At 44.1% G+C, this 70,319-nt stretch overlaps 5 protein-coding genes across 14 annotated transcripts; 4 read left to right on the plus strand and 1 right to left on the minus strand.

The window, feature by feature from the left end:
* The first annotated feature begins 6,777 nt into the window (after positions 1-6,777).
* On the plus strand, positions 6,778-18,709 carry pkn2b (protein kinase N2b). Its single transcript, XM_084692410.1, has 22 exons — positions 6,778-7,214; positions 9,405-9,705; positions 11,061-11,215; positions 11,637-11,760; positions 11,920-12,074; positions 12,370-12,583; positions 12,918-13,100; positions 13,229-13,338; positions 13,840-13,983; positions 14,119-14,194; positions 14,289-14,463; positions 14,876-15,014; positions 15,242-15,366; positions 15,454-15,523; positions 15,837-15,928; positions 16,100-16,276; positions 16,366-16,428; positions 16,535-16,611; positions 16,703-16,845; positions 17,054-17,161; positions 17,306-17,386; positions 17,492-18,709. Exons 1-22 carry the CDS (start codon positions 7,191-7,193, stop codon positions 17,693-17,695), a joined length of 2,940 nt encoding a protein of 979 aa, XP_084548536.1. The 5' UTR covers positions 6,778-7,190; the 3' UTR covers positions 17,696-18,709.
* LOC146221304 (kynurenine--oxoglutarate transaminase 3) lies at positions 18,710-48,668 on the minus strand. Of its 7 annotated transcripts, XR_014750738.1 has the most exons (15): positions 23,683-23,893; positions 23,346-23,450; positions 23,167-23,231; positions 22,931-23,075; positions 22,541-22,690; positions 22,371-22,457; positions 22,123-22,248; positions 21,892-22,012; positions 21,711-21,787; positions 21,497-21,586; positions 21,174-21,360; positions 20,351-20,424; positions 20,093-20,179; positions 19,864-19,992; positions 18,710-19,468 (listed from the first exon to the last, which is right to left on the minus strand). XR_014750738.1 is itself a non-coding variant. In XM_084692415.1 (14 exons), exons 2-14 carry the CDS (start codon positions 23,424-23,426, stop codon positions 19,933-19,935), a joined length of 1,350 nt encoding a protein of 449 aa, XP_084548541.1. In that variant the 5' UTR covers positions 23,427-23,428; positions 23,683-23,893; the 3' UTR covers positions 19,480-19,932. The 7 variants fall into 7 exon arrangements, 5 of the variants coding, with proteins under 5 accessions (XP_084548541.1, XP_084548540.1, XP_084548542.1 ...); XM_084692415.1 differs by lacking the exon at positions 18,710-19,468 and having other exon boundaries at positions 19,480-19,992; positions 23,346-23,428; XM_084692414.1 differs by lacking the exon at positions 18,710-19,468 and having other exon boundaries at positions 19,480-19,992.
* On the plus strand, positions 24,182-29,073 carry LOC146221305 (volume-regulated anion channel subunit LRRC8B-like). Of its 3 annotated transcripts, XM_084692413.1 has the most exons (4): positions 24,182-24,448; positions 24,703-26,594; positions 26,694-26,796; positions 28,291-29,073. In XM_084692413.1, the coding sequence occupies exons 2-4, from the start codon at positions 24,715-24,717 to the stop codon at positions 28,660-28,662; spliced, it is 2,355 nt and encodes a 784-aa protein (XP_084548539.1). In that variant the 5' UTR covers positions 24,182-24,448; positions 24,703-24,714; the 3' UTR covers positions 28,663-29,073. The 3 variants fall into 3 exon arrangements, with proteins under 3 accessions (XP_084548539.1, XP_084548538.1, XP_084548537.1); XM_084692412.1 differs by having other exon boundaries at positions 24,187-24,448; positions 24,706-26,796; XM_084692411.1 differs by having other exon boundaries at positions 24,189-24,448; positions 24,703-26,796.
* Positions 29,172-36,577, plus strand: LOC146221306 (volume-regulated anion channel subunit LRRC8C-like). Its single transcript, XM_084692637.1, has 3 exons — positions 29,172-29,306; positions 31,216-31,358; positions 32,722-36,577. The coding sequence occupies exons 2-3, from the start codon at positions 31,221-31,223 to the stop codon at positions 34,990-34,992; spliced, it is 2,409 nt and encodes an 802-aa protein (XP_084548763.1). The 5' UTR covers positions 29,172-29,306; positions 31,216-31,220; the 3' UTR covers positions 34,993-36,577.
* Positions 39,567-43,665, plus strand: LOC146221307 (volume-regulated anion channel subunit LRRC8D-like). Of its 2 annotated transcripts, XM_084692635.1 has the most exons (3): positions 39,567-40,064; positions 40,495-40,578; positions 40,757-43,665. In XM_084692635.1, the coding sequence occupies exon 3, from the start codon at positions 40,759-40,761 to the stop codon at positions 43,291-43,293; it is 2,535 nt and encodes an 844-aa protein (XP_084548761.1). In that variant the 5' UTR covers positions 39,567-40,064; positions 40,495-40,578; positions 40,757-40,758; the 3' UTR covers positions 43,294-43,665. The 2 variants fall into 2 exon arrangements, with proteins under 2 accessions (XP_084548761.1, XP_084548762.1); XM_084692636.1 differs by having other exon boundaries at positions 40,495-43,665.
* Positions 48,669-70,319: the final 21,651 nt, after the last annotated feature.

Genomic DNA, 70,319 nt, shown 5'->3' on the forward strand with positions numbered 1-70,319 from the left:
GGGAGGACTTAGTCTATCGATCAAGCCTCCCCTATCACGTCCTAACAGAATTACGGGGGCATGTCGTCAACCCTGATGGTAATGTACACGAGTGACCAGTATAAACGCGAGCAAGTTCAGCATTCACAAGAGTCCCGAATACATTTTTAACAGCGTGAATCGAGCCATACAGATGATAACCGGATCAACTTTTCCGTTTCTTTTCCTGGAGACGACTATAGTATCGTTCCGTGATGGTGTTTGGTATGATGCTGGGGGAGGAGAATCCTTGTGGGCATGTGGTCAAGCAGAGCCACAGAATGTTTTGCCCGTGCCTCATGCGGTGCAGAGAAAGGGCAAGGGTAGATGGGAAGTTTAGGTACACAAAAGCACCACTATATTGCAAGAGGACTTTAAATGTCACGAATTGTGCCAAAGGTTTGTATACCTCTCAATATTAACCGGATACTGGGAGAGAAAACTTGTGTTTGTAAAATCATGGTGGATACATGGCATTAGATTAAGGAACATTTCTAGGCACACTAAATGCTTTGAAACAAATCAGCCCAAGTCACACATCCTTGCCCGTGGATTTTAATTGCCCCCAAACGCTAAAATGTGTGTAAAATTAGGAGAGAGTTAAAAGGATTAACGGTATCTTAAATGGGTGACAATATTTAAATCAGCAGTTTATCTATGTCTGGAGAAATGTGGCAACGATGGTAACAATAAATATGAATTAGCTATTCTATTAAAGTATACTCTACGTCCCTGGAATGTGTTAACTATAAAAGCTTTAATTTCACTATCGTCTGAGGGATCTAACACCAATTTGTATTCTTTATGAGATTCCTCTCTGTGGCTGCCAGGGAAAGTCTTTGAAAAACAAATTCTTGGGAATTAAAGAAAAAGGATTAAAATATCATTAGGCACTGCCTAATTGAAGTCAATTCTAAGCAAACTTGAATTCAATTTCTGTTCATTAAATTGAGCGTTCTCTGCCTTTCTCCAATCATAGCTTTGAGCTTACAGAACAGAACAAGGCGCTAACTTAAAAATTATTAAATTGAAGGGAGTTTATTTGGCCTATTTGGTGTGCCAGATTGCTTTGATTCTGGCTCAGGGCAGAGGGATGAACAGCTGGAGGGGATATCAAATTGAAACCAAGCCTCAGAAAATTGAAGGAAACGTGAGCGTAATAATATTTAATAATTAAATTCCCACAAACAATGGCAACTGAATGAAGTAATCTGCAAGAGTGCGCATCGTCATTTGCATAATTGACACAGTCCCCCTCTTCCCCCTCCTGTAAATGAATGATGAAGACAATAAAAGATGTTGCTAAAATTGGGAACAATAACAGCAAAATTTCATCAAGGCCCCCGCTTTCTGATTAATCTACTCTTGCAAATCAGTGCGGAGGAGAGAGAGAGAGACAGAGAGAGAAAGATGCAGGGAGAGAGAGGGTAGGGAGAGAGAGGGTAGGGAGAGAGAGGGTAGGAAGAGAGAGGGTAGGAAGAGAGAGGGTGGGGTGGAGGCAGGTGATTAACAACAGCAGGGACTGCTGCAGCGGACAACCTGCCCTGCTTCGCTCGGCTCCGGGGGTGTGGGGTGTGTGTGTGTGGAGGGGTGTGTGTGTGTGTGTGTGTGTGAAGGGGAGTGTGTGTGTGTGTGTGGGGGGTGGGGGGGGCGCCTCCACAGGAACAGACCCCTCCCTGCAGCTGCAGCAGGAGCCAGCTCACAGAATCACCCCCTGGATGAGCGCAGCCCCAAATTTCTGCCATCATTTGTATCGTCGTTAACCCCTGTCTCACCAGTTCTGAGCATGCAAACTCATTAGCCTGTGCCCATGTCTTGGACGGGAAAAGGCGAGTTGTATAGTTTCTTGTTTGAGGAGTGCCAAAGATATGAGGCGAGGGACCTTTATCTCTCATTAGCGATAGTCATAGCTGGGCTTGATGGCCTGCCATCAGTATTGCATAGCAACGGTAAACACATCGTCCTGAAGGGTGATGAGCATTCTCATGATGTCTGTTGTGGACCAAACACTGCTCCTCTGCAGGCTCTTTCATGGATCCCTTCGATCGTCTGTGGACATCCCTGATAGGTTGCCATCTACTCACTCAGCTCTCCGACCAATCAGAAGAATTGTCCGTCGCCCGGTGGGAGGTGCATGCATGGAATTTCTGAAAGATTTAGCGGTTGAAAAAGGAATACGTTCAAAAGTTCAAATGAAAAAAACACAGGCCACATCATGGTTTGTTGCACTGTAGGCAAATATCCGAATGCTTGTGTGACATTCTACTATAACTAATCAAGATTTTTGAATAAAGGCCTTTCTCTCAATCAGCATTTTCCATCTCTATAATCATTTAGATAATAATGACCTTCATTATTTAATGTTTACCCAGTCTGAAAACCAAGCATCATCTAGATTTATACTCAGACTATAATGCTCCTAATTGCATTTGTATTTAATAGTCAATTAACTTGATTAAATTCATATTTGAAATCTGATCCGACATTGGTTGAGGAGAGCGGGGGGGAGGGTGGGTGGGTAGGGGGTTGGGGAGAGATTGCTCAGTGGCCTTTTAAGTGAATCAAAGAGCAAAGCCGGCAAAATGACGCACCAGCAATCAGAGAGAGCACTGTGCACTTCGGTATCCACACAACACTGCTTGTGTCACAACCCATAACGTGGTAAAACAACACAGGCCGGAACAAACTCAACCATAAGAGATGCCACCCAGAGCCACACATCCAAACACTCTCCGGTTCCTATGTAGGAATAACACTATGATTATACAGTATTAAAAGTAGGCCTGATACTGATATTGTGGGTAGACGTGTGGTGGTATTGAGGTATTGAAGTTAAATTTGGTACCACATTAACAGGTGCATGCATACTAAGTAGCCCTGAAAAGGGCAATAAAACCGTTTTTTTTTTTACCACAAAACGTAATCTTCTTCGGAGGATGTGATATGGGCAAATTAGGATTTATCCTTCACTGTAAGGGTATATCTGTGACACACAGTGATACTACCACTCTTCACTGCAATGTTGACAGCTCATATGCCATTAATACCATCAAACAATTACAGTTGTGATCGTCTGTGAGTGCTCAAGGTCCTCAGAGGCTTATTGTATTACAGAGTTTTTACTGTTACCCTTCCCTGGGATATTTCTTCCCAGCAACCTCCAATATCACCCCTGACTCCTTATTCCCGCAAGCAACGCCAGCCCATGGCAGCTCTGTTGCAGATTCCACGCAATTAGTGGCCTTAACATACACTGAGACATTCATTTGATTTTAACCTCCTCTGTCCAATTAACAGAATGTAGGTTGGAAAATAAATGGCAGACGCCTGAGCAAATTAATTATGTGTCGGCCAAGCTGTTAGCCTGTGTGCTCAGTACAGGGCTGGCACTGGGGGCTGGCCACACATGCCATATGGCCTGTATGAGGGAGGACATCGTCTGAGGGGGCAGAGCTGCACACCCATTATTCTCACGGATATTTAGCCCTCAGACCTATTTACAGTTTCGATGCTGTACGTCTGTTCGACGTGCCGCATGAGACAGCACGGTGTTAGCATGGTGTACTGTTAAGTCTGCATCCATTTTTTAAATTTGTTTTTATTAGTCGAAACAGATGAACCTACCTAAAAATACTGTCCCTTTTAATTGGTCTTTTGTAAGACAACACAGTTCGGTTTGGTGGGGGGGGGGGGTTGGGGGTCTGAACACAACAGCCAATCCAAAAACTAAGAATGCAAGCTGGGTTTGGATTTGACTGTGCCACGTAACTTTTGGAAGTTTGTGCGGGTTGAGACCATAGCACAGAATCACGATATTGCCAACTTCTACCACAACACAACAACAACAACATTCACCAACCACAACTCATCTAACATCCCGTCCACTCAAAGGCAATTGTGTTGCAAAGGCAACTGTGTTGTTTGGTAATCCTTTCCAAGTTCTGCTCCTGAACATAATCCAGTGATGAGGCTGACACGACAGACGAAAAGGACGTTCTCATAAAGCGTGAGAACACGCACAGCGTGTCATGGCTCGGGTGGCACCCCTGTCACGGAGAACCCACACGTGTCACCGGGGCCCTGACCCGAGCACCTCCATCTTCATGCCTCCCGATAAGGTGTTTGACAAACATGAATCCTGCCATCTGTTCACGCTCTGAGATTGGATCTGCTAGGAAGACAATCCCCTGGAAAAACACAGAGGCTTTGGGTCTTAATCCTTCACTGAATAGGACATTTGAACTTTGAACACTTGTCTTTTTGAACGTTTTCACAGATAGGAAACAACTTCCCTATTCAACATGTGCCGCGAAAACAGGCATCATTTACACAGGCTGGGAGAATCAATTAATATTCGCCAAGATGGACGATTTCCAATGCATGAGTCCAAAGTAATGAGTGGCAGGTGAACAGAGGTTTCAGTTGCAAAAATGACTATTGATTGTAAAATAAATCTCTTGCGCACACAAACAGGTGTAACGGTTTTATCACACGTTTTATCTGTGGTTATAGGCCTACATAAACCTGGATTCAAATTATTATTATGAATGTATGTAAGTTATTAACTGTAATGTTTAACATCAAGTCCTTCTTCAAAACACCTACCATTCTGGCCAGAATAATCCTGCTATACAGACACAGCCAACCATCTAGCAAATTTGTGTGACACTCCAACATGCTGTGCACTCTCAGGAACCAGAATCTTCTTACAGATATGCATGAGATGCTCTTATATTAAAAGTATAAAGTATATAAATATTAAAATCTTTTGAAGGACCTTTCATCGGTAGTCACTGACCTTGGATGAGCCTTGATTCTCAATACAAAGACTGCTGGAAAACAAACCAATTACATTAATGGATTTGTCAAGACTATTATTTAGATATCTATTAGATATACTTTGTCTCCCTCAAGTGGTTATTCATGGAAATGCAACACACCTTTAGTGACTATGAAACAGCCTCGAAAAAAGCCCTATTTTAAAAGAAAATTGTAAATGGTAATTGATAGAATTGACCACTTATAATAGAAAAAACCCTTGATAAAATAAAGCTTATCACATTTATTTTAACAGGAATTTTCTCCTGTACTTTCCTTCTTTTAAATCCTGCTGTTATCCAAACAAGCCATCAGGGGGCGCCAGTGTAGCATGAAAGTATGATTGTGGATTTAACCAACATGATTTTACCTAATCTGCTGATATGCACTTCAAACTCTCCTTGACTGGCTGGTGTGGACTGCTCATTGGGGAGAGGAAGTTATAAAGGGAAGAGGGGGTGGGGCACTGTGACCTAGTCCTCAAGGACCCCCTGTCCTGCATGTTCCAGATGTTTCCCTGCTCCAACACCCCTGATTCATGGTTGTTATCAAGCTGCTGCAGAGCTTGATGGCGACCCATTCATTTGATTCATGTGTGTTGGAGCAGGGAAACATCTGAAAAATGCCGGACAGTGGGCCCAGAGAACCGGGGTTGAAGAGAGAGAAACAGGTGCTTATTGAGTGTGACGGTCCGTTTCTGTGTCACTGTAGTAGAGTTTCAATATGTAGCTTGTAAGTTTGCCTCTGACAGATTATTTCAGTTTGTGACAGCACAAACAGGAAGCTAGAGTATGTTATAGGTATCCCCTGCTTGTAACCCAGTGTGCTAGTGATGACAATAATACTGGCTTTTACTTTATCAGAGAAGCAAATACCGTAGACATTTTTAAAAGACAGCTCAAAACCTACCTTTTTACCAAAGCATTTAACTAATTTTTTGTCTCAGAAGGGCCTTACAACTGGTAGTAGTTAAATTATTGTTTTAACAGATTTGCTTTGCATTCCCGCAAAGATTGCGGCTTGTGTTTGACTTGCACTATTGCTTATGTGTTACATTTTATCAATTTTTGTTGAGTTATTGTATTTTGTCATTCTGTAGTTTCTATTATTATTATAATTTTACTCCGCAGATAGAGTGCGGCTTGTCTGGGTTGTTATATGTTTTAGATCTATTACTTTTATCACTTATATTATTGTTTTTGTTGATTTTATGTAAAGCACCTTGAGCTGCAATTCCTGTATGAAATGTGCTATATAAATAAAGTCTTACTTACTTACTTACTTTACTAGCGCGGTGTGGATTTGATGTACTGTATTAAAATGACTTTGGATTCGTTATTAATACTAGATTTCAGACATCTTTAGTATCCCATTGTATATTTAAAGATGGTGAAAAAATGATGAAAGCAAAGGGAGATTCAACAATTGGAATACAATTGGAATAGGTTCCACTTCACGGTGGTCAAGTCTGCCATAATACCATTGTTCTGAAGGTTGCTGAGGAAGTTAGTTACATGCATAGTACAACTGACCTTGCACTTTTGACTTCCTTTGAATGCAGCAAACATGCTGAACTATATGTTTTCTAAATCTGTTGACAAATATGAAAGAAGAATTATAATATATTAAAGGCTAATCATAATTGTAAGTACTGTGCTAATGACTAAATATGTATGTTCAAGGCTTGGCAAACACAAACAGATTATATTCACAAAGTAGAGTAAAGCTTTTGACCGGCCCAATATAAACTACCTATCCTATGATTGCCTATATGAACCCCAAGATATCCTAGTTGATGAAAAATAAGGTAACAAGTGACAAGGCATATACCAACGATCTACTCTTGTCATTGGCACCTTTTTGATTTGGTAAGTGGTAACCCCCCCCCCCAACCACACACACACACACACACGCGCAAAAACGCACACAGGCACACACGCAATAGCATTAGGAGACTTCCTGGGAATATGCCTGGTGGGGGTGGTGTGTACAGTAGTACAATTGATCACATGACTCGAAGTGTATTCTGTGCAACTGCTGAACCTAATGTTGAACTAAAGTCTCTCAATCGTTAGAGAAGCCTGCGGTAGTGACATTTCGTGCGTCCGAGATTTTAAGATGGTTGTGATTGTTTAATTAGCTCTAGCACTTCGAAAAGGAAATATTCTACAGCACGTTGCTTTTTTAAACTACCGATCATGTCACAGCATAGATATTCTATATCGGTAAATCCAAGGTAAATGCAGGATAGGCGAAGTTTGTTTCCTTATGTAGCCTAATCAAGGCTAGGCTACCTTCAGTAGGACTGTTGCTGCCCCAACATCCTCTGTCCCGAGTTTGAAAGTTGCGAGAAGATGGCGGCGGCCGATTCCCTACAGGTAAGCAACTCCATTCAACTAGATAAATAGATTTAATGGGTTATTACACTTGCTGAATATTTGTCTGCGATACAGTTAGACTATAGACGCACCTACTATACATTCTGGACCCATCATTGTCTTAAATTAAACCACTCCACTTTAAACTCCGTCTGTCCCGGAGATAACAACCAATGTGTCCAATCGGTACCTCGGTCGGTGGTAGTGTTAAACCAGAATGGAGGTAGCCTATAACCTGGTCAGGTGCAGGAACGCCAACTGAAACATTGATCATCTTAAATAAATAATCAATGACTCGACATTTCTCAATTCTGATATTCAGTGGAATCGGTAAATGTGGTGATTGTCAACACGAAGTTCCCTACACCGAAACGTTGGCTGTCCGTTGCATGACAAGAATCGTGTTGTAAACACTGTGGTCAAGCCTAGGATTTATAAGCTTTCTTTTATTTAAGCTGGGATCGATAGTCAAAGCAATTGGCATGCTAAGTGGATTTAACATGGACATACCTACAGTAGGCTAAATGATTTCCTCTGGGGTAACACCACGTGTGTCCACTGTTAGAGTGTTAACATTAGTCAAGCGATAATAAAGTATGGCTTTGTACTAAAGTTCTCTTCGCCCATCCAAGAACAGCTTGTTTTTAGGCAGAGGGGTTTAAGAGAGAGAGACAGGTAACTGAAACCAAAGTCCAAACTAGCCTATCCCTCATATGTTACGCTGAATGGATTGTCTTCTGCTGTTGTTGCCCCCATCTTTGATACAGTATCACTAGAAAACACACTCGTCTTTGAGACGATGAATGGGTGTCTGATTTAAACGTGACGGTGGCAGAAGTCAGGGACTGTTTATCAAGACTAAGGCCTTGCTGCTGATACAACATCAGGATCATGCTGCATAACATGTCTTTCAAGACTCCTAGATCAGGTCTTTTACACTCAATACTGTTGAACAACACCGGCCCGGTGTCTGGATCCCCTGTTGGTTTTTATTTTAAGACCCTAACCGGTAACCCATCCTTAACCTGCCCGTTTACATCAATGGGATCTTATCCAGTCTGAGGGCTTAACAGGATTTGCCCTCTCCAAACTGCTTAACAGCTATTCTGATGTCAGTAGAGAGAAAATACAGAGCATAACAGTCAGACAGACTCTGCTTCTCTTTCTACAGTTCTAGTGGATCCTCAACATTGAGTGAGTTGTGCTGAAAAAGCAGAACTGGTGTGGTCTGTCCAAAAAACATTCTGATCAGGTCTGGGATACTCAACTCAAGTTTTTTTGTTGTCATAGGCTAGGCAAAATTTGTCCTCATGGTGGAGCATGCTTGCATTTATCAGGATAGATAAAAAGCCTGTTTACCCATAACTCAGGTTGAACTAAATGACTCAGTCACCTTGCTTTGTAAATAGAAGTCGTCGATGTTTAAAAGCTACAAATTCATCTTTGATGATGTTTTTTTAAACATAATAAAAATGTAACTAAGCGATAGCCTAGTTGTTATCATAGCGATGTCTCGTCACCCTGTTCCATGGAAAGCAGAGGCTGTGAACACCCAGCTCTGTGGCTGTACGCCTCTAAATCATATTAAGCACACAAACTTAATGTAATCCCTGTTGTGAGTAAGCTTCGGTCTGGCTGTGCTGTAGCCTAAACCGGAGAATAAAAAAATAAAAAAAACACCACTGAAGTCTTGGTTTCACATGAGAGAATGTGGCCTTGCAAGGTGCCACGAACATTCTGAAACCGAACACAGTTCTTAAATGGATGTGGGTCGACGCGAGGAGCGTTCATAAAAACCTGTCACGGTGTGTGTGTGTGTGTGTCTGTGCGTAAGTGCTTCGGGCCTGTGGGGGCCCCTGTTCTTGTAGTTGTCGGGCTAGCGATGTGTTCCCAGGCATTCCTTGTCATTGGCTGGCCTGTGCTCTTTTGTTGAAGTCAGCTGGTGTGTTTGAGGTCATTGAAAAGGAGTTCCACTGGCGAGGCTTTCCAGCCGCAGATTAGCGTCCACTTTAGATCGTTACGTAAGCACAGCATGACGCCGCAGACAGATTACCAATCTATGGGTGAGTCACTGGGGAGAAATGGTGGCTCATTAGGTGACAGACCTCATATTGGGGTTGATCTATGACAATTTCATTGGTAGCGAGACCGGATCAAAATAACCCCCCCCCCCCCCCGGTTTGTTTCCAGGGCGACAGCAGGAGTCACATGGTTTGCGAGCGTCTGGGTCTGGGCCAGAACCTGGACCTGTCGGACACCATGGTGCAGCAGAGACTGGAGGAGATCAAAGACCAGATCAAGAGGGAGATCCGCAAGGAGCTGAAGATCAAGGAGGGGGCGGAGAACCTGCGCAGGGTCACCACCGATAAGAAGAGCCTAGCCTACGTGGACAACCTGCTGAAGAAGTCCAACAAGAAGCTGGAGGAACTCCACCACGAACTGCAGGAGCTCAACGCCCACATTGTGGTGAAGGACCCAGAAGACCTGCCAGGTGTGTGTGTGTGTGTGTGTGAGTGTGTGTGTGTGAGTGTGTGTGTGTGAGTGTGTGTGTGTGAGTGTGTGAGTGTGTGAGTGTGTGAGTGTGTGAGAGTGTGAGAGAGAGAGAGAGAGAGAGAGAGAGAGAGAGAGAGAGAGAGAGAGAGAGAGAGAGAGAGAGAGAGAGAGAGAGAGAGAGAGAGTGAGAGTGAGAGTGAGAGTGAGAGTGAGAGTGAGAGTGAGAGTGAGAGTGAGAGAGATGGCCAGACTTTTCTCTTATTTTTTTCTTTCTTCATACTTTTTCTATCGTTGAACCATTCAGACACGTTGGTTTTATCTGTGTCCTGCTGTTCTCTCTCTATGTACTTCCTCACACTTAGCATGTGGACTCCTGCCCTGCTCCACATCAATCACCATTGCGTAAGACTCAGTCTTTTCCCACTGCTGGTTAGCCTATAAAGGCTTGGCAGAGTTTCAATGTCCCACAATAAATCACATGTCCTCAGTAAGCAAATGAATTTGGTGAGGAGGAACCAACAGTTGGGTTTGTGTCACCACTTTGATTACATCAATTTATTCCTTATATCGCAGGGAATATGTTTACATATTTACATTTCAGTGAGGCCTTTTGAAGATAAAGAGATTATGAGAAATTGGAAGTATTGGGAAACCCAGATTAAATGTTAATTTAGCATTTAATAATACACATTTGAATTTACATTTCTTTTTTTGCGATAATGTCATAATCTTGTATGCTTTAAAATGGTCGAAGGATTTTGCGTTGAAGGAAAGGATTGTGCATGCTTTAGTTTTGAACGTGAGGTCACGGGAGGAAAACAGTGTTGTATTATTGTGTTTGTCCACGACAGGACTCTGTTTGTCAGTTACATAACTTTGCCCCTGATTTTCCATTTCACCTGGGAAAGTTTGACAGAACCCTGTATTGTACCCACGCACACACACAAACAGAGCTTGTCTACACAAGTCCTGAATATGTCGGATCGTTAATTGCGTTCCTCAACTCTTGATAAAAAATATGAGCGTGAACAAATAGTTTCACAAGACACAATCAAGGCTCTCTGCATGTTCTCGTGTTATGACTTTTGAGAAGCTTGCACCCTGGCCTGTTCCACTGTGAACTTCTGTTCCCAGGCCTGGTTTCTGACTGGTTCCCTCTCCGCTAACCTCTCCGCTAACCTATCGAGCCATGACGTTTTCAAGCTTCAGCACACTGCAGTCTGGTGGAGAAAACAGACGCAACTTAGCATCAGCTTTCCGTCATTCTTCTCCTGTGATCCGATCAATCAGGGCAGCTAAACCAGGGGCGAACCACCTTCGGACTTCCCTGACCTCCTGTTGTGTTGTGTGTAGATTCTATGTGCCAGGATAACCCAGACACCCCCTGCAGCGAGTCGAAGATGAGCAGCAGTAGATTAGCGGCCCTGAAGAAGCAGAACGACATCGAGTTGAAAGTGAAACAAGGGGCGGAAAACATGATCCAAATGTATTCCAACGGATCCTCCAAGGTACCTCCATCCTACCCAGCTCGTGACTGTTTGTTTGTGTCTGTTTGCATGTGGCCAAGCCTTGGTTTATGACTGTATTCCAGTTTTAAGGCCAGCTCCCTACCGCCCGACTATACTGCACCAACTGCCCTTTTGATTGTGTTTGAATTTCCTGTTCCTCCGCGTTGCTTGCAACAAAGGCAGGCAGCAGTCATTTGTTTAAGAGCTCAACCCCTCCTGTCTGAATGGCAGAGGGAGAGGTCTGCAGGGACTAAGATACTATACAGCATGGGGAGGGTGTGGGCGCGAGCGAAAGGTATTCTCCTCCAGAACCTTTTAACATTTTACCGTGAAGGTCATTGGACAAAATGAGAGGACTGTGCAACCTTTTAGTCCCTGGAATATGTGCTGTTGTGTGTAAGTTTCAAATGTGCCTCCGCAGGATCGAAAGCTGCTAGCAACCGCCCAGCAGATGCTCCAGGACAGCAAGACGAAGATCGAGTTCATCAGGATGCAGATTCTCAAAGCCAGCCAGAACAACGACATGGTCTTTGAGAACAGTGATGGTACGGTCTGGACTAAGGCCCTTTTCACCCGGCATGTTTTCTAAAGCGATCTCAGAAAGTTTCCATAGACCTTACAAGTACAGTTACTGTACAGTTACAGGAAATCGATATACATAACATTGATCACATGACATTGATCACATGACTCTGATCCCACAGTCTCTGTGGCCAAACCCATGGCGAGTGCTCTGGACATGAGGTTGGAAGAGTTGCGACATCACTTCCGGATTGAGTCTGCTGTCGCAGAAGGTGCCAGAAACGTCATGAAACTGCTGGGTTCTGGCAAGATCACAGAGAAGAAGGCTTATTCTGAGGTGATCCCCATCCTAATCCCTGTCTCCAGTGCCTTAATCACTGTTCACCACTGGGCATCACAGGTCTCTGTAGAGAATAAGCAATGTTGTGGTCCATTAAACTCGAATATTGAGATGGAGGAGTTCTATGAAGACGTGACCATCAATCCCTCACACACACACACACACACACACACAGCTAACATCTCAGGTTCAGGTGTGTGTGTCTCACACAGAGGGCACACTTGGTGTTGCGCCAGCGTGGATCGTGAACTGAGTGCGTGTCGTCATGTTTTGCCGCCCCCTCGTTGTCTAGGCCCAGACCCAGTTTAACGAGTCCAGCCAGAAGCTGGACCTCCTCAAGCTCTCCCTGGAGCAGAGGCTGAGCGAACTGCCCCAGAATCACGCCAAGAGCTCCCTCATCAAGGAGGAGCTGGCGCTGGCGGTGTCTCCCCCCTTCAGCCGGCGCCACAGCGTTTACTCTGCCAACAACCAGTACAGCACAGTCACCAAGCCGGCAGCGCTAACAGGTAGGTTCTCACTCCATGACTAACAATGGGGAAAAATAAAACGCGTAAATTCTTCTCTGGATGGGTGGCTTCCGCTAACCAATGCCCGAACACAGGGGCGCGGGGGCCGAATTTAGCTCAGGTCATTTCCTGCATGTCTTCCCCCCCCCCCTCTCTCTCTCTCCCTCCCTGCACTACTGTCTCTCTCCAACTGTCCTATCGAGAGAAAAACAAGCTGAAAAAGAAAAAAAAAAAGGCCTGAAAAATATCTTCAGGTATTTGAAAATATTCAATTACAATCGTCTCAGTAAAACAGTGGTTCACGTGTAGGGCTGTGCTCCCCGTGTCCCTCCAGGCACCCTGGAGGTGAGGCTGATGGGGTGCCAGGACCTCCTGGAGAGCGTGCCCGGTCGCTCCAAAGCCCCGTCCACCTCTCTCCCCGGCTGGAGCCCAGCTGACCGCTCCTCCCTGCTGAGCCGTGCCAACAAAACCAGGGGCGTCAGCGCACGCGCCCTCTCCAAGTCTGACGACCTGTCCAGTTGAGTCGGCACACCCGGTTCCCGCCTCTTGCGCATCTACCGTGACTGCCGATTTGGCTCACGGGAAAAGAGTGAAGGAAAAGCTCTGGTCGATGTTAAGTTTCGTCTGGTGTTTTGTCTCCCTAAGATGAGATCAGCGCTGTGCTGAAGCTAGACAACGCCATGGTTGGACAGACCAGCTGGAGACCAGCCAGTAACCAGGCCTGGGACCAGAAGTTCACACTGGAACTGGACAGGGTACAGCCTTATCAGTCGCCACTCACACACATACAATACAAACCCACACGCACGCAGAGTATAGGTAAACATGCCGAAGGTCTGGATTTGCCTTTTTCAAATATCCTCAGGCTATTGGCTTGGTGTTGCAAATTTCTTTGTAGAACAGCTTCAGTTTGTCTCACAACAGGCAACGTGAGGGCTGCTAGCTAATCTGAAATTGCGCAAGCTCCTCAGACGCCAGGGACAGCCATCGCTAAGTTGCCTTAGTCTCCTCTGACGCCCTCAATAGTCTTTTAGTCAGACATGACTCTCAACCAGTGGGTTGTTAACTGAGGACAAAGTTCTGCTTAACCCTACAACTACCCTACAACTACACAAAACCTACTAGTGTCCCAAACTAACCCTGCTGGATGAGAAGGCTCTACAGTACGTCTATACAGCCATTGAGGGGGCCACGGTTTAGTTTCTTTTGCGGAAAACCGCAATAGAATCATGTTGGATCCTGTGTGTGGCCCACAGTCCCGTGAGCTGGAGATCGCGGTTTACTGGAAGGACTGGAGATACTTGTGCGCTGTCAAGTTCCTGCGGCTAGAAGACTTTCTGGATAACCAGCGCCATGGCATGTGCCTCTACCTGGAGCCCCAGGGCAAACTCTTTGCTGAGGTATGCCACATGCTCTCTTCCTGCTCTTCCTTTCCCGCCAAATGTACCGGTAATGGAACGTACACTCTAATAACCACACGCCTGCATTGTTTGTTCGATATTCGTAATCGTGTTTTGTGGTTTTATTCCGACAAGGTGACGTTTTTCAACCCTGTCATCGAGAGAAGACCTAAACTACAAAGGCAAAAGAAAATCTTCTCAAAACAACAAGGTGCGGTTTGTTTTTGTGTTTTACGGCATGAAGAAGTAGTGTAGGTGTTCTCCCATCGTCCTGTACTCACCTTGTATCCTGCTGCGTCCCTCAGGTAAGACCTTCCTGCGGGCTCCCCAGATGAACATCAACATAGCAACCTGGGGCCGTCTGGTGAGGAGGGCCATCCCGTCCGTCAACAGCTCCTTCAGCCCTCAGGGCACTGAGCTGACCTCTGACCTGGGCCCTGAAACGTACACTGAGCTAGCCCCCCAGCCCGGCTCCATCAGGTGACCACCCTAACCTCTCAGAGAGCCCCCTCCTCTGTTACTCAGATGGAGATATATGAAGATGTACCTTGTCTGTCGGCCAGCTCTTGAACCACCCCCTCATCTCTCTCATCTCTGTCTCTCCCTCATCTCTCTCTCCCCCTCATCTCTCTCTCTCTCTCTCCCCCTCATCTCTCTCTCTCTCCCCCTCATCTCTCTCTCTCTCCCCCTCATCTCTCTCACCCTCATCTCTCTCTCTTTCCACCCCTCATCTCTCTCCCCCCCTCATCTCTCTCTCCCCCTCATCTCTCTCCCCCCTCATCTCTCTCTCACCCTCATCTCTCTCTCTTTCCCCCCCTTATCTCTCTCTCCCCCTCATCTCTCTCTCTCCCTCTCATCTCTCTCCCTCTCATCTCTCTCCCTCTCCTCAAAGTGATTCGACGGTGTCCAGATTGGACTATGACGAAGAGCTCTTTACTCCGTTGAAGCGACACTCTATGGCTCTGGATATCACAGAGCTTCTGGAGACACCAGTGTTGGGGAGAAAAACTGAGGATGGGCAAGAAGTGCAGGTGATTATGGAATGTATTATTAGGGAGATGCCAAATGACGTTGTGTCCTTGGGCAAGGCAGGGAATGTCCCTGTACTTACTGTAAGTCGCTCTGGATAAGAGCGTCTGCTAAATGACTAAATGTATTATATCTGTAGGAATGTGGAGTATTCCATACTTTTAAAATACAAATGTGATTCTCCTTTCTGGGCTTTCTGAAATTACGTTTGGACGTGCTTTCCCCCCAGGATGCTTTGTCTACTTTCGACTTCTTGAATGACAGTAGGAACAGCGTGTTGGGACGATCAGACCAGGAAGTGGAGCTGCCGTCCGAACGCATGCCCGCCGTGACCCAGCACACCACAGAAGCGAGGTTTGCCCTCAGACTTAAGTCTCCAAGTGTGTTTTAGATGTGAAGCACCTGGATGTGAATCTAAATGTGACTGCCTTTCTCGTCTAGACCAGAGTCCCAGTTCAATTTGGAGGACTTCAGATGTTTGTCCGTTTTAGGCCGAGGGCACTTCGGGAAGGTACTGTCACCCTGTCTCACTGACTGACTCATTAACTGTCACCCTGTCTCACTGACTGACTCATTAACTGTCACCCTGTCTCACTGACTGACTCATTAACTGTCACCCTGTCTCACTGACTGACTCATTAACTGTCACCCTGTCTCACTGACTGACTCATTAACTGTCACCCTGTCTCACTGACTGACTCATTAACTGTCACCCTGTCTCACTGGCTGACTCATTAACTGTCACCCTGTCTCACTGGCTGACTCAGGAACGTCACACGATGACATTCCGGTGACAGATTTCTAATCACCTTGACATTCAACAGGTGCTTTTGTCAGAGTACAAAAACACAGGGGAGATGTTTGCCATTAAAGCCTTGAAGAAAGGGGACATTGTATCACGTGATGAGGTGGACAGGTAGGACATCTTTGAAAACGAACCAAGGTTACATTCTTTCTATGTAAAAATGATTGCGGTTACATACTTTGATCCAGCCCATGGTGTTCAGCGGTGATTCGTTTTGCCGTGATCATTAACCTCGAAGGTGATCGTTGAGGCAACGTGATCTGACTTCCCTCCTCTGCGCAGCCTCATGTGTGAGAAGAGGATCTTTGAGACGGTGAACAGCATCCGCCATCCCTTCCTGGTCAACCTCTTCGCCTGCTTCCAGACCAGCGAGCACGTGTGCTTCGTCATGGAGTATGCGGCGGGCGGAGACCTGATGATGCACATCCACGCCGACGTGTTCTCCGAACCCCGGGCGGTGTGAGTAAAGGCCTCCTCCCTCTTCATCCTCGCCACAGTCTGTTAGGAAACTGGCTGTGTCGAACTTCCTCCATCTCTCTGCCCCTCAGGTTCTACGCTGGCTGTGTGGTCCTCGGATTACAGTATCTTCACGACCATAAGATTGTGTACAGGTGTGTTTTATACGTTCAGCAGCCTTACAGAGACATTTGGTCATTTAAAAATGACTCCTGGCCCTTCAGCCTGGCCTTCTGACAAACCTTTGAATGTCCTCAACAGAGACCTGAAGCTTGATAACTTATTGCTGGACACAGAGGGTTATGTGAAGATCGCCGACTTCGGCCTTTGCAAAGAAGGTCTGTAAAACATCTTCAGGTTGTCAGCATAAGGCCGCTCTATTGCGTCATTTTTTTACGTATCTTTTGGATATTTTTCCCCCCCCTGCAGGGATGGGCTTTCAAGATCGGACTAGTACATTCTGCGGCACACCAGAGTTCCTGGCTCCAGAGGTGTTGACAGAGACGTCATACACGCGGGCTGTGGACTGGTGGGGGCTGGGGGTGCTCATCTTTGAGATGCTTGTTGGGGAGGTGAGTGCTTTACCATGGTAACTAAGCTAGCCTGCCACTGTTGTTTTCAAAGAATGTTTGAAAGTTGAGGTGGTGGTGGTCTGTTATCTCTTTGGATTTATTTGCTTTTGAGGATTTTCACAAACCAGAACTTACCATATAAAAACAGTATTCTTTAAATATCTCATACTTGCATCATAATGTTCTTTTTCCCCCCCTATGATGGTAGTCTCCTTTCCCGGGGGATGACGAAGAGGAAGTATTTGACAGTATCGTCAACGATGAAGTTCGCTACCCCAGATTCCTCACCACGGAAGCTATTTCTATTATGAGACGGGTGAGCTTTCATTAAAAGGATCCTGTCTAGTTTAAGATACCGTACTCAGAACATAGGACTTGATATATATGATTGCACCCTGAAAATATTACCGTTGACTGATTGATGCGCGTAATGTGATCTTGGGATCTTTTCCATCCCCAGCTCCTGAGAAGAAACCCGGAGCGACGTCTCGGGGCGGGCGAGCGAGACGCAGAGGAAGTCAAAAAGCATCCTTTCTTCCGAGTACGTCCCCCCCTCTCCCCATACGTTGTTTACAGTCGCAGAAAAACAGACTTGTGTTGATCTTCCTGACCTTTGACCTCCTGTCCCGTGGTGTTTCCTTCTCAGAACCTGGACTGGGACGGCCTGCTCGCCAAGAAGGTCCGCCCTCCTTTTGTTCCCACCATTAAGGGCAGGGAAGACGTCAGCAACTTTGACGAGGAGTTTACTTCAGAGGCCCCCGTCCTGACCCCGCCCAGGGAGCCCAGGGTTCTGACGTCCAGCGAACAGGAAATGTTTGATGACTTTGACTACATTGCAGACTGGTGTTGAAGCCCTCCGCCTCACCACCTCCTCGACACTGTGAACGGTACCAGAGCAGCAGCAGCACCCAGATACAGAACAATGGCAGCACCCTTGGTCGGGTCTTGCTATGATGCTGTCTGGGCCTTAAGGGATTTAAACAGTTTTTTCGGAAGGTTTTTACATCAAATATTTTTTAGTGTACAATTTTTTTAAAGGTAGAGGTCTTCTATCACCCATGTTGCTCTTGTCATATGAACCTGTTCTGCGTCAGCTCTTGTCCATCTTCAAATGAAAAAAGGATGGACTGGGGATCGAATGAATGGCTTGAATTGTGTCTGCTAAAGAACTGGCAGACAAAAAAACGTTGTGATCCAATGACCTAATGTGGACCAATCTTTTTAGTTTTTATTTAAAGATGCCTTAAACATTGACGTAACACCACATTGTAGTAACCATCACTGAAAACCTACCAAAGTTGCCAAATGTTCATTCAATCTCTTTGGACTTGGCCAGGTGTTTCTTGCAAGACTCGATGGTTTCCAGCTTTGGGGTCGAAGAATAAGAATCACCATTACCATTCCATAATGTGTTTTGGTATAATGGAAATTTTATACTATTTTTGTAAGCACACCAGAATCTCGAATCTGATGTATAGTGTTTTATAGAATTCCTGGAAGGAGGTATTTTAAAATAAGCAAAGTGCACAGCTCAATGTTGCAAGTTCAGAATTTTAAAAGGAATGTATATGATAGAGATGTTTACATCATATGGCTTGTTAAAACGGGCCGAATATAAGTAGATCGACACTGTATTTTTAAATGCATTGTAGTCTGGTTATTTTGTTAACGAAATAAATAATCCATGCTGTGTAGAAAAACTGGCTTTTCATTATATTGATTCATGATCTCAAATGTTGACCAGTTTACCAGCACTGGGGCTGATTATGGGATGTCAGATGAATCTCCTGAGAAACAGATGTTGCAGTGAGACCTGATTTCAAAATGGTCCCAAAACTCATTAAATTCATGGTGGACTTTGAAAGTCTGTGGTCTGTCATTTACTTTTGCCATAAGGTTACTGACATTTCACAAAGATATTAGACGTTAAACAAAGTACATTTGAAAAGTGACAAGGTTCATGGGAGAATGCCCAACCAGTTATTCTGGTCAAACTTGTTATACTGTCTTGAACTTCAAACCAAAGGAGAGATTCACATTTAGCCATGGATTACTTTTCAGGGGACCTGACTGACTGCTTAATCGTCATGCCGACCCAAGTAATTAAAAAACGTGAGTTCATATGAATGTAAAAGCATAACACACCTATTTGTTTCATACATTTTGTTGCTTAACTCTTAACCAGAGTGAAAGGACCACACCTCAACTGCTCAGTAAATATAACAGGACATGGACTTTTGCAACTGTCTTTCAGACTGGTGAAGGAGCCTGTCAAACAGGTCCACCAGGTCTAAAAGGTTCATTTGAAAGGAAAAAACTAAACTCCACAGTAACACAGTTCAAACACATACACAAAATAAGTATTTCATGAGGTAAGGATCATGACAGAAGAATACAGATTGCCAAGTCTCCTCAACATGGTTTGTTCTCACATCAATCACACCTAAATCTTCCATCAACTGCAGATCAGTTTTTAATCGCGCTACTTTATATAATGTGTTCAATGGTGTACGTCATGTCACTTTATATATTGTGTTCTTGATTGGGTACTTAACATTCAGGACAGTGGATCCTTAGGACCAGGGCTGAAGACCAATGATTCAGTGCGGGACACAAGACATTCCTGTGTAAAAATATCATTCAAAATGTATTTAATCACCCAAGGTATTTAGATCTTCTCTCAAAATTACATCAAATGTGGAGTATAGTTTTCAGAAAAACACAACCCATTACGCTGATTGGGCATTTGGTGGAGGTTAGGTTCACAGTGGTACAGAAGGATGGCTGTACTGTTTGAGGTGCTACAGGCAAGCAAAGCCCATCAGAGAGATGATCAAATCTCCCCTTTGCATTATTTTTAACTGTCCAGTCAGGTAAACTGTACACAGGGAAAATGAAAACTATTCATACTATTTCATTATTATAAAAGTGATGTACTTGTCATATTCTAACAGTGACTGGACCCAATGCAAATTATCCCCCTACAGAATCACTATCAAGAAAGTCCCTCATATTTACATGTTCCAAGGGGGAAGGTTCTCTATGAACTGTGCGTGGACAGATAAGGCCTCAAAGCAAACCACAGCATCAAACATCTTTGTTCCAGGTCTTCAGGATGACCTCAGCAGCATCAAGAGTGGCGTCTTGCTGCAGAACGATAAAAAGGAATGTGCATGAAGGTAAATTGAGATGGAGGTCAAAAGTCCTTAAACATCACTGTTCCAATTCTGATCCAGTCTGAGTTTACCTTTATGAAGCACAAGCGGATGTACTTCTCAAACTGCTTTTGTGAGGCGTCCCCACAAAATGCGGTGACTGGAATAGCAGCCAGTTTCTACAACCACAACAAACAAACAAAAACATCTCAAGACCCACATCACAGGCCCAATCGCAGGCACAATAAAAATGGCAAGTCTGTATTCAACGTTACCCTGCATGTTCCCTGTATCACGAAAGCATAAAATAGGCTATTATTCCTTTAGTCACTTCACTTCACTCTCCTTACCTTCTCTTGGATCATCCATTTGACAAACTTGTAGTCGTACGGCTCATCATCCCCCATGTGTGAAAGATCCTTATCTGAACAACATGGAGAGACCATCAAACTTCCGCCCCATTTTGTGTGTTCACAAAACTTCATCACTGTGAATTACATCTGATCACTTGGTTTTCAAATGTAAAACAAGGTTTAAGGGACCACACAGTCATGAAGGCAACAATAAATAAATGAAGGTTATAACCTTTTGGATTGGTGGTTATGCCTTGATAAATCACACGCCAAAGATGTGAGGATAGAAAACATACAATAAGCTTGTTGAGGGGCTTTCAAGCCAGTAGAGGGAGCTAAATCATTATCCTTTCAGAGCCAACAACATCCAATATTACAAAACTGTAAGCAGACTTGTATTGTGTTAGCTAGCCTAGTATATGCCATTTGTATTCCAATACATATGCTAGTGCCTGGTCAGATCATGTTATGCCAATACACACGTTTAAATTGCATTCATTTAGCAGACACTTTTATCCATAGCAGCATACACAGAAACCCCAACTTGACGGATCTTGTGGGTCATCAACAAGCAAACATAAGGGAAGAGCGTGCGTGGCTCCGTAAATCATTACTGGACAGTTTAAAACGTCGACACCACCAGCTAACGGGCAAAGCTAATGCAATCTCTAATGCACCTCAAGCAATAACCGCACAAAAGCCCCTTGTGTGCTGGAATCTCTCTACTAGTGCAGCTTTGGCCAGACCCTTTTTTTCCACATAGTTCTCAAGCACTGCACCGTGAACGCTCCTTCGCAACCCCGATGAGTTACTAACTCACTGAGAGGAGTCACGTCCACAACCATGAAGTATCCGCCTTCCGGGACGATGGGGGACATGCCGGCGTCGCGCAAGATGGCTGCCATGCGGTCCCTCTTCCCTTCCAGCTCCACGGCCAGCGAGGAGAAGTAACACTCAGGCCGGCCCATGAGAGGGAAGTCCCGGAGCAGGCCCTGGGCCACAGCCTCCTGCGCAAACACCGACACAGTCGGAACTGACCCACGGAATCAACGAAGGGTCTGATGTCATAGACGGAATGAGCACACTGACGTGTGACAACACTGACTTCCTAGTTCTGGAGCTAGGTGATACGGTTGGCTTTACCTGTAAAGGTGTTGGGCAGGTGTACAGGGTGTTCTGCATCACGGTCTGGAGGTGTTTTATCAGGTGTTCTGGTCCTATAGACCAACCAAGCTGCCACATAAGAAGAAGAAAATAATCATAATTGAAAAATGTTCAGTATTGTCACACAGACTTTATAGGGTAGTCTACCACTGAAAATGAAACATTAAAACAGGATTTTCTTGGCATTGCTAACCTTCCAGCCTGTCACACTGAAGGTCTTCCCAGCACTGCTGATAGTGATAGTTCTGTCCCACATTCCAGGAAGAGTAGCTACCCAAACAAAGGGGAAAGAGAAAACATGCCCGCTGAATGAGACTTCAAAGCCTGCTTTCCTCAGTGAATTATTTCTTCTTCAACAGAGAGCACTTCAGTACCTATCTTGACGTGTTGGTGTCCCTTGTAGATGAGCCACTCGTACACCTCATCGCTGAAACACAGGGTGTCGTGTTTGATGCAGAGGTCGGCGATGACCTGCAGCTCATCCCGGGTGAATATCTGTCGTAGGTTAAAACCATGACGAAAAAATTTGACTTGTCCACAGTAGGAGAGGATTGGAAATAAAAGAATTTGGAAAAAGGTTAGAACAAATTTGGTTTGAAACATACCTTCCCTATCGGATTGTTGGGGGTGTTGATTATAATGGCCTTCGTCTTGGAGTTGAATTTACTTGATAGCTCATCTGGGTCTAACACCCAATCAGCGCTGGAGACATTGTTCTTATCGCCAGGCCTCTGTTACGACACAACACAGTAATAATGTGGATAGATTTTTTTTTTTTACTTAAGCATAGGAGTAAACGTTTACTGTGATTCATAACATCTGTCACCAATATGTTGAATGCAAGTTCACTCACAAGTCTTAATGGTATCAAAACAGGTTTGGCACCCGCCATTCGAACCATGGGCACATAACAGTCAAAGAAGGGTTCAATGATGATGACCTATGGAAACACATGTTAGCATGCGTCCACAAAACACGCTCAGGTTCTTATACAGTCATGATTGATAAAGGCTGAGGACTAACCTCATCTCCCTCCTCTACCAAGCCTTGCATGGTGCTGAACAGCGATCCATAGCCACCCACTGTGACGAGTATTTCCTTGAATGGATCAATCTGGTGGCCATAGACTTTCCCATAAACTTGAGACAGAGCTTTCACCAAAGATGGATGACCCTGTGATGACAAAAAAAAAAAAAAAAAAAATGTGCGACATAACTGGATGACGAGATATCAATCGGAAACCTGATTGAGGGAGCGTGAAATTCTTCCACATGATAACGGCGAGAATAATGTGTGACGGGTTCGATATGAACCTCGCTGGCCCGTTTCGAATGTCTCGCTGTTGCTAATGGATACCCTAATGCACGGTATCGCATTTCAATGCAGGATGGTTCAAACAATAAAAACACTTACAAAGCCTCTGGTGTACTGGTTCATCCTGTCCACTAACGCAGCTTGGGCTAGACCTTCTTTTACATAGGAAGGCGGCGGTATGTCTGGGTAACCCTGGCCCAAGTTGACAATCGAGGGGTCGGCTGCTACCGATGTAAAGGCCACCCTATTGTTAAAACAATTTTAAAAAGTTGACGGTGTTGCTGAATGAAATACTGTGTCATCCCATAATTATATGACTAGCACAACCATCTTACCACACGTTCTTGTCAAGTCCCTCAATCCTTCTGGAGTTTTTATGTCGTTGTGATGCCATTACAGCCTGAAGAATAAGAAAATAAAGAATGACACATGTATGATACAATTCAATTTATATTCAGAATGAAAAGTCTGGTTTAGATTATTCTGATTTCTGATTCTGATGTGTGGCACGTACTTGTGATGAGGAAAATGTTCTGTTGCAGCTGCTTTTTATGAAATGACTTGCCGACCTAGTATAGCACCATAGGCTGTTCATGTCTGCAGATTACAAACCTGATTACTGTAGGACAACACAAAGCGCATTGCTAAGAAGCAACACTCATTTACTTAGTTTGCACTCTGCTATCAAAAGGCTAACCTTTGTTAAGCGTGCAACAGAGGGCAACATGTCACACACTAAGTATTTCAACATAAAATGCATGTTGCAAGACACTGACTCTTTACATACGACAAATCCCATTTCCAAAAAAATGACTTTTAAAATCGATTTATAACGCCGAGCACTTACTTACAGTCTACCGGAAACAAACAATGTCCCCTCCTCTACTTCTGGCCAATCACAAAGTGCAAAATAAGGTGGCACTGTTTACGTCAACGTATCATTCGAGGGGAGGATGTATTCATTATGACTGAATGAATTATTCCAGTTTGTATCAAGAACAACTTCCCTGCTGTAGTTGTATGGCTGCCTTAGACATTCCCTGCTTACAGTAACGCGAACCGGTTGTTTTTAGCTGGTTGACCAATGATGTTCATTTGATACAATGTGTATCCTGTTCACTGTGTTGGAGAGTCAAGTCGGGATGATTTTCATCAAACCCATCAAATTAAAATAGATTTTAAGTGAGCAGATGCTTCTCAAAGAAATAATATTTTTTTATAAATAAAATATTTCTTTAAATGTTCAGGACTATAAACGTGTTTTTGTTGCAAATATGTTAGTTTTTGTTCATTTTTCATTTATACTAAAGGCTCAGTTAACCTTAGATCTTTCATTACAATTTTTCAAATTAGTTATATTTTTATCAGTTAACGGGCAGGAATATGTAAAGTGTAATATTTTGATTTAGCTTTAGCTACTGTTTTATGTGGATAATATAAATAATAGCATAATTGCATTCAACCGTTTGTTGCCAGGCAGGAGGCATTTGTCTCTAGCCTGACACTCAAAGACGCACTTGTCCGTTTGACACTATTTTCTGCTTTTCAAACAAGCTAGATTTACGTATCCACTTGAAAACATGTTTCACTATTAAGACAGTGTAAAAAACTCAGAAGGTATGGACTGTTATGTAAGAAATAAACAAAGTCTAAAACGTTGGCAGCTAGCTAACGTTAGCGAACGTTACTAGCTCTACTGTACGGTAGTGCTAACTAGCAGACTTATGGCAGTTAACCCTAGGCTGTACCCAGCTTTAATAAGATAGACTAGCTAACAGTTGACCCACATTAACAACATTGTTATCAGAGACACAAGTCATAATAAAGTTGACAAGTCAGGGATTTTCCTAATCTGTGGATTTTTGTTACAGTAGGCAACCAAGATGCTTTCTGATGGAGAGTTGAAAGATTTTGCTCGTGGGCAATCCCTGTATCGAGTTCTCCAGCCATGGTGGGACGTTTTCAGCCATTACCTAACCATCATGATGTTCATGATTGGCACTCTAGGAGGTACCCTCCAACTCACACTACGCAAGATTGTCTGTGTCCCTTGTCAAATCACATCAACTGACTTTTGTGGGGCAGTCAACCACCAAGGTGATTCATTGAATGACAGTGCTGCTGAATCTAGCTTCTCAGTCATCTCCATGGCAACACTTAAGATGGATCTTCAACAGTACGCGTATGTAGATGCCGTGTGCTACGAACAGCACCTCCACTGGTTTGGCAAGTTCTTCCCTTACGTTGTAATGTTACAGACACTGGCTCTCGTGATGATCAGCAACTTTTGGTTCAGGTACCCGAGCACCAGTTCCAGGCTAATGCACTTTGTCTCCATCTTACACAAATGTTGCGATTCGCCCTGGACTACCCGTGCCCTGTCAGAGACGGTGGCAGAGCAAGGATCGCAGCCGTCTATGAGCATCTGCTCTCCTCCTGATGTCTCTCAGACATTAGCTTCAAACGAGAGCAGGAAGCCAATGGGTACTGAGCTACTCAGCGTACTTGACAAGAAGGAAGCAGAGCAAGCCAAAGCCATTTTTGAAAAGGTCAAAAAACTGAAAGTGCACGTTGAGGATAAAGACACCATTTATCACGTGTACATGATGCAGATTGTTATAAAGATTGTGTTTCTTTTGTTCACTCTGGCATACAGCCCTTACGCAGCTTCACGCATCCTGTTTGATGTGCACTGTGTGGTTAAAACACAGGCGTTAATGCCCTTTCAGGTTTTTCAATGTGTTCACTCGTTGGCCACCATTTTCTGGCTCCTGTCCTTAGTGTACACAGTACTGATGATAGTTTATGGCTCCACTTGCCTCTACAGTTTTTGGTGGGTGATGAGAAACTCTCTCCGGGAATACTCCTTTGGATCTTTGCGCGAAGAAAGCAGTTTCAGTGACATTCCCGACGTCAAGAATGACTTTGCCTTCATCCTGCACCTCCTTGATCAATACAATCCCCTGTTCGCGAAACGTTTCGCTGTGTTTCTATCTGAGGTCAGTGAGAAGAAACTAAGACAGCTCAATCTGAATTACCTTTGGCCGTTGGAAAAGCTAACGCTGAAGCTAGTGCGCAACACACAAGACCAGCTAGAGATCCACCTGATTGCTCTCAGCGGCATCCCTGATGCTGTGTTCGACATTAGGGACCTTGAGGTTCTGAAACTGCAGCTCATCCCGGACGCTAGACTCCCACAGAAGCTCACTCAACTGGGACAACTTAGTGAGCTGTGGCTGGACCATTCTCCAGCGACAGTGGACCTTCACGCGCTGGCCTTTCTCTCAGAGAAGCTGAAGATTCTTCGGATGAAATTCACGGAGGTGGACCAAACGCCGTGGTGGATCGTCAACTTGCTTAACCTATGCGAACTGTATCTGTATGGAAGCATGTTTTCTCAGGACAATACGGCCTTCATTAACGGTTTACCCAAGCTAAAGAATCTCAAAGTGTTATTCCTTAAGTGTAGTCTCACGGCTTTGCCTAAAGTGATCACAAATTCACTTCCTTCAATAAAAAAGCTTTTCATAGACAACGAAGGCACACAGCTCGCGGTCCTGCAGAGTTTAAAAATGATGACACAGCTCACCAGCTTAGAGCTGCTAAACTGCGACCTTCAGAGGATACCAAGCCCCATTTTCAGTTTGAAGAACCTGCAAGAGCTCGACCTGAGAGAAAACAACCTGAAAACGATTGAGGAAATCATCAGTTTTCAACACTTGCCAAGGCTAAATACCCTGAAAATGAAGTTCAACAGCATCACGTACATCCCAGTGCACATTGGATTCCTCCAGAGTCTGGAGTACCTTCAGCTCAGTCACAATCATATCAACTGTATACCCTCACAACTTTTCCTTTGCAGCAGACTCTGCCATCTCGACCTTAGCTACAACAACATCTCTGTCATTCCCAATGAAGTACAGGACCTGAAAAGGCTTCAGGTTTTAAACTTGTCAAACAACAACGTGAGTATGCAGCCAACGTTGGCTGATTTATTCATTTACATTTAGTCATTTAGCAGACGCTCTTATCCAGAGCGACTTACAGTAAGTACAGGGACATTCCCCCCGAGACAAGTAGGGTGAATTGCCTTGCCCAAGGACACAACGTCATTTGGCTCGGCCGGGAATAAAACAGTTCTTGCATTTTGATCAGTGCACTGGTCTGGTATTGCATGATTATGTAGCACAGTCCACAAGTATTTGGAAAGAGAATTCACTTTGAGGTTGTTTATAATACTAATGTATATAATGTATTGATTTAACAGACGTTTTAATCCATAGCTACGTGCAAGGGATTATTTGAACCTTTAAACTCTTGGTCTTCACTCAAATGCTCTCCAACTGAGCTATAAACTGAGAGCAATAGGCTATACTCACGCCCATAGCCTATAGAATCCCACCAAGGAAAGATCCCCTGCCCCATCTCACCCTACAACAGTTAAACACAACAAAAAGACCCAGACTATGGCAGCAATATCCCCCTTTACAACCCAAGGCATCCAGCCACATGAAACACAGTACTAAAAAGGAGCATTCAATTACCCCAATATCCCTGAAGTCCTGCCCCATTGCTATTTAAATAACTACATGTTAATTCCACACATTATTCAAGAATACCAACATGAACCTTTATTATGCAGATATACCTGATTAAAATATATTAAATGTACCTGTATAATACAAATATGTAAGATATGTGGTGCATGGTCTATCCAAATCTATTCCATAAAACAGGCTTTGTAACTGAAAGTAGTTGCATTGAAACAAACAGATTCTCGCTTATTTTATATTCATATCAGTAATTATGATAAAACTTGAAGCTACTGAACTTAATCGAGTTGAGGAATATCAAGCTTTAAAAAATTGAGGATAAAAGCAGAACTCCAATACGGTGTGCCTTACTCGGGAGTCTGCTGTAGGCTCATTAAGAGGACTCTAAACTCAAACGCAAGCAGATGTGTGTTTGCTACATTCTTAAGTACCCAATTGTACTTTCAAAAAGCACACCAAGTCTGGAGATACAACTTAGGCTATAGAACGTGCAAGAAATAAACACAGAGAACCCTGGAAGAATACAAATTCAAATAGGCCTATCACCGTGGTGAATTTGGCCAAAGGGTGAGTGCCTAATGTAAAAGTGGATTTAAGTGCCCCAACTTAGCTTGACATCGGGTATGTCATCTTCCCTGCTTTCTCACCTCTTGAGATGTTTGTAGAAGACGTCATAAATGTGATTGAGAAAGAGAGTGCACGTGGGAATGACAGAAACCATTATTATGCACAAAAGTGAAAAGGGGTATTTTGAAGCGTTCTTTCATTTTGACATGTCTCGATGTGTTCTGAAAAGCAATTCTGATTGCCAGTCCTCAGAACAGCCGACAGATGACTCATGACTAACCCTAACCCCCTCCCCCCCCCAAAAAATGCAAAATGTTATCCTTTGTTCTCCTTGTCAAGATTGAAACGCTTCCAGATGAAATCTTCAAAAACAAGACCCTGCAGTCCCTTCTGCTCAGCCACAACTGCCTGGCTGTGGTGCCCAGCCTGGTGAGTGAGCTGACTGGCCTTATACTGCTTGACCTGAGGGGAAATCAGCTGGAGAAGCTCCCTGCAGAGCTGGAAGCATGCCAGTGCCTCATGCCCAACGGACTAGTGGTTGAGGAGTGTCTTCTCAACTCTCTTCCCCCCAGTGTTAAAGAAGGTTTCCAGAGGTCAGACAGAGAGTATTTGGGCAAATGTGAAACAGAGAGTGCAAGCAATTCATTGAACTGCAACCCGATAATCTGCAACGCGGGCTATGGAGACAGCAGTCTCTTGAACTCTATGTAATGTGTGACCACGTTGTTGAAACCCCAACGCACACCTTCGTTTAAGCTTTTGTATCGTTGACTGTTGTCTATTTTGAATTGTTCAAAAGCGTATTTCGAAAGATTGTTTCCACCATAAAATGAATTTACTACTGCAATCGTATTTTCATAATCACTCATACTTGTTATATGATTCTGTTTTATTTGTAATAGCCTACCGGTACATGTTAATGTTCTGGCGCAGTTTATAGCACAATAGACCCCTCAACATTCCCGTATACCTCGGGAAATATTCCCTCACGTGGTTACAAGGAAATGTCCAAGCGCTATTTTTAGTTGATAATATGCCAAAGATGAATTGTGGAGCCCTTGCATAGTGTGTTGGATTATAAATAAAGTCTTCTTGGTTATTCTAAACATATAAATCCGTGTTTGGTGTTGTTATACAATTTGCAAGGCGGACCTTCTCTATTAAAAATCTCTTGCCAAAACTCAAATCCCCGCCCTGACAACGTATGCGAGACAGCAGTCTTCAGTGATTCACAAGCAAGAGCACTGAAACAGCGTAGCAATAACGGGACGGGAAGGAACACATATTCCACAAGGACATGCTACTGCCCTAAAAAGTCCAGTTGCTTACGAACGTCACAGCCGAACATTGGCAAGGTAAGGTCATTGTTTTATCCTATTTATTTTGTTGCTGTATAGTCTTTTGAATGACAACTGTAACATCTATTTGGCTTGAAGTTATACCAACATACCTTTGAGGTGAGCTACATGTTATCATGACAATGAAAACCGTTCTGCTTCATGCACCGCTACCATTTCACACAAATTAGGTATGTTTTATCATGGTCTTGTGTGTGTACTAGCTGAAAGTGCGGCTTCCTGCATGCGTGTCTTGAAAACCACGAGCCCTCCTTTATATTCCAGGAAAACAAGGACCATCAATGTGAAAAGATTTCCATTGATAAATGAAACTGCCCAGTTATTTGTGGCGGCTACATATTTGACAAAAAATGTAAAAGTTATTCAGAAATGGATTTGTCATTTTTGTGACGGATATTCCAAATGAATGCAAAAAATTGGGATGTGTTTTCCATTCTAACAAACCAAAACAAGATTTAGTGTCCTTAGCCCTTGAGATCCACCAGAAACATGCCGGGGTCTCCAAGTCGGACCCTGGTTCCTAATACAGTGTTTTTCCATGGTCTCATCGGAAGTATGGCCATCCTTGGGGCTGGGTGTGATCCAGACAAGAGTATGCTGTTTTTGGCTACAACATTTCCTGTCAGGAAGAGGCTGGCACATGTGTCTTGTTTGATGGTGATAATGCTGAAGGTCAAAAGGATCAAATGCACTATTATTATTAATATATTCAGAGTAGTATGTAATTAACTCAATGCTATGCTATACCTCTGTATTTAAGTGCAGTACTAGAAACACTAGAAGGACTGTAAACCACCATTGTGTTCATTTGTGTTGTCAGCTGCATGTCATGACAACTGTTGAAGGCAAGACTCCTCTAAATATTCCTAAACCAAGGATATGTGTTTTCAAACGCATAATAGTAGTGAAGTGGACACCTTAGTCAAAAAGACCAAAAGATAAACAGATTGGTCTCAGCCTAGTTGTTTATTTGCAGTAGTATAAACCAATGCAGCTGTGCTATTATGTCGGGCACTTCAGCTTAAGACAAACACTGTGGAACAGTCTTTCTTTTTCACAATAGACTCTGTTAAGTTTCAAGATACCATTTATCTGTTCAAGTATACAATCCAAATAATATGAATCTCAATATACAGTTTATTTGAAAATGAAAGATGAGGATGGTTCATGAAAACCATTCCGCTGAGTCTAAAGTAACTGAGCTTTGCCAGGCTGCTGAATCAGTGTGCAAGTTAGAAAAGGCTTTTTACGAGGTTTGGTCATGGTATGTAAAAAACGCAGTAGGCAGGGGCACACACAATCATGACCCAAAACACGCACATAGTTGTTTAAGAACTTAGAACACACTTGTCATGACAGTTTGTGTAGTATACTTTTTTTTTTTAAGTATAGGAAGATGCATCGACTAAGGACATGGCCATGATAAAGCAGAGAAGCAGGATCGGTGACAAAATCACAAGTCACGTTGGCCGTGAATGGAGGGCTACTTAATGGCTGTGTTGATGCTGGACTCACATGGCCTGCCTGCATGGATGTCTTTAGAGACTTTCTCACTGTCTTTTGCTTCCTTAAGACATCGTTGGCATTCATGATCATTAAATGGTTTGATGTTCACTTGCACGAAAAGTTGTCTACAGTCGTGTGTGTTGTCTTTTCTCATGTGTTTTGGATGGTTTTTGGTGTTCGGGTTTTCACAGAGGTATCTTTGTGTTTTAGCCTCCATTTGTTGGAGTGCCAATTCGTCCCAACATGAGGCCGTTTGCCTCCTACCAGGCAATGTTTGTAAACAACAACTTTGCATTGCAAACAACAAAAAATCCCAGCATTGTAAAACAGGGGTGGGGGGAGGGGCTAAGGAAGGGTGAACATTTTACGATGACTAATTTGCCTGTTTGTGTCCCAACAGGAGCCATGATTCCCGTTACGGAGTTCCGTCAGTTCACTGAACAGCAGCCCGCGTTCAGGGTACTGAAGCCTTGGTGGGACGTGTTCACAGACTACCTCTCGGTAGTCATGCTGATGATTGGTGTGTTTGGATGCACTCTGCAGGTCAGCATCGCTTAAACATGCATTCAAAAACATACTTAGAGACAGTATTCACGTGCAAAATATCGACTTATCCACAGTACTATATAGTGTGTAGGTATGCATATATAATTGTGTTTTGTGTTGCTTCATTTGACTTAGTAAATGTATCATCAAAAGTTCTCCTCAAAAGATTCGCATGTTGATTCACATGGGCTGAACCCTTGAGAAATGAAGATACACAGTGCCAAAGTGTATTTGTGTCCAAACAGGCACAAACAACTTAGTGAAAATAAAGCCAGCTGTGTGACAGTTTAATGGGAGTTTACCAACGGAAAGGGGGAGGCATTCCTGCACCCCACCACTGACTGGTTTCCCGCCCACCCACAGTTCATAAACACTTGATTGTAAAGGCCACTGTCCTGTCACTATGTTACTCTGACCAGTCTGGGACAGTACGCCTGGGGTACAACTATGGTTTAAATCTCATGTCAATTATAAACCCACCCTTATTGACAGGAACCCTTTATTTGTGTGATGACATCCTCTGTTATGCCTTGGGGGACTGCAGTAGCAGTACTGTTGTTTAGAAATGTATTTTCATGGTTTGTAAATACAGTGGATTATTCATTATTATGTTGAATTGGATGATTCTCAGGGGTTTAGACAAAGGCCTGTGGCCTTGTGAAAGCAGGCATTATTGTTGTAATGAATACATTTCCAGTCATTATGGGGCTGTGTCTCCATCTAAAGTGGTCGGGGTAAACATTAAACTGCCCTGCAGAATGTTGTTTTTCATGCAAGAAACGGCAGTAAACAGCATTTAGACAGAATCAGTGTGTCAGAAAGGTGGAGATGTTCTCCCTGTGTCCAGGGAAACTGCTATTGGAGTGCGAGATTCTGCTGATCCGCCCTCTTGGAAGCCTCTGACTTGGCACTTCCTGTGTTTCACTCCAGCACCACCCTTTACCCTTCACGTTGTCAGCTAATTGTCTTGTTCAAAGCAGATACACCATCAACATTACATGAAAGTATGTATAATATACGTTGTGCCTCTGTTAAAGCTCAAACTTAAAATAATGTCCTACCAATCAGACTGGGCAAATACTTGATTGTTGAAGTCTCTTGCCACCAACAAATTAATTGACCATTTCCTGTCTGAGTCACTTCCTTGCATCTGTGTTTATCACAGGAAGTGAAGATTAGATATACTACTCAACTGTGTTCAATGCTGCTGGCTCATGGTACTTTGTAATACATTTTGTTTTACTGTGCTTGTACTAACGTACACGCTAATGCCCTCTGGTGGCATAAAATGTCCTCACACATTGATCAAGTTCTGTTGAATTTCAGATCCTAACCCTACGTGTTCTGTTTTTCTTTTTAGGTGATGCAAGACAAAATCATCTGCCTTCCACAGAGAACGTCTTTGCCAAACCAATCAATTCTAATGCAGCAAAACAATGAGTCTGCGATGGAGTCATCTCTACCCACCGCCACAAATCTATCTTCTCTGCCGAAAGAAATGAAGGGCCTCAAGTTCAACCTTGACCTCCAGCAGTACAGCTTCATCAATCAGATGTGCTATGAGAAAGCTTTGCACTGGTACGCCAAGTACTTTCCATACCTAGTCCTCATACACACAGTCATATTCATGGTGTGTAGCAACTTCTGGTTCAAATTTCCAGGCTCTAGTTCTAAAATAGAGCATTTTGTCTCGATCCTGGGTAAATGCTTTGATTCCCCCTGGACCACACGGGCATTGTCGGAAGTTTCGGGTGAAAACCCAGAGGAAAAGGACCCGAAACAGAACCAGGGCAGCAAGTGTGACATAAACGACTCTGTTGTGGAGGCCAGTTTAGAGAAGGCACAGTCCCTCAAGTCTATCCCAGAGAAGATTGTGGTGGACAAGCCTTCAGCAAGTGTCCTTGAGAAGAAAGAAGGTGAACAAGCCAAAGCTCTGTTTGAGAAGGTCAAGAAGTTCCGCCTGCACGTGGAGGAAGGAGATATCCTCTACATGATGTATGTTCGTCAGACTGTGATCAAGGTGCTAAAATTCCTTCTTATAATTGCGTACAACAGTGCTCTCGTGTCCGAGGTACAGATCACAGTTAACTGCAATGTGGATATACAGGAAATGACAGGCTACAAGCATTTCTCGTGTAACCACACCATGGCTCATCTGTTCTCCAAGCTCTCGTACTGCTACTTGTGCTTCGTGGCTGTCTATGGATTCACGTGCCTTTACACATCCTACTGGCTGTTTTACCGCTCTCTCAAAGAATACTCCTTTGAGTATGTGAGGCAAGAAACAGGCATTGATGATATTCCAGATGTGAAAAATGACTTTGCTTTCATGCTTCACATGATTGACCAGTATGATCCCCTGTATTCAAAACGGTTTGCCGTGTTCCTCTCCGAAGTCAGTGAGAACAAACTTAAACAGCTCAACCTCAACCACGAATGGACAGCAGAGAAGCTGCGTCTGAAATTGCAGGTCAACTCCAACAACAGACTCGAACTCCAGTTGTTTATGCTGTCTGGGCTACCGGACACTATATTCGAGGTGACCGAGCTCCAGTCGCTGAAGCTGGAGATCATCAACAACGTCACCATTCCCGCCTCCATATCCCAGCTGGAGGATCTCCAGGAGCTCTCGCTGTACCAGTGCTGCCTGAAGGTGCACACAGCAGCCAACTCCTTCCTGAAAGAGAACCTCAAAGTGCTTCGAGTGAAGTTTGACGACAGCAGGGAGCTGCCTAACTGGTTCTACGGCCTACGCAACCTGGAGGAGCTCTACCTGATTGGTTCACTAAGTCCTGATACCACCAAGGACAAGACTGTCACTCTAGAGTCCCTGCGGGAGCTGAAGTCCCTGAAGATTCTGTCTCTCAAGAGCAACTTCACCAAAATCCCCCAGTCTATAGTAGACGTATCCCATCATCTGCAGCGTCTCTACATCCACAACGATGGCACCAAGCTGGTCATGCTGAACAACTTGAAGAAGATGGTGAATCTTATAGATCTGGAACTGGTGCATTGCGATCTGGAACGTATCCCTCACGCTATCTTCAGCCTTACGAACCTACAGGAACTAGACCTGAAGGAGAACAACATTCGCTCCATAGAGGAGATCATAAGCTTCCAGCATCTGCGTAAGCTCACGTGCCTAAAGCTGTGGCACAACAGCATCGCCTACATCCCGGAGCATGTCAAAAAGCTTGGCAGCCTGGAGCGCCTTTACTTTAGCCACAACAAGATTGAAATATTGCCCTCGCACCTGTTTTTATGCAACAAGTTGCGCCATCTCGACATGTCAAACAACGACATTCGCTTTATCCCACCAGAGATCGGCGTTCTTCAGAGCCTACAGTACTTTTCTGTCTCGTGCAACAAGATTGAGAATCTCCCCGATGAGTTATTTTTTTGCAAGAAACTGAAAACCCTCAAGCTGGGTAGGAATACCCTGTCCTTGCTGTCACCAAAGATTTCCTCCCTGGTTCAGCTGACACATTTGGAGCTCAAGGGAAACCATTTTGAGGTCCTCCCACCAGAGCTGAGCCTCTGTCGGGCCTTGAAGCGCAGTGGCCTTGTGGTGGAGGACCTGCTTTTTGACACATTGCCTTCTGATATCAGGGACCAAATGAAGGCGGAGTGATACTGCCTTTTGTCTTAGATCTTAAGTGCCGACTGTCTTAATCCGACAGTACAATCTGACAATGGTAGTTTTTACTTAGTAAATGAATCATCAACAAACTCAAGTACTACATCAATTGTTTAGTTTGAATTCAAATGAACTATGTTTTCGTTGTGCACGTTCAAAACAAAACAAATCAGATTAATTGTTTCCGAGGATTTAAACCGCAGTATATGAAGGTTTTTGTAGTGGCATTTAGTTTTTTATTTATTACTTAATTTTCTTACAGTTAGATTTTCTCGTAAATTTCAACAAACTGTCATTGTGCTATATTTAGAATGACAACATGTATTGCATTTGAATTCTAGAGAGCACTAGAATCTCTGCCTTTTCCAAGCTTCTTCAACTCCAAATGTAGTGACGGTGGTACGAAATCACCGTGGTGACGAAGGCAGCTGCGTTGTATTCATACTTATCGTATGCCCTTCTCCTTTTCAAACTATTAATGCATAGTATTCTAAAAAGGCCAAGTTCCTAAAACAATCTAAGCTTACAGTACATTGCACTGGGAATTCCAATTCCAATATACAGTATCTCCTTCAAGCAAAGCCTAACCAATAAACCGTGTCTGTGACGTTGTTTACCATGATGTATATCGTTAGTATATATAGTTAGGCTTGGTATTAATTCATTTCAAGACGTTGTGTTATTTCCAAAGTGGTCTTTTTTCAATGAAAAAAAAGAGAGAAAAAACAGGCAATTGGTATCAAATGAATGACTGTGTTTCTCTACTCAGGGAAGCTCTAATAAACTTAGAAGTGACTCTAAAAATCAAGACAGTATTTCTATTAATACAGGTCAAGTAAATGTCAAGTGAAAGGTTGAACAGTTGTCCACTACTGTTATCGATCTGTTCCTATTCATCATGAAGGCCTTGTTTTACTCAATCACATTATAGCTGCATTGAAATGGACCAGCCAAATTATGCAACTCGATTGACAGATTTATTCAAATGTAAGCCATATGCTTAAATTCAATTCACTTTATTGATCCCAAAGGAAGTTCCATGTGTATGTCCATTGAAATGTATCCAAGTTTTATAGTTCCATGTCAACTTTGGTGGAGTCTACTTCCAACATCTGCTTGATAAGGGAAACTTGAACGAGCCAAATAGAACCAGAAATGTGGGCGGGGCTGGGGTGGAGATGGCAGCTACCAACCCGCACGAGAGTAAGTTGTAAACGCGCATGTCTATTATTAACAGAGTTAAAACCAGCAACAGCAGCAGCTGAAGCTTTGCAGCGTCGCCTGCAGGGTTCAAAAAGTATTTCTGGAATTTTAAATCGATTGGCACAGGCACCGTGCGTGTGTGTGCAAATACTCTCAACAGACAGCGCGCCAGCTGTCATTCGGAGCGCTTCATTAGTCAATCAGCTGAAAATGTTGCTTCGCCTAATATCAATGAAGGATCAAAAACGTTTCCTTTTTTTCCCAGTATGTAAAGCTTAACCTGTAAGGTGCAAGGATAGTGATGTTTTGTACCGTTTTATACAATTTTCTGTTAGTTTTTTTCTTTGTCAAGGAATAAACAGCTGCTTTAACAGTTTTTTTTACGATGTGTTATTTATAGTTCAAGTAGCCTACAGCTGTCACTCCCAATTAGGACATCAGAAACAAGTTGTACGTCAGTATGCAAGTCTGAGATGATAGCCTACAATATTTTCAAGGCATCAAATGGCTTGCAGTCTATTATGTCACTCAAGATGGCAGCATTGTGCAAACATTTAATAATTTGGTTTCAAACGTAGAACCAGAGAACATGCTAAGGCATTTTTGCTGATATAATCCAATCTATCGACATAAAGCAAAATGTTAATGGTGTAGGCTACATGGGTCCCTCTATGTTGTGTAGGTTATTCATCTGTGATATGATGGGAATTAGTCTTAGCCTTTGAGTGATAAGAAGCCTAAAGTTGGTCAGGTTGGTCAGACAGTTGGACGATCTAAGAGTGAAAAAAATGAATGAATAATCTCATTCATCTGACAAAATACTGAATGTTGACTTTAAAATGGCAAATGACAAACAGTTCAAAGTGATCGTTCAGATGTTCCAGACGCCTTTGGTTCATTTTTTGGCAAACTTCTATGTCTGAAGTTGTGTTGAATTTTTAATTAATTTTTAATTTATAGTTTCTATAGGCTACGTAAGAAAACATTGGGAAATATATTTTGGTTGATAATCCACACTTGCATTTGTTAAAAAAAAACGCAAACACATCTTTACAGTAAAACCCCTGGATAAGTATTCTTGATAACATAATGATAATGTTTTCTATGTATTTAGTAACCTATAACCTATATGTGGGCCTTTGAGTTCAGACTGGGGTTATCCAAGTAGCCTACTCAAGCCCCTAGGGTCCGAGTTCCTGTCACCCCAGCAACAATACATTCCTGGTTTCTAAGGTAACAACTGGTTTTACAGGCTGTCTCATCAGGGCGCGAGTGTTTTGAGTGTTGCGTATATTGAGGATTTGACCGGAAGGTGCAGCCAGGTGTACAGTAAACAAAAGCTTAATGACACTGCTTTGTTTTGAATGTTTGATCCCAATAGCTTACTAGTAAATTATATTGCACTCTTAATAGCCTATAACTTCTTAAAAGTTAAGGTCTTAAACAAAAATGTAGCCCTATTATTCATCACATATTTTACTGTAGGCCTGAGAAGATTTTGCAAGTGGACACATTGCCTACTGTATGCCTAGAAGTGTAGCTTTACCGAGCACAAAAATTAAATCAAATTACTTACAGACAAAACATATAACATACAGTAGCCTATTTTACAGTATGGCTAATGTAACTGTTACTGTAGGCTACAACCATCCTGCACCGCAGCATGTCGCTCGAGAAGCATCCGAGAGACATTCTAATCTGCTTATACCCCGACCCGTACATGCTCCGGTTCACGCTTGACTAGATAGGAGAACCGCTTTGTTCTTGGCCTACCCTGCTTTATCGAAACATGGGATGTACAAAGAATAGAGCTAGTCATGTATTGGTAGAGGTATCGGGTTAGTTGGACCAAATCATTTGAAGGTGCGTATTCGACATAGCCTAGGCTACCCTAGACGCTGACAGAGGCAGCTACGAGCTTGCTTTATTTTATGTAAGACGATTTCTATAAATAACGGCACCATATGTTGCTTAATATATATCAGACTAACATGTAGTAAGGAAGATAAAGTAGGCAGGAAAGGGGTAGAAGCCCGTGTAAGCAGATCTTCAAAGCGGATAGTTATAGCTTAATCACAGTTTATTAGACATTTCTACATGAATTCTGATATTGTTTGCATCATAGTTGGTTATATATAGGTTATCCGACACAAGATGTATCATATCTAAACAATTACAAAGAATGATTAGCGATGTGATTTATTTGAATCGGAAGTATTAAAGAAACATTGCTGAGATAAAACTGTTTCATCGCATCTCGTTTACGGTGACCAAGTTTATTCTAACAGAAAAAAACAATCAGCCACAGACTAATAGAAAGTCTCCTACAAAGAACATGTCCATAACAAAACACGTTAAATCAATTACGGAATACGTGTATAGGCTAATAATAGTTGGATCAATATCAATGTTCACTGTGAATGAAACTGCTGTGTCACAAATGCCGGTTACCCACGACCCTATGCAGTTGTCAAAAAGCAGGCATGGCGTCGTGTTCAGTTGAATAGCAATACCTAATAGACATGTATATGTCTAACATACCCATTGTGGATAATCAGATATCGTATTTTTTCAAGTTTATACGGTTTTAATTTATGTAACTGGTTCGTCGTTGGTTGAAGTAGGTCTACTTTCACATAGCCTTTGGAGTGGGCACATATTTGCAACAGTCAGTAAACGTAAAGGCTAACGAGACTATGAGATTGACGCATATGTGGTTGTTTAAATAATCTTTTCGGACCATGTAAACAAATGGGCCTTGCAGATGATTCAATTGAATGTAATAGTCTTTGGGCTACTATTGCAGCTAGACTGTGTGTCACAGATCCCCTTGGCCCCTCTGTCACTATGAAATAGCTTATAGTGGACCAGCATGTATCCAATGTGTCATAATCTGTCGTGCCACACCACTTAAATGCCTTGTGTATGCAATGTTGATGTCATGTTATGCAATAGCTTACTTGGGCCAATTATAAAACATCAAACTCATCACATAGGGCTTTGCCATCAACTCTGCCACTTTGTTTAAACCAAGCCAGCAGTAGGATGTATGTATGAATATTTTCTTAGAAAAAGCCTTTAGAAAAGCCTTTATTGTCTTTGTGTTTGCATACAACAAAATCACGAGGCAGTGATGCTGTCACAGGCTATACTGTTGGATGGTACCACTTAACTATGTCTATTTCCACTTATATACACTCCAAACTGTTCTTGGTATGGTCTAGGTTTATTGCTTCCTTCAAGCATACATATCTTGAAGAACGTTGTCACCTTGTTGACTGTTGTGATTAACCACAGGGCGGAGTGGGCGGGCCACAGAATGTGTCTGCAGTCACAGTCTGTTGTTCACCAGTGGAGATCATGCAGCAATGCCCCTATTGTTCATTGAACTGCTTGTCTGTACTGAGAGACATGATTGGATGCATTTGATAGCAATCATCATCTGGTCTGACCTTAACATCCTCCCCCCTTCTCATCCCCCTGACCTACTTAAATGTATGTCCAGTATGAGATCAACTAAGGCCATGCTCGTGGAGTTATGTGGACAGTACATATTATGTTCACCATCTTGTGGAGATGCAAGGATTTCTCATCATGTAACGTACAGAAATGTGCCAACTCTCAAATGGAGAAGCGATATATTTCTCAAGAGGCCCCCTCCGACGATGGTTCCCCACAGCCTTTGAACTGATGAGGTCAGGAAAGCATGCTGCTCTCTGTCACATGACTACTTTCACCATCACTTTTGTTAGACACGTTTGACTGAACCAGAGCTGCAGTCTGCCGTGCCACATAAATTCGAAGTGCGGTGGGACGGCTGATGCTATGGAGTTGGGTTCACCCTTCATAAGCCATTAAGACAGGTTAGTCTGTAAATACGAATGTGACTTCTTCCTATTGTCTTTCTTAAGCTTTGGGGTTTAGGCATGAAGGACATTGAGACTATAGTGGATTGCACTTGCTGTCTGGGGAATATGTGCTATTTTGGTTGGCAGGGTTGATGTCCCGGATGAGTGAATGCTGAACCTTTTGAAGGTGATGAAATGTGCTCAGGGTAGTACTATAATTGTCCGTGTTACAAATAATGAGGAGTAGGAGTTATACAAAACAGTGACGTTTTCTGAGAAACGTTTAAACATAACAACCATGTTGTGTCTTGGGTGGGGCTTCTTAAGGATTTGAAAGTTTTAAAGTGCAAGTGAATGTATTTATTGATATCAAAGGTAAATAAAACATTTTCTGTAAAGAGGAACAAAACTAGATAGGTGGTGATGCCTTCTATGTTTCTTGAAGAACGGAATGGTATTGAGTTGGTGAGGTGGTTCGTGTCAAGACAAGCTTTTGAAGCTGAAGAATAAGCAGGTTTCTACTGGTCTGGTATGCAAAGCCTTTTGTACTTTTTTCCTAATGTGTCTGATGTGATGGGGGAATCCAAGGGCATCTGATTAGTTAATATCACTTCTATTGTGACTTAAAAATGCTTTGTTGGTCTTAAATGACACCAGGAACTCTTTCTTGAGAATTATTTTATGATTGTTCTGTTTTTCTGTTTCAGGAATGTTTACCCTCACTGAGGTAGCCTCCCTGAATGACATCCAGCCAACTTATCGCATTTTGAAACCATGGTGGGACGTGTTTATGGATTATCTTGGTGTTGTTATGCTAATGCTGGCGATATTCGCTGGAACGATGCAGCTGACCAAAGACCAAGTGGTTTGCCTTCCCGTTCTGGAGCAAACCTCAGAGGAACCAAGCGGCTTTACAACGTTTCGTCCCCCCGAGGCTACTGCTGGCGCGGGGAACGGAGCAAGCAGGGTAACGCTGGCCGCAGCGCCCCGGATGACTGGAGATCTACCGGATAACGTTGTCCATCAGATTCACTTCGCACAGGCAGGTGCTGTTGGCCAGCCTCGCCCAACAGGTGTCCGAACAAACTTGGACTTTCAGCAATATGTTTTTGTTAACCAGATGTGTTACCACGTGGCCCTCCCATGGTACTCCAAATATTTTCCGTATCTTGCTCTCATCCACACTATTATACTTATGGTCAGTAGTAACTTTTGGTTCAAATACCCAAAGACAAGCTCAAAAATTGAACATTTCGTTTCAATACTGGGAAAGTGTTTTGAGTCTCCTTGGACAACTAAAGCGTTGTCAGAAACTGCGTGCGAGGACTCTGAGGAAAATAAACAGAGACTCACTGGTGCCACCTCTCTTCCAAAACATTTCTCCACAAGCAGTGAAGAGGGCAGTCCAAACCAGTCCACCCCAATGCTTGTCAAATCTGGCGTCAAATTCTCTGCTGAAAAGCCTGTCATCGAAGTTCCCTCTATGACCATTCTTGACAAGAAGGACGGTGAGCAGGCGAAAGCACTTTTTGAAAAAGTAAGGAAATTCCGTGCCCATGTGGAAGACAGTGACTTGATTTACAAGTTCTATGTTGCACAGACTGTAATCAAAACAATCAAATTTATTCTGATCTTGTGTTACACAATGACATTTGTTGCTGCCATTGATTTTGACCATGTATGTGAGCCTGACATAAAACACTTGATTGGCTATGCTAAATTCCAGTGTACACATAACATGGCATTCATGTTAAAGAAGCTACACATCAGCTATATCTCTCTCATTAGTGTTTACGGCATGATCTGTGTATACACTCTGTTTTGGCTTTTTCGGCGGCCTCTCAAAGAGTATTCATTTGAAAAAGTCAGAGAGGAGAGTAGTTTCAGTGATATACCAGACGTGAAAAACGACTTTGCTTTTCTCTTGCACATGGTTGATCAGTACGACCAGTTGTATTCCAAACGTTTTGGTGTTTTTTTGTCGGAGGTCAGTGAGAACAAGCTGCGCGAAATCAGCTTGAACCATGAATGGACGTTTGAGAAACTGCGACAACACGTTACTCGCAACGCTCAGGATAAGTTGGAGCTTCACCTTTTCATGCTGTCAGGAGTCCCGGATGCGGTGTTTGACCTCACCGATCTGGAGATACTCAAGCTGGAGTTGATTCCTGAAGCCAGGATAACAGCTAAGATTTCCCAAATGATAAACCTTCAGGAGCTTCACTTCTACCACTGCCCTGCCAAAGTGGAGCAGACTGCTTTCAGTTTTCTTCGTGATCACCTCCGGTGCCTTCATGTCAAATTCACGGACGTGGCTGAGATTCCCACATGGGTGTACTTGTTGAAAAGTTTGAGGGAGCTATATTTGGTGGGGAATCTGAACTCGGAAAACAACAAAATGATTGGCTTGGAGTCCCTCCGAGATCTTAGGCATCTGAAGACTCTGCATCTAAAAAGCAACCTCACAAAAATCCCAACCAACATCACAGATCTCTCTCCACATCTGCTCAAGCTGGTGGTGCACAACGACGGCACTAAACTCTTGGTTTTAAACAGCTTGAAGAAAATGATGAACCTGTCTGAGTTGGAGCTTCATAACTGTGAACTGGAGAGGATCCCTCATGCCATCTTCAGTCTGACCAACCTGCAGGAGCTGGATCTGAAATCCAACCATATCCGCACGATTGAAGAGGTCATCAGCTTTCAGCACCTCAAAAGGCTCATCTGTCTCAAACTTTGGCACAATAAAATAATAACCATACCGTTGTCCATAAGCCATGTCAAAAACCTGGAATCACTCTACCTTTCTCACAACAAACTCGAGTCTCTGCCCTTACCTCTGTTCAACCTGCTCAAACTGAGGTACCTTGATGTTAGTCAAAACTCCATAGCTGTAATCCCATTGGAGATCGGCTTTCTGCAGAACCTCCAGCACTTTGCCATCACAGGCAACAAGGTTGATGTGGTACCCAAGCAGCTGTTCAAATGCACCAAACTGAGGACTCTATGTCTCGGACACAACTCAATCTCTGCCCTCCCAGAGAAAATAGGCCAACTGGTGCAGCTAACACAACTAGAACTGAAAGGAAACTGCCTGGACCGTCTGCCGGCCCAGCTTGGCCAGTGTCACCTGCTCCGCAGGAACTGCCTCGTGGTGGAAGATCATCTGTTCGACTCGCTCCCCTTAGAGGTTAAGGAGGGCATCAATCTGGAAACGAATGTCTCTTTTCCAAATGGAGTGTAGGTGGAGTTGATGAGTGGAAGAATTGAGAGGTTGTTGCATGTCACCTGAAAGAAAGGTTTTGCTCAGGGCTGATTCTTCTTGAATGAACAGATGATAGCACAGTGTCCATGTGCAGAGTAGACCCTGGGTACTATGGGAATGTCCAAATGCTTGTGCAATAACTATGTGATAAGAGAAATGTAGGGATGCTCATGACAGACTTGTAAATGGCAGTTTGGAAATGATAGATGCCTAGATTGGCTCTGCCTCAAGTTTTACTGTTTTTTCCTTTTGTTTTGTCTATAACTTTTTCTAGATATTTTAGCTTTTTAACCTGATTCCATGAATGTCAAAATGTAGCAGTTACGAATACAACTATTTTAACTTGTTTTACCTTTTTGTATGTTATTCATACTTTGGACCAAGAGTGAAAGACATCTCCCAAAGGTTTGTCTGGAACTTGCACTTTTGTCAAATGGGTAGCTGGAAATATCTTTGCCTCTAACAAAATGCCACAGGTCATAACTTTTTATAATAGTGGAAAATAATACTTAATCTTAATGATCATGATAACAATATTTAGCCTAGATTCAGAAGATTTACTTTTTCTATTGGCTCCCAAAATAACTAAAATATAATATCTTAATGTTGAGGTCTTTGAAGTAAACAATCAATATCTTTTATAACAAGTATTTTAATTTAACTTTTTAAAATCGAATTATTAATGTCAAATGTCCTTACCTGTTTTTTGTTGTAGTTGTCTTATTTCATGTTTAATCAGATAACATGAAAACATAATATGCATAACGAGAGCCAGACTTCCGTCTACTAAACCTAATGACACAGATTATTGATGGATTTGACTCCAAATTACATCCACTTTGCCTTGCATGCATGGTGTAACAACTGCTTCAACCTTTTGTTTTTGTTCTGGATGAGAACAGTTAGTATTGCATGACTGGCTGCAGTTCTCAGACCCAGATGACTCCCTTTGGAGCCCCAAATTGTATAATCATTGTGTGCCACATCCTCAAATTTTTCACATTCTCACAAGGCAGCAGTGCATTAATTTAGAGGATAAATAATATTGTATTGTTCAAGGAATGGAATGGAATGAGAAAGCTGGCTGACCATGATTGTGATTTTATTCTCACTTTAGTCAAAGGAAGAGATGTGCCTCGCATTTATATAGCTTCTTTTCTCCCAAGATATTTATCAGAATATAATATATTTATATACTGTAATAATTTGTACATTAGTATATAGCATGACCACCTAACCAAATGATGAACCTAAGGGATATTGATGATCCTTTGTTATGATTCGCCAACCTTTATACATTAGACCTTTGACTGGTAATGCTTTACATTAGCATATATATTTAATGCTAATTTATCAAATCATGACAATAAAATTTATGATAATTATATGAATCGTTCCATTAGTAGCATTAAATAAAGCAGGTGATCTGCATCCACTTGAGCTAGAGCTGTTAACTGTTTCTATCCTGGGATTTGTTGCATTAGATCTCATTCATCTGCAAAGGTGGTATTGGTCATGTCATCCGATTGCCAATCAAGACTAACGATTGTCAGGTGTGTTTCACAAATGAGTGACTGATTATGAGCAAGTGTGACTTTCCACATCCTCATTTGGGGTGGGAAGGATAGCTCAGTGGTTAGTGTGTATAACTGCAAAGCAAGAGGTTGGAGGTTCATATTCCCCCCCAAGGTGATGTTGTACCTTTGTCTTTAAAGTGAGCTTTTTGTAAAGATATATTTGAGTTCTGAAGGAAACTGAAGCAAGTCCCTGGTGACGTAGGGGATGGGTACCATGTAAGCTGTCTCAGGTCGCAGCTCATCCGGGTTTGAATCTGGTTGGTGGACTGTGTGAACATTTCCCACTGCTTACTGTCATGTAAAACATGATTGTATGGCTTTAACTAGTGGTGTTTTAGGATAAGGATAAATGTTCCATGGGATTTGAACCCAAGACCCTTACATTTCAGGGTACCCATACTTATCCACTGAGCCATCAGGGACACTAGCATACATGAACTTGTTGAAAATACAAGTGTGAGGTCATTAAAGAGACATTTTCGGCAAGGAAAGACCATCGCAGACTTCCATGGGATTTGAACCCAAGACCCTTAACTTTCATTGTACACATACTTCTCCACTGAGCCATCAGGGATACAAGCATACATGTGTGAACACCAAATTTGAACACATTGAGAATACATCCTTAAGGTAAAGTATGCTGTTTAGAAATATATTTTCACACAGCAGGGACCTAGCCTGTACATGAAGATTTGAGCCGGTGACATCTTGCTCTGTTATCTCGTGCTCTAACCCAGTGGTTCCCAACCCTGTCCTGCATGTTTTAGAGGTTTCCCTGCTCCAACACACCTGATTCAAATGAATTGTCATAAGCGGGCTTCTGCAGAGCTGCATAACGACCCATTAATTTGAATCAGGTGTGTTGGAGCTGGGAAACATCTAAAGCATGCAGGACAGGTGTGCCCTGAGGACCAGGGTTGGGAACCACTGCTCTAACCGATGAGCTAAATCTACTTGTGAGTCATGGTTGCTCACAATCGCCCTCTAATTTGTGAAACACACCTGGCAAGAGTTTGAGTTGATCAATAAGATCAATTTGTCAATAAGATCACAGGACTGATGCCACCTATCCAGATACATTTGATCCAATGCAACAATCCCCAGGATAGAAACAGCTGGCAGATCTAGCTCTAACATTGAGTCTACGGGGAACCAAGTCCTCAAAACTGACTGCTTGTTTTAGATATGTAAGTGCTTTCAAAACTGGATGGGCATTGTAGGGAATCTTATAGATCCAGATTATGGATTTTTAAATGTTATTTTGCAGCACTCATCATTAATATAACAGCCTTTGCATCATCTAGAAGAACACATCTAGAACATACTTTTATTGCTCATTTAAATTTAAAATTTGAATGATTCAATTCATAGCATTAAATAAATGTAGATATTGGTGAGACTTCTGTATGTTAAGCACTGAGCACAAAAAGAGAGTTGAATGTGTTTGTGATTGGCTTAATCCATAGCCCATCCAGTTTTAAAAGCACTTACAGATCTAAAACAAGCAGTCAGTTTTTAAGACTTGGTTCGACTCAATGTTAGAGCTAGATCTGGTAACTGTCTCTATCCTGGGGATTGTTGCATTAGATCATTCGTTAGATTTATCGAAACAAATTATTGTCAGGTGTGATTCACAAATTAGAGGGTGATAGTAGTGATCATGTGTGACTTCATCTTTATTATTGTGGGAGGTAGGGTTAGTTTAGCGGTTAGAGCATTCAACTGCCAATCAATAGTTCACAGGTTCAAGTCTCCCTTTGAAAAAGCGGGTTTTTTATTTAATATGCACCATTTAATAAACAAACTAATGATAGACAACCATAAGCCAACCAACTAAGTACTACATTGATAATTTTGCATATGTATTTTCAATGAAACTTTTGTTTGTATTTTAATTTATATAATGTAAATCAAATTTAAAGTAAAACATACCATTCCAAATACACAATGCTTTCAGTGTTGGGGTAAAATCCTGTTTGTATGAAAAACTGCACATTGGGTTTTATAGCTAGCTAGCCTCTTGTGGGCATTATTAACAGGCCACAAAGTTTCATGCTGTATTCTTAACAAGAATAATATTGGCAAAGATTAAATAGATTATGGCATTGAAATTTTATTTTTGTTAGGCTTGCTCATATTCATCCACATTGTAGATCTGATTTTAAACGTGTGCAGCAGTCAATAAGTATGCTTTTTACAATAAAAATAAACACAAATGAATTAAAACATGTCTGTCTTTATTTAATTTTCAGTAGAGGGTGTAGTCTGTTCTTACACCATTAAATCATAAAATAGTAATTAGGAAACAATCAATGATAGTATGGAATCAATAATATGTTGCAGATTTTTCCATATGAAAACTTAATATGTATTTTATAAACCTGACAAATGGGAATGCCATTCGGAGTTCCACCTTTTATTATGGCCAGCGTTAAAGCTGGTGATATCTCTTATATGACAGCGCCCCCATGTGGCACAATAATGTAAGTGCAACACATTCAAAAGGTGCACATAGTAGAGCAGAAAATCAAGTATTAGAAGTGCATAGTTCTAACCGTATTTTGATGGTCAGAGTTATCGAATGGTCTATACTTACCAGGCACAGTGTGAAGAAACCCCATTTCAGTTACCAGGCATGTTGTGGCATGCACCTACATATTTTATACCTTGGGTCAGATGGCTGAGCGGTTAGGGAGTCGGGCTATTAATCAGAAGGTTGCTAATTCGATTCCTGATTGTGCCAAATGATGTTGTGTCCTTGGGCAAGGCACTTCACCCTACTTGCCTCGGGGAGCATGTCCCTGTACTTACTGTAAGTCGCTCTGGATAAGAGAGTTTGGTAAATGTAAATGGGTCATCTAACATTTTTTTTTTACAAATCTTTCTTCATTTTATATGTATAATGACGAATACTATAATAACTCTTAACAAATATCTTTAAAGGTGACATGACATGCTGTTTTTGGATGCTTTTATATAGGCCTTAGTGGTCCCCTAATACCGTATCTGAAGTATCTTTCCCGAAATTTGGGAAATTCAGCCATGGTGCAGAATTATAGCCACTACAAGTAGTCCCACAATCAGCTTTCCTAAGAACGCGCTGTTTCTGTGTCTGTAGCTTTAAATGCTAATGAGGAGGAGAGGGGCGGCAACATGCGCTAATGTTTACAACGGATGTATCGCAATGGCTCGTAGCCCCCGTTGCTGTAAGACGCCTCGAATTTAGCCATTCTCTTCTGATCACCCTGGTTTGCAGAGGTGCACACTCATTCATTTCCATGTGGAGAAAGGCGGATATCGCGAGCCATAACACCAACAGCAGAACGGTTATCCAAATAACAAAGAAGTGTACAACACTCGCGTTACAGCGTTTGTATTCACACACACACACACTTGATGCCATCTACCTTTACATTAGCGACAGTAACTCAGCTGGCTCGTAGCCCCGTTGCTGTAAAATGCTTCGAATTTGCCCATTCTCATCTGATCACCCTGGTTTGCAGAGGTGCACACTCATAATAATTTCAATGAGGGGAAAGGCGGACATCTCGCACGCCATAACACCAACAGCATAACGGTTATCCGAATAACAAAGAAGTGTACAACACTGGCATCACAGCGTTTGCACGTTAGCAACAGTAACTCAGCTGTTAGCTGCAGAGCTAATGTTACAGCCACATTCTAAGGGTAGGTAACAATATACAGTAAAGCAACACAATTATATAGCGTTAGTTAACTTACTTGTCCAAGTTTTGTAGCTTGACCAAGGAGATTTAGTAATGATCCAGAATTTAATTTCAGCAAGGACAGCTTTGTGTTTGCTCAAGTTGAGGAAACAGTAGTGGCTGAAATGTTTGGCGCAGACATGCAAAACTTTGGGAAGTTGTGTCGGCGCATTTCCAGCGAAAATAAAATTTAGATATTGGTTGTGCAGAGGCTCGATGAAGGAATTAAATAAAGATTTGAGCTTGCATTTGTACATCCAAGCACTGAGCGTTGTGCTTCGTTTGTTTGCTCGCCATGATGTCTCTCCAGGAAAAACCGATATGGCACTTGCCCTTGCACGGTGGTAGGTCAGTTTCTAATGGGCGGGCCAGATGATCTGGTCGGGCAAAGCAGAGAGAGGGGAGGTAACCTTTCTCGTATCTACGTCACTTGGAGGAGATTTTCAAATAGAGCGTTTAAGCCTTCTTTTTGTCAAAGGCGGAGAAGAACACCCAGGGCTTTGTTTAGACCTATCGAAAATTCTAGCCACTGGGGGACCAAAGGCAGGCTAGGGGAACTCATATGAATGTTAAATAACCTCATAAAATGAAGTTTTCATGTCATGTCACCTTTAATATTGTGTCTGTCTTTGCTTCATTAGCAAGTTCTCAGGTGTATGGTGTGGGGGTGTCTGGTGGACAAAGGGCAGAAACTGTGACATGTGCACCCCTGAACATAACATGCGCCCCTGAACACAAGTGGTCGCGCCACACGGCCTCAAAGGGTTAACGCATGCTGCGTAACCCGCGGCGACGTAGGTGGAGGGATGAAAGACGATATCTGGGTGACTCTGACCAGCCCTGACACCGCGGTTGTGGTTGTTATAAATCCGCCACTAGACTGAACATGAAGAAAGTCCAGAGTCCATCCCTCGTGGGGTGAACATCATTATTTCCCTGGAATCGTGGAGCGGTCCCGACCACTCGTCACAAACAGTCACCCCGCTTCTCCCTCATGCGAGACGGCTGGCGCCCGCGCTCGTGAGGTGACCGTCAGGGTAGACGTGGACGGCGGCTGAGGACAAGGCCTGGGGACAGAGACGGCATGACAAGTGTTAAAGTCCACCGGGGCCGCAGTCTGCGGCCCTCCGTTATCCCAGCAACATGGAGGCTGACGTCTGCCTGGAGACTAAGCTGCTTTAAGGACCTGGTTGTACATGGAAAACCGGAGGCCTTATGTAGCCTGAGAGGGCTCTGTCCTTGAAACAATGACACTTTTGTGTGACACGTTGAGATGTTTGCAGATCCGACATGTCCACGCATGGTCATGAAATAGGTTTGTATTTGCGGCCACATAAGTACTAATAAAGACAATCCAGTCATAGGTTTGACAAACTGTGTAAACGATCTCGACAGAAGCACACAGGACTCTGTTGTTTATGTAAGTCAGATGCACACGCGAGTGGGAGGGAAGTAACTGTATGTAATTGTAAACTTGAGAGCAAAGCATTTCTTTAATGGTTAGCTCAGTTTATGCTTATGTCTTATGCTCGGTTTCATGAAGTGTTTGAATGAGTGTTCCTTCAGGTTTGCCTGGAGAAAGGAAGCAGATCTCCAGCAATGGTACTTTGTAAGCACTTGCACAGCTGATGAGCTGCAATTATCTTTTAATGATTTCTGTAGGGCATCTTTCTCTCTCAGTGTGAACCCCCCCCCCCCCCCCCCCCCCCGCCTGCTCCCTCTTCAAATTAAAATGTAGAGTATTTTGAAAACATTTGGTGATGAAACTGTGCTCTGTGAAGTACACTAATTACTGCACCTCGCCTTGGCACTCTCCGTCGGGCAGCTTTGACGCCTGCTGACCAGGGCGATCGTTGAGGGCACAGAGGGATGCTGATTGGCCGTAATTGGGACAAGTCGTTTAAAAAAGGGCATCGCATGACTTTGACGGCTGCGCTGCCTCGTCGCTGCTCTGGGTCACTGCCCCCCCCCCCCCCCCACACACACACACACACACACACACACAACCCTCCCCCATTCGTGCCCCCCTCCCCAGCACTATGCCCACGGGCATAGAAGCCTTGTCACTTATTAAGGAGACTGTTGCCATAAAGTGACAGATGTCCCGATGTGATCCGTCTGCATCTTTGGCCTCCGACTGTCTTGTTAGTACACATGGTCGTGTGGGTGTGGGGAGTACAGTGTTATCCGCTAATAACTGTTAAGTGTGTTCTTTGGAACCCTTCTCCCTGGGAGAGGTGAACCAAAGCTCCCGAGGCCATCCGTCAGTCCCACGCTCCGAGGACTTCATCTCTACCCCAATATTTGGATGTTTCTCCACCTCCTCTCCCTGCGGTGTGGAACCCGACGTTCGGGGGTTTGCTGCTGCCGTTGAAGAATCCAAAATCTGAAAATGTTCCCTCTGCTTTGCCCCCTGCCTGGCGGAGGAAGATTAGGGCTTATAGGTCCCGTAGTATGGATCTTACACATCAACGTCCTCACACCCTCCCCTCTCGACCGTCCTCGGAGAATCCGATCCTTTTAGCTTCTTCCACAGGTAAAATTGCCAAGGACCTTGTGAGCCCCCGGGTTCCCCTGGAGGTAAAATCTATAATGGAGTTTTGATTTGAGCTACAAGGGCCTTGAAAATGGACTTCTTTAACTACCCGGTTGCCTTGCAGAAGGTCAACAACAACTCCTGATGGACACAACATCAGCTGCAACAGTGCAAGAAAAAGGCAGAACAATGAAACAGTTTTAGACCAAAAAGGGTGACCTGTCGACTTAACTGTCGGGGAGAGAGAGAGATAAAAAGTGAAGGTGCGAGACGGCTTCTTACATTTTCAAAAAAAATTAAATGAATTATTCAACAACACTGAACATCACAGCAGTACAGTCGGTAGTGCCTTCACTGCTTTAATGCGCGCTACCACAAAACTGAATAATGTTTAGATGGATGTTTGGTAGCTGGGTCATGATTGGAAATTCTGTATATCATCCAATAGTTTTAAAATGTTCAAAGCAAGCATTAAGCTTTCCCTCGTGGAGATATTTAAGAAATAACATTTCAGTCAATTTCGACAGTAAAAGATAGAGGGCGCCCTAACTCCAATTATGGAGTGTATGGCACTGAATCCGAAAGCACAGATTTAATGGATGAAAAGTAACGTTATTGACATTATCCGTTTTTAGTTGTAGTTTATAGTGTAGTTCTAACCATCATGGTAAATGTGGTGAAAGTGTTTTAGGTGAGGATCAGTGATTTATTTAGCTGCTGTCAATCAACATAATTGTGCGATTTAAATTCATCTCTCAATGTCTTTCCTTTTCTCCAAGGCATTGTGTTTGGAATGCATGCCATTGTAAATATAGTAATTGTAGATAATTAATTAAATCTATTTGGAATTTTTAGGAACCTTATACTGTGTATCACAAGTGTATGAACTATCAATGTGCCAAGTGTCAATTTTCTAAACTAGAAATTTCACACAAATGCTTCATTACCACATTCCTGTTGTATCCTCTGGTGACTTGATTAAATTATTCAGCAACCCTTCAAAAATCTGTTTGCTCTGCCTCAATTTGTGCTTGATATCAAAACAGGGAATCACATTTTCACTGCAGCTGTAATCTCAGCTAATCTTCATCATTTAATACACTTAGCAGTAGCATTTCAAATAGAAATAAAAAGCTTGTATGAAAGCAGTAGCCTTCTGTCCCAGTTCTCATGGGCAATGCGTTTGTCAGAGTGATGCAATCGTTCATTATTTCCTATCAGGGACCTCGGCGACATAATGCTGCCTGACAGTTGGGTTTTGGCTCTGACAGGCCCAAACTTGTTGAAGTCTCTCTAAATACTTGGCATCGCGATGAGTTAAACATCCCCGGGAGACTCCAGAGAGCACTGCCTTTGAAGAAGAACCCCAGGGACACCAAGCTGGGACCTCACGACCGACCGGAGGTCTTATCAAGAGAGCTGTTTGGGTTTATCTAATGCTACGATGAGTAATTTCTCCTGCCACTGCAGAGACAAAAAAAAAAAAGCAAAGGGAAAAAGGAAGATGGAAGTATGTGTAAGAGAGAGTCTTTATATTGGCTTAATTTCCCATGCTCAAGCAGAGTGGAGGATTTTTTCTCTCTCACAGATCTCTTTGTCAGTTTCTACCTACTCATGATAGACCCAGGGGCGCTTTAAGAACATACGCATCACCTACATTTGCCTTCCAGCCCACATCTCTCCAGCGAGGGCTCCCTCTCCCCGCTGGCTTCTTTGTGTAGGAAAAAGACGAGCAAGCATTTTGGAAATCAAATCTCAGTTTGTCTGAGTAAAACTGGAGCAGACTTCCATTTGAATAGATTTGCCTCAACATAATTGTTTTGAGCACATAATTCATACACACAGTCCCCTCCTCCCCCCCTCTCGCCCGCCCGCCCGCCCTCCCCCACCACCCCACATCTTCCCAAACCAAATGTAAAACAGTGTGAATCCTTTTTCCTGGGAGTACCTCCCCCTCCTTATTGCTCTGGTGTGGAATCAAATTGTCATCAGGGAAAAATGCAGAAACGTAAGGCAGTCTCTTGGGGGGAAAACAGTCATTAGTATCTGATTATCAAGCTACATATGTCCCTCTCAGGCATCCATCCTCCACTTGGCCTCCGACGGCCTAAACACCGTCTTAGTACCTGTCACTCACCTGCTAATTACTGACTCATTTGCTACTGGTTTGTGTGTGTCTTGTTAATGTCACTGTCTCCCCCCCCCCCCCCCCGGTCCCTGCACTGTCACAGTTTGATAGCCTGCCAATCCTCACACCCCTCACAGCCTCGTGTGCTCGCCTCTGATAAGTGAGTCACGTAGCAGAGAGAGGGGCTCGGGCAGGTACTGCTGTCACATGGGAGAGTGTAACACTGCCGGGACAAAGAAAGGCCCTAGCAAAACACACAGGAGGGTAACAGAGAGGGGGGGGCGTCGGTGGAGGGGACGGGAGGAGGGGGGGGGGGATAGGAGGTAGCAGAGTGTCCCTCAGCACCCCCCCTGTGATGACCAGAGTGTCCATCAGCAAGGTCTCACGGGTACCCATGGAAACAGCCGCGCTGGCAGAAAAAAAACACAAAAAAAACACCTACCCTGGGAAAGTGGTTTTTCTCCAGCTAGACACAGAGAGTGATGGATTGGGCCGGCCAGTGCACACAATGCATTTGTGAGAAAGGGGTGGGGGGGGAAGAAACACAAAAAAAAACAAGGTCTGGCAGAAAAACACTTCCACTTTACTCCTAGTTGGCACTGAAATATTAATCGGTTCGATATTTATTTCATTATTCCACATCAGGAACAGGGGCAGTCACAAAAGGATGAACGCAGAACAAAATATTTAAGATTTGATACACTGTATGGTTTAAACACGCAAAGGTCAAGTTCATATTTCAAAATGCCACGCTATCTTTCATAGAATAATCTGATACAGCCGGCTATTAAGGCTATCAATAGATCAGAGCTGACCTTGGAAATATCCAGGTAGTCTTGAAAACCCACCCCACCCACACTCACACACTCAAGTTCCAGCTGCAGTCAAGTTGGACACTTTGGTGGAAGCGTAATTCTCTCCAAGCTCCCAAAGAGATACCTGCCTACCAGGAAGAGAGAACAGTCACCCGGCAACTGGTGAAACAGAAACGACACGTCTCTCGGATAATCATCCTTGTTTCCTTTGAAGAGTGAACTCATCTTTGATTATCTACCAACATAATATTTCTTTTCCATCTAGATTGTTTTAATTAATGCATGTTTTTCTTAAATTAGCCTTTAGAGGAGCCATAACTCCAATTTCTGTATTTATGGAAGTAATAGGTCGGAATAAATGCTAAACTGAAATAATTATGCAGTCCAACACTTTGCTTTGAGAATAAAACCAAATGAAATATGAATGTGTGTTGGGTGCAAAGATAGTTAAATATTTACAACCCTATGTTAGTCTACAACCCCTGTAAATATGCTAGTCAACTGCAATAATTGCTGTGGTGCACAACTTGGCACTTAATTTATTGGTTCAAATCGCACAGTATATGCATGCAGTAAGCAAAATTAAAATGCGTGTTTATTTTTTATTTCTGGCATTGTTGGGAATCGACAATAAGTAAATAACCTGTTGATAAACTATACGGAGCACATAAGACGCAAATACCTCCTCTACTGTAATGTTGCAGGTAGTGAGTGTGTGTCTCAAAGAGCATTCGAGATCATGGATGTGAAGATACACTGCGGTGCAGACCATGCAGGCGATGCTGAGAAGGCCTCCTTAGGGAACTGGGCTGATATCAGGAGACTGCATATTTCTACGCTATAAAGAAGCTATTCAAACCCACTAAAGCCTGAATTATTGAAGACACTGTATGTTTTTCAAAGGCTTGATTTAGCTTCTTCTTTTTCTTCCGAGGGTGGGGCTGATGGGGCGGGGCAGCGGGGGTGGTTATGGGCTATCGAAGTTGATGGGCGGACTGTTTCTGTTGCCACTCTTCCTACCAATCGCCTCGTCTGCTAAAACGACCCTTTTTACTTTCCAAGCATGCTTTTACTGCCTTTGAAGAGTTATTTTTGTTGATGAAAAGGATACATCGCCTTGGTAAAGTGAACCCCGGCTATTCACAAGGTTGTTTAATACTTTACCCCCCCCCCCCCCCAGTTTGGCTTATAAATTTATCATCAGTAAAGTATACCAGTGGTCTCATGCCTTGGCACTGACTGGAAGCTAAGTGGCAACGTTGAGTAAAGAGCGAGAGAGAAACAGAGGGAGAGGGAGAAACATGGAGAGGGGATGGGCGAGAGAGGGAGAGAGAGAAGTGAGGGATCAGTTTAATGGTGGTTGATCCCTCACTGCAGCCGGGAAGAGTGAACGCTAAAGGTTTTAAGACGTTAACAGTTCCAGGCTGGCTTCATCGATGCATCACTTGATTCTAAGATACAGTACAGAGGGCCTTACTTGTTAACATCTTGTATGTTAATGACTTGTTGTAGAACTGATCAATCTGCTTTGGACGCGAGTGCTTCCCATCGCTTTGAAGTGAATGCATTGATCGGTGAGAATATAGAGGAATTAGGAACAATTGGTGCTCCAAAGTGGAGATCTTTGTCATGGGAAGATTCTGTTCCATTTAATTAAAGATTTCTTAAACAAATAGAATAAAATCAGACTTTGCGGTTCCAAATGATTATTTTTTAAATCCAATGCAGACTGTGACAGGGTTTTCATTGTTGGAACCGGGATGAAAATATTTTAAATAATCCAATTCTAGTGAACAGGAGTTGACCAAAAAAACAATTCACTGTGGAGCTCATTTGCTGTTTGCAAGCTTCAACAGGCCTTGAAAATGCTCAAAGTGAACGCTGTCCCAGATGGGTTTTAGCTGTTGTGCTGGCCTTGTACCAGATGTTTCCTCTCCTGAAGTATTTACCTAACTTACCCTCTCAATGTGAAACGGAGGAACCGGGGGCGTGAATATTGGGGGGTGTTATTCAACCCCACAGCACAAACTGAGAGGAGGAACGATGACAGGCCTTCATAAAACATTCTGTCATTCGAAACATTTAAGTTACAGACTAAACAGATTTGTATCGTTCAAAATCTTAATTAATTTGGTAATGACTGTCATACATGCTACAGATAAGATCTGAAGGGGACTTTTGGAGCTGTCTGGGTTAGGGTGTAGGTGTTTCATCAGGGGAGGGACTTCTTAAGCGTCACGCTGAAGGGCATCATCCACGAACCTCTAATTCTGTCGACTGCAAACACACCGTGAGGAGGGGGCCTCGCATTGTTCTAGAATCTCCGTTTGATCACTATTGCATCATGTCATTTTTTTTTTTTTTTTAAAGGGGGCCGGACATGCAAGTGTCTGAACCGAGTGCAACCAATCAGCCACCGACCATATGGCTCCTTCTTGTTCCGGGTGCTTCCCGTAATGATGCACCGGGGCCCTGACAAAGCAGAGTAATTAAAGCAATGCTGCTGGTCGGATGTCATTGATAAAGATTGGAGCTGAGACACCTCTCAGTGGTGTGTCAGCAGCCAAGAGCAGCCGTCCCCTGGATCCCTCTATCGCCCTTTCATCTCCCACCACTCAGCCATGAAAAATTCATCCAAGACCTCCAGAAATATTTATCATGAAATCTTAGGCAGAAGTAGTAGCACTGAAAAATTCATGGACCTTATTGGGCCTCCAACAGCTGTGGAACCCCTTAATTAATTTGATTGCTCACATTATACAATAAATTCATTTATACAATATTTATCTGCTCCTTCTATCGTTACCAGGGCTGATCAAACAGATACACAGGCAGATACGTCAGGCCTCCTTGCCGTGAATTGCACACTGTTGTTTATCTTCCCCCCCCCCCCCCCCATCATGTTTTCCAGCAGAGGCACATGCACTGCTGTCCTGTGGGACAATTGCTTTCGGGTCCAGGGGTGTCCTTTATCATAGAATTAATTTAAACCTGCTAACACCAAGCCAGAATTCATTTCCATACAATTGTGGTGGAAGGTGTGTGTCGCACTAGAGACGTTAACAGGCTCAGAGCGTGACCATATTCGCCAGCCATACAACGAAATGTATGGTTTTACATTGCTAAGGCAAAAACAGAAATACTATGTGAAAGCAATGCATAACATATTCAATCGTCATGGGTTCTTTTTCTCTCCTGGCTGTAAAAAAAGGAGGAAGAACCCAGGAATTCATATTTCTGGTGGGGGGAATCTCGAGGTGGGGAAATAATTTGTCCCCGCTCTTTCAGACTTCAAATTAGACAGTCTGGTATTCTGCAGTCGCCCACTGAGACTTGGTACCGGTCCAACCCTGCGCCAGATGTAACCCTGGGGGGACTACAGGGTCAGGGTTAATGGCCGTACAGTGGCATCATGTTCAACACTGTAGAGGTCCATGTTCCCACCCTGCCAAAAGGCCTGGCTGAGCCCAGGAGGGGTGAGAGGGGACATTAGTCTAACTTCTGTTCTTCATTAGCCCCGCTAATTAAGGAGCGTCTCTACAGGGAGGCCAGCTGACGGCTGGACCTCGGACTCTAGCCGTACTGTCTGGTGTGTTCTGAATGGGGACCGCACAGATCCCACCGTTCTGGTATCAGCGGGGAGACGGATGGAGGACTTGTTGGACGTATGAACGTAATTCTTTTGGTATAAAACCAAAAACAAACAAACAAATACTTTGACGAAGAATGTTGTCCCGTTCTTATCCAGAGTTCAGCCCGACTCAGGTTGGACAATGTTGAGGCTGACACCAAGCACCTGAAACCCCCCACATACTGACAGGTCCTATTTCCTGCTTTGGGAAAACACTCTTACGGGTCCTTTGCACTCCCATCGATGGAAGAGTGACCTGTGACATTACCTCTGGACCCCACCCTCCTCCGGCGTCCCTGTGAAGGACACCTCGCCCAGGGCCGTGCCGCCCTGAGGAGAGGTGCTACCCACTGGGCCGGGTGTCACGGCGATGATTGCTTCCTGACCTGGGCTGGCTCTCCATTACATCCATAATGAAAGCCTGTGCTTCTTCTGCCACCCTTCCTCTAAATGGTGAAAGGTGCCTCGACGATCCTTCTCCCCGCTCTGATTTCTTGTGGTCGCTGGCGTTTGATCCATAACGTGTCTCTTCTTTCTCGGACGACGCGACCCGCCCCTCGGGGCCCCTCCGTTGAGGCGGAGTGGCCCGCTGGAATGCTTTGGTCCTTCTAGATACATCCGTGGCCTTTTCCACGGCTCTTTGATGAAGGCCTCTGACCGAGAAGGAGAGTCCCATTTTAAAGACCTTTATCACAACCTCATCTCTCATAGCTGAAGGCCACGACCTTGATTTGGGGGAAAACTAACCTAACTACATTCTCAACTTTCTGTTACACTGCACAAAGAGCAATGCTGTACAACCTGTCTAGAAATGTCAGTTGATCTGAGGTGATACGTAAACAACAACGAACAGCTATAACCGGACATCAATTTCCCTGACAAATGGTTATTATCTATTGGGGTTTCTCCAAAATACTTTAAAATGCAGCTGGCGTGTTCGCTTTTGTAGTCCACGCCCGCTTTGCAAACGTCACGAGGCCAACCCCTGCAGCGAGAGACATACAAGACAGCAGGCCCCATTTCTCATGTAGCGTGCTGGTGTATGACTTTGTCATCCACTTGCTTTTGGAGGTGGAGGAGAAAGAAGGGAGAGGTTACAGTGAAGGGGGGAGAGAAGGGGGAGAGAAGGGGTGGGTGGGGGGGTGGGGGCTTCAGAACAACGCAGAGACATCATCCCATAACTCCCCTGCTCACAGGCCTGTCTGAAAGGTCCCATTGATCAGCTCTGAGGCTGCTGTTCAGCGCTAACCGCTATCCTTCATCCCAACTGTCACAAAGCCATCCAGATCAAATCCCACAGCTCCACGGCAGGCCTGAGCGCTGGCTTCCCTCTGATACCCTACAGCCCCGATAGGCAAGGGAGCGATAGAGAAGAGCCCAGCCCAAAAATGAAAAGAGAAAAAAAAAAACTCCAACTGCTGCCACGTCTTTGGCAGCCATTACTGCCTTTTTTTTTTGTGACACGGTTTTTGATATGTCACCTTCTGTTCTGATGCGGGTTTCGACTGGTCTTGCCTCAAGGGGTCGATGGCGGGCTGTACTTGCAGAGGAGACCGGGAGAAAAAGAGGCACTTTGCATTCAATGACTCCCTCCCTGGTCGTTCTTCCTCCCAGGAAGCGGACAAACAGATATTCAGAGGAGTTCTCCCACCCCCCTCCTACCCGCTCTTCTCTCACGTCCCTGTTGTCAAGTTAATTTACAATGGACTTCTCCGGAGTGCTGGATGCTATGTGAGTTATTGATTATTTTTCTCCCCTCAGTGAGAGCCGTCCTTCCAAAGCTGGATGGAATGACGGAGGGGTGGGGGGGGGGGGGTACTTGGTCCCAAAGGGGGCGTGTACAACTCTGTATACACCACTTTACACTTGTAGTCACTGTCGGGAACGTTCAGGAGAATTCAATTTACACTGCTTTTAGACAAATGTAAACACGCTGCACGCAACTGAAATCAAGTGCATACCTCCAGAGCGGGAGGGGCGTGGATCCCCAAGCAGCTTGCAGTGTCAGACGCTTCCCCATAAAGGATGTGTCAATTAGAATGGTAATGTAAAAAACGAAACAATGCATGTGTTTTTTTTTGTTGTTGTAAGCAACGGCTGTGAAAACAGTGTATTTCGTTGAACGGTGTAAAGCTCAACTTATTCGGAAACTATTCAATTATACATATCAGACACAAAATATGTATGCACATGAAACTGCATGGATGGATGTTGTCGGTGTGAGCGTCGCTTAATTAAAAGGCCAGTTGTGTAAATGGATTCCCGCTCTGGTGAGGAGAAGGCCCGGTCAGAGTCAGGGGCAGACCTAGTCGAGTTCTGGAGGAGAGAGAGCGAGGAGAGCTGGTCCCAGCAGGGCCGTGTCAGAACGTCAGAAAGCCTTCCTGACTGAACTAATCCTCTGGACTGGGAAGAACTCTCTCCTGTGATTACCTTCCTAATGAGCAATGCACAGAAAAGAGAACAAGGAAATAGGTCAGAATAACGCTCGTCAGGCAGTTTGAGAGAGTTTTGTCCTCTAATGTTTTGTAGATTCTAAATTCAATAGCTACGCTCCTCAGACATTCGACTAGCATGTGGTCCCTGCTTCTTACCAACCCTAAAACATATATATTACACAAAAGAAAAACGATTACCTGAATAATGTGTTACACAACGACTATGTTGTAATTGTGTAGTTCGTCGTCGTGTAGACGATCTTCAACGTGTAGCCGATCTTCATCGTTTAGACATTCCTAGTTGCTTAGACCTTGTTCAAGGTATAGAAGCTCTTGTGTAGTTAGTTATTTGTCATGTAGACGTTCGTCGTCGTGTAGATGATCTTCAACGTGTAGCCGATCTTCATCGTTTAGACATTCCTAGTTGCTTAGACCTTGTTCAAGGTATAGAAGCTCTTGTGTAGTTAGTTCTTTGTCATGTAGACGTTCCTCAATGTGTGGATCGTTCTTCTCTGAGGGTTTCTCCCGGCCAGCTGTGTGTTGGCTGTCAATTGGCAAGATCGGTTTGAATACTCTGTGTCATCAAAAGGAAATCAAACAGAGCGATTGATGCTTTTGATGTGAACAGATTAAACCATCAAAGATTTTAATTGTTTCGAAAACCCTTCCAGATCTTTGGTATTCCCTATGCTGAGACTGGATTCCATCTGTCTACTGAACACTGAGATGGGACTCAGATCACACACACACACAGACGCACACACACATACACGTAGTTTGAACACACCCTGGGAATGACACAATGAGGGAGTAGACAAGCTCGATTCAAAGATAGTTCATAAAAGAGGCTGGTGAGGCTCTCTCTCTCTCTGACTGGTTTGAGGGAAGGTGGGTCAGGAGGAGAGCGTATTCATGCAACTGATATATGTGGAACATCAAAGACAAGGGGGGATTTGACGTTTTCATTAGATGTTGGCTACTTTCTTTACGTGTATAAACCAGGGTCGATGCTAATAACCTATCATAGGGCTGCACACGACCAAAATAAAAGTCAAAGTGGGATTTCAAGGAGGCGAAAGTTGCCGGAGTGGTAGAAGTGCCCCAACTTCTCGTCTCTGCCAGTAATCTTTGCCTCACAGTGGGCCTTGGCCTCTACTTCAACCTCTGGACTTTTATCTCTCCTCTGTTGAAGTGGCTGCACTTCTCTCCCCCAACCCCCTCCCTCCTTCCTTCGTTGTGGCTCTGATAAAAAAAAAGAAACGATGATTGCCTTCTGGTAAGAAACCCATGGCCCCACCACCTCACCCTCTCTTTCTATCTCTCCCTTAACCTCTGTCTCTCTCTTTCTCCTTCTCTCTCTGCCTCTCTCCCTCCCTCTCCTCCCCTCTCTCTCTCTGCCTCTCTCTCTCTCCCTGGCTTCTGTGCTTAACAAACATCAAAGGGACCTATCATACCCCGATGGTTTAAATCTTTTAACAGGGAATAACAGCCGGAGTACATCCAGACCCCTCGTGTCCCTCCAGTCATGTCACCGCATGTTCCCCGCCACAATCGCCAGGGGAGGGGCCCAGGCTGGGCGCGGGGGAGCTTCTTGGTGGTGCGTGTGCTCTCCCCAGGACCGCGAGGGCCACCCCCCTCCACTGTGATCAGGGGCTGGGCAAAATTCTGTTTGAAATGAGAATGGGCTAATTTTCATCAGCCTCCCTCACGCAAGAGGGGGAGTCCCAGGTGCCACCGGCCGCCAAGGGTCATCATTAGAAAACGTCTGCCTTCAGAAAAAAGGACGCCGCGCCAGAGAGTCTCGTGGCAATGTTTCTCTTTCAGCTTCTCTCCCCTTCTCTCTCTTTGTTAAATTTATAAACATTAATGAAGAAAATTTTACACAACCCACGCACTCCTTGGTCTCTCTCCCATGTCTCTCTCTCTCTCTGTTCCTTTCTTCATTAGATTCATTCTTTCTCATCTCTTTTTTCTCGTTTCGCCCCCTTCTTCCTGGCATCGGTTGGTGTGTAAACAAACAAAATAGTCACAGCAAACAGGGAAGACGACCTAGCCTGAGATGGGTGGAGGGGGGGAGGGGGAGGTTCCTTTCTGATTTGAAATTCAGAAGGATTCCATGATCAAAGGCGGCTCAATATCTCAGCTGTTCAAAGGGACTTGTATAAAACAAATGTGATGTGACCGACAATAGAGGAGCTCTCATTAAGTGCTAAAGCAGATAACGACAGGTAAGACAAAGACACTCGCTGAGCTCTACTTCTCTCCCCCCACTGAACAGGCATTTGTTTGCTTTTGCCTGTTTTGTGTGTGTGTGTGTGTGTTTGCGCGTGTCTTCCTTGCGCTTGCGTTTTTGTTGCTGTGTTTGATATTGATTAGGGAGGGAAGAGGAGAAGAAGAAGGCAGGAATCCCAGGCAGCTCTACACCCCGGCTCTCTGTCGTCGTCGACAGCCCTCGAGTTTCTCCGCCGTTTTCTGCCATGTTGGAGCATGGGGAGACGGGATGGTTTTACACACAAGAGTCACGGGGACAGAAGCGCCTCTCTTAGGCCCCGTAGGGATTTGCGCCCTCACTGTTGTTTCCCTGTTCGAGCTAAGGTGAGAATTGTGATATCTGTGTGAGTATAACACTCTCATCAAGACATATCCAAATGATTGTCTTCTTCTTCTTCTCCAAATGAACATCCATCGGTGGTGGTGTTAGGTGGAATAAGGACTTGCAAGGAATGTATACACTTTTCACACCCCCCCAAAAAAACGTAAAAACAAACTTCACGATTTTCCTGGTCTAATGTGCTGGTCTTCAAATGGCTGTTTTGTTTTTGCCTTTGCCTGGACAAGCCTTCTGCTTCTCATCCTCCGCTCCAGGTCCCAACCTTCAGTGAGCATACCTCTCCAATCGAGCCAGCCCAGTTTTGTAGTCTTTTTGAGCTCGGAGGAGTCATAAAATATTCAGGATCAACGTCTCCCTGAGTCCAGGCTGGTGGCTTTGTTAGCATGGCGGCTCTCTCCTATGTCTCACCACATACAGCTCCACGCCACCGTCCTCTCCTCACCGCAAACCACACAACACTGACAGGTGGCTAACCCAAACCACCCCCAAATCACTTCCTGTACACTTGTAACCTTTTCCCGATTAACAAAATCCTTAACGGTCAACGGCCATCGTGATTTGCGCAGCCTGTGTTGTTTACCGGGTATGTGGGTATACAGCTCTATGTGGACTTTTGGTCAATTCATGACCAATGGCAAGGTTCTGAATTATACACTAAGCTGAGCACGAGAAACAGACTTGTTTTATTCACAACCTTGTGAATTCAAACAGATTGTTCAGGCTGGGGAATAGAAGCACTGCCTCTCACACAGACTCAAGACATGGAGAAAGAACAGGTAAGAATAAAGTATGTATAAAAGCAATGGTAAGCTTCAGCCTCGGGCAAACCCACAGTCTTACCCTCCCAAAAGCTACAATCAATTCCTGGCTTCACAGTCGTAATGTTTAGGTTTTTGCAACTATTGAAATATAAAGATAGTTCTCGGGGTAAATATTTGTTCTGAGTGGTGATGCTGGATCGTTTTCTTAGTTGTTCACCATAACAAGACAGTGAGACCCCACACCTGAACGCTACAGAAACCTGACTGTACCTCAAGTTAGAGCACAACTAACAGATCTGACTGGTAAGCCCAGTGCTCACAACAGCTTGTCAGTGCCAGCTTCATAAGTTGACTAAACTAGTTGAAAGTGCAATGTTTATAAGGTATCTGACATTTTGTACGACATACGCCTCAGCTTTGTCATCCTACCAGAGACGACCCCTGGAGAGCGCTCGCATCCCTTCCATCAGCGATCACCCGATTCAGAACATTGACAGAGAGCGAACCTAATCCCAGCCCCTTGTTTTCCTCGCGTCCACCACCCCGCCGCTTCTGGAACCTTACGGCGCGGCGCCGTGACTAAAGCCTACACAAATGGAGAGGCGGGGTTTTTTTTCCCTCCAGGTTTGGTGCAGTGCATGCGACCTGCGTGATGCACGCGCACCAGGGCTCCTGGATGTGTCCTCCGGCCGGCGTGCCGCTAATCCGGCCTGACGAGGAGTGGCGCTCGGCCGGTTAGCGGGGGGCTCTGCCGAGGCGCCAGGCGGCATCACAACCCCCCCCCCCCCCACAAATCCCCCCCCCCCATCCTTCTCTCTCAGTCTCAAACACAGCACATCAATAAGTATTACATTAACCCCAGTCATACCTGTCTGAAGAGCTGAACGTGAGTGAATCAATGGATGTGCGTGTGAGTGTGTGTGTGTGTGTACACCTGACTATTCTATTCTCCATCCCTAGGTGCTAATGCATTATGTTTGCTGCCTTCCTCATCAGAATAGAGATCCTTGAAGTAAACCAGGGACTGAGTTGCATTCCAAAATGGCGGATGTCTTGGTGGATGAGACCTCCTTCCAAGGCCAGACTGCCGACCACCCTAACCCTGACCAGGGAGGCTTCGGACTGGGGGTTAAGACGGGTTAGGACTGGTTTTACTTTTGGTTTGGGAATACCCTTCAAAGACAGGGACATTTGGTTAGGCTTGGACAGCAAACCATGAGTAATTGTAAAACTAAAATAAATAATCAAGTAAACAATATGTACATGGAGTGTCTTTCAGTCTAATTTCACCCGTCTATCAGTTGTTTAGAAAAAAATTATGATTTGTGTCAGATGCTAAACCCTTTTACTGTTGTTCATTCTTTCAGCTCTGTGCCTCAGAACACTTGCAGATGCCATCTGCCATCACTGAAAAGCACTGATTTATGCCTGAAATAAGGCCAATGTACACTAGGGGGCAGTATGTGACCTAAAAACATAAACTACAACCCCCTCAATAGGCTCTGAAGAAGCAAATCAGACTATCTGATGTGTACTGCTAACAGGGCTACTCAGAAAGAATTGCAGTTATGCATATTTGTTATGATACCTTATTTTCTGGACTGATGAGTGAATTAGACTATAAAGTCTCCTGAATTAGTATGATTTAAAATAGTGACATTTACACATTGGCTTCTTCCAGTCAGTAGCCTTCACAAAGAAATCTGGCAGGTTCCGGCACTTGCAGAGTAATTTGATGTTTAAATAGCATTAGAATTTTTGCCACACAAAACACCTGGAACCTCACATTATTTTTTCACTGGTTCTTAATTTATCTGACTGATCTTGGTTTTGATATCATAACAAGGCCGGCTGGATATGTGGACCAAGCTTACCCTACAACAACAATTACTATTGAAACAATTACCATGAAATATATTTAATTGTCAGTGAGTCCTGTAGTGTCTGTGTGTTTTACACTGTTGTCGAAGACAAGCATTGTCCCGGACCTGCAAAGTGTTCCAAGTCATTTGAAAATGGAGGCAGGATGTGAGCTGTCTTCACATCCTGCCTCCATTTTCAAATGACTTCAGTATACTTTGCAGTTATTTTCCATGTATTGGTTTGATAAAAAAAATACAACGATAAATGGACAAAATGTCATTCTTTATAACTTGCTGATACTAACTAGAAAGAAATTCAGAGCTTTTGAATACTAGCTGTGGATATACAGCGTAATAGTGCTTTCAAAGAAAAACATGTATAATGTGAGATAAAAGCTGTGAAAATTGCGTTGGGTCACAACAGCGAGAAAACAGTAAGCATCAGACATGGAAGGGTCATTTACGGACTCGCACAATTCTCTACGTGTTTTCTCCTGCTTTAAAAAAGACATATGCAAACAGAGAATCAAACCTGATTACCTCCTCATTTAAAATGGACTGAGTGCATGACCGCAGAACTGACACATGCACCGCTCCATGAACACAGTCAATTAAGAGCGGCTGTAGATTATTTGTAAATTAAATAGGGGCTACCTCGGCCACAAAGGCAGAGGAGCCAACACCTCACAGTGCAACACTAACAGCTGCCAGGCCTTGTTCCGCCTAGAGAGAGAGAGGCCTGTTCATTAAGCAGTGCTATCTCTCCTGGGCTTGTCCACCTGCCTTGATCACGTTAGCATTAATAATGCATGGCCGGATGCAGTAATACAACCATTACGTTCTCCCCTCTTCTCCAGCGCCTCGCTGCTGACTCTGCCACCACAACACGGGGAGGAATTGTAATCTCTCTCCTTTATCTAGGTCTTCTCTTGTATATTACCACCCAAAGACCACATCTCTGCTATATACCACACAGCAAAATGGGTTTACCCCTTTCTGTTTGGGTTCACCACACTTTGAAAACAATACAGCCGTCGTGCCTTCCACCAGATGAAAGTTGTCAATTTGGAGTCAGTGAATCCCAAAGAATGTCCATTCCCGTGCAATTTCCTATCGACTAGGATCCAGAAGCGAGTACAGGACAAGAGGGTTTGTTCCACAGATAGAACAAGAAGCGCCAAGAAAGATGGGGTTTTCAGACACCGACATGCCTTTCATGATGCTTGGAATTCTCCAAGTGACCATAAATTTTAATGGGAGTGGAAATTGTTTTGGGAGATTGACTTAAATTATTGGAATTGCTTGTTAAGCATAGCTTAGCGGGATTTGCATCGATTTAAAACACCTGTAATGAAATCTAAATGTGCCATGGCCTCACTTAAAACACTGAGCTGGAGTCTCAGCGCCAAACGCACAAAAGACAGAAACGACTCAATTTGCAGACATCACGTCCTTGTTAGAATTCAAAGAATATTGTACTTTGTGTGCCAGTATATCCAAACAGTCAATAAGAAAAGTTGAATCAATCGCATCGTAGGCATGACTGCTCGCCAGTTGGGTAAATATGACTTATTATTTTTCAATGTAACAGTCCTAAGCCTGAGCTCAGATTTCCATTTGGTGGCAAACATAAAGGAGATTCAAGAGTCGTCCAAATGGCCAAGTAATTAATGTTACCGCGCACGCCCAAGACATTAGAATGTTAACAGTGTGGGAGCCATGTGATTTGGAATACAGAGTGAGGGTTTTATTACTGCGGCCCAGACAGGGGGTGACATCCCTCCTAATTGGGGACATCAGAGTTCCTGATGCCGCTTCTTATCCCGAGTTCAGATCTCTCCTTTTTTTTAATTTATGCACTCCCCCCCTCTCCCTCTCCCTCTCCCTCCTTATCGTGGGGATATGCTCTCATTAGCAGGCGACTGAGGACCCCTCGTTTGCATTTCAAGTGGCGACGCAGCGCAGGAGCAGGCCCGCATTAGCATCAGAGATAGGGAGAGAGAGGGAGAGAGAGAGAGAGAGAGGGGGAGAGAGAGAGAGAGAGAGAGAGAGAGAGGGAGGGAGAGAGAGGGAGAGAGAGGGAGAGAGAGGGAGAGAGAGAGATAGGGAGAGAGGAGAGAGAGAGGGGGAGAGAGAGGGAGAGAGAGAGGGAGAGAGAGAGAGGGGGAGAGAGAGGGGGAGAGAGAGGGGGAGAGGGGGGAGAGAGAGGGAGAGAGAGAGAGAGAGAGAGAGAGAGAGAGAGAGAGAGAGAGAGAGAGAGAGAGAGAGAGAGAGAGGGGAGAGAGAGGGAGAGAGAGGGAGGGGGAGAGGGGGAGAGAGAGGGAGGGGGAGAGAGAGGGAGAGAGAGGGAGGGGGAGAGGGGGAGAGAGGGGGAGAGAGAGGGAGGGGGAGAGAGGGGGAGAGAGAGAGAGGGAGAGAGAGAGGGAGAGAGAGAGAGAGAGAGAGAGAGAGAGTGAGAGAGGAATGGGGAGGGAGAGGGAGGGAACGACACGGAAAGAGAAAGAGAGAGGGACAGAGACGGGGGGATGGTGGTAGACAGGCTCGAGAGGGATGGAGGGAGAGAGGAAAAGCAAGGGAGAGCGAGGGAGAGAGGGCTGGAGGGAGAGAGAGAGAGGGGCGGGAGAGGAGGAGCCTCGGTGCAGAGTCTATGCTCCATCACGGCGGCGTGTCCTGCCATCTGGGGCCGTCTCTGTTCCCACGAGCACCAGCGTGTCATTAACAGGATTAATCTAGGCCCTAATTTCGTAATGATCGCTGTTTTAATGTATGTGAACGAGTGCAGTCTCTTGACTCATTACCGCCAATTTGCCAGGGACACACATAATCAGACTCTCTAACAACCCACCAACATTTATTTTTGCTAATACGATTTTTTTTTCCTACTGTGTATAGAGCAAATACGATTTAGTTCTGGCTGAGTGGATTCCCAATCAGTGCTTACGAATGCTTTGTACACACACAGACCAACATGCAAATGAACCATCCTTTAAATGAATCAGACACTCAATGAATGGTCATTTGTGGTTATTCCAGTAAAATGCTTAGCCGTTAGTACGGCTGGGATAGGATGTTGAGGGCTAACACATTGCGATATCACCTCACATACTTTGAACATTTTCAGGCACTGTTGAGTTCTTTTAGCAGCTGGTTTCTGACAAGCAGAATACGGAGCAAGACCTGGACCTAGGGAAAAATCCATTCAATCACACTAAAACAAAGCCACGACGCTCATGACCACAACCATACACCTTACATCAACACTTGGAGAATGTCGACGTGGCTACTCTAAACATCGAACACAGCAAGATACAGACACAACACAGAACCTGTGTTTCTCGGGTGAAACATCTAGCCGACATCCAGGATGGTAGCGCAAGAGCTGTTGACTGCTAGAGAGGCTTGAGACGGCCTCATGGCTGGCAGCAGCAACGCAGCATCTCATGAACCTCACAATGCATTCAAGCCCCAGGGCGACTGCAGGGCGGGCTTATGAAACCCGGCCATAGTGTGAGTGTTTAAGGGGAAGGTATCCCGGATCCTTACCCAGGAGAGCCCTTTGTGGCCTCTGTGACTGTTGACCTCTGACCCTTAGCACCCCCCCCCCCCCCCCCCCCCCCGCTCAAATCCAACCCTGGGCGATTGCTCAAACCTGAACAGGGGCAGATGGGGGCATCTGAAGGACCACCCAAGACCGCACCATGGTGTGGATGGTGTATCTGCAGTACATTTATTTATGTTGAGGAATCAGAAAAGCACTGGGTCGCCAACGAACAGAGATCGATGAAGACGATTAACTTAATTTTCCTTCCACCGGTTTCTCATCCGGTGTTCGAAGTCGCACTGCGCGCAAGAACCTGACAAGACTCAGAACAGTCCTCAAACCTATAAATGGAGCCTCTTAAATAAAAAAAAAAAAGGACATTTATGTATCATTGTTGAACTGTGTTCAGACCTTGTCCTCCTCAAGCCTGTGGAACACACAGAGCACCAGCTTTCAACAGCAGGAGCTGATACCCCTACTCCCCATCTCTGACCCCCCCAGCTGCCACTGCACTGCTCCGCACTCACTGGCTCATTATTCATGGCTAAGGCGTTTAAACACATCAGACATCCGATTTCATCTGTGACAAAATATTAATTAAAGTCCTCTAAATGCCAGCTTGTTAATTGGTTTGCACCTGCATGTGGGGAGTAGATTTTATGATTAATATTACCCCCCCCCCACTCCCCTTCTTCCCCCCCAAAGTCCTCTCGGTAGAAACTCCTGGTATAAGTGCAGGAGTGCAGGGTAAATATTGAATCTAGGACTAAACTCCTGGCATACATGGTGGAGCAGCGAGACAGAGAGAGACACAGAAAGAGAGAGAGAGAGACAGAGAGAGAGAGAGAGAGACAGAGAGACAGAGAGAGACAGAGAGAGACAGAGAGAGAGAGAGAGAGAGAGAGAGAGAGAGACAGAGAGAGACAGAGAGAGACAGAGAGAGAGAGAGAGAGAGAGAGAGAGAGAGAGAGAGAGAGAGAGAGAGAGAGAGAGAGAGAGAGAGAGAGAGAGACAGAGAGAGAGAGAGAGAGAGAGACAGAGAGAAACAGAGAGAGACAGAGAGAGAGAGAGAGAGAGAGAGAGAGAGAGAGACAGAGAGAGAGAGAGAGAGAGAGAGAGAGAGAGAGAGAGACAGAGAGACAGAGAGACAGAGAGAGAGAGATGTGAGCGTTGGGAAGTCTTCCTAATTAAGTAGCTGTAATCAGGCTTGAATGTTGGGGGTTGCTCTCTGGGTGTCATTTGTGATATTAAACCGTGCTGTCCTCATTCGGTCTGTTTGTTGTGTCTCACTGGCTAAAACTGATCCCTTTAATATAGCCGCAAATATGCAAATGGCCATTTCAATATTACCAAAACCTCTAACGGCGATCCTCTCTTAATTCA

This window comes from Hypomesus nipponensis, chromosome 26 (assembly GCF_054491055.1).
Source record: "Hypomesus nipponensis isolate SF chromosome 26, ASM5449105v1, whole genome shotgun sequence".
Classification (NCBI taxonomy): Eukaryota; Metazoa; Chordata; class Actinopteri; order Osmeriformes; family Osmeridae; genus Hypomesus; species Hypomesus nipponensis.

What these genes read in the sequence shown, in the direction of transcription:
- LOC146221304 (XM_084692415.1), bottom strand. Translation starts at nt 23,426, where the DNA reads ATGAACAGCCTATGGTGCTATACTAGGTCGGCAAGTCATTTCATAAAA. An exon ending in TGGTAGAGGAGGGAGATGAG is followed by an intron (nt 22,458 to 22,540) that starts GTTAGTCCTCAG and finishes GTGTTTCCATAG; the next exon opens with GTCATCATCATTGAACCCTT. An exon ending in TGTGGACGTGACTCCTCTCA is followed by an intron (nt 20,425 to 21,173) that starts GTGAGTTAGTAA and finishes CATGTTGTTCAG; the next exon opens with ATAAGGATCTTTCACACATG.
- LOC146221306 (XM_084692637.1), top strand. Translation starts at nt 31,221, where the DNA reads ATGATTCCCGTTACGGAGTTCCGTCAGTTCACTGAACAGCAGCCCGCG. An exon ending in TGTTTGGATGCACTCTGCAG is followed by an intron (nt 31,359 to 32,721) that starts GTCAGCATCGCT and finishes TTTTCTTTTTAG; the next exon opens with GTGATGCAAGACAAAATCAT.
- LOC146221307 (XM_084692636.1), top strand. Translation starts at nt 40,759, where the DNA reads ATGTTTACCCTCACTGAGGTAGCCTCCCTGAATGACATCCAGCCAACT.
- pkn2b (XM_084692410.1), top strand. Translation starts at nt 7,191, where the DNA reads ATGGCGGCGGCCGATTCCCTACAG. An exon ending in CGGCGGCCGATTCCCTACAG is followed by an intron (nt 7,215 to 9,404) that starts GTAAGCAACTCC and finishes GTTTGTTTCCAG; the next exon opens with GGCGACAGCAGGAGTCACAT. An exon ending in AGGATGGGCAAGAAGTGCAG is followed by an intron (nt 15,015 to 15,241) that starts GTGATTATGGAA and finishes CTTTCCCCCCAG; the next exon opens with GATGCTTTGTCTACTTTCGA.
- LOC146221305 (XM_084692412.1), top strand. Translation starts at nt 24,715, where the DNA reads ATGCTTTCTGATGGAGAGTTGAAAGATTTTGCTCGTGGGCAATCCCTG. An exon ending in TAAACTTGTCAAACAACAAC is followed by an intron (nt 26,797 to 28,290) that starts GTGAGTATGCAG and finishes CTCCTTGTCAAG; the next exon opens with ATTGAAACGCTTCCAGATGA.